A 72,089-nucleotide genomic window follows, 5' to 3' on the forward strand; every position below is an offset into this window, starting at 1 on the left:
GTTTGGCAAAAAATGGTTAGATTTTGACCTTGGGTGTCAACTGAAGCAGAAACTCCACATTCTGCCTTGATTATTATGAGAACTGATGCCATAAAGTTCAAATTTAGGCATTTAATTATGAAATATTATTGGCTTTTGGCTTTATAGTTATACTTGAACCAGAGCCATATTTATTGATTTTTTTTACCTCGGTTGTGGTTTGAACTGAGGCCATATGTCCCTTTCTACTTCAGTTGGTGTAGCAATCGAGGCCATATGTAATTTTTTTTTAAAATAAATTTTCTATTTTTGTTAATTCTCATGTTTTTTAACCTGCATATTTTTAGCAAACCAAACTAGAACATAAAATAGACAATACATTTTATGAAACCCAACATCATCCATAATCCAAATACATCTAAAAGTCTTTTATTATAATAAGTCAATATCCTAATTAATACTATTGTACATTTGAATTATAAATTTGGCATAAGCTATCCTACCACACGTTATGGACTTCGCGGGAATTGGTGCAGTACTCTTGAATGTCTGGGAAATAAGACATTTACTTCAATTAGTATATAGAAAGATAAAGTTGCAAAGTATTTGGTTCAATTCAAATATATATTACCGTTTCCCACCTAGTTGTAATATGAGCACGCACAATGGTTGTCATCCATTGCATTGCATAGTAATTACACTCATAAGAGCCAATTTATTTATTACACTACAATATATCAACACCATTATAAATAATTAAGAAAGAAAACCAAATCAAATAATTATAAATATATAGACAAAAATACCAAACCACGAGGCACAACCATGCAAGATTTTTGCCTTTGCCATTGATCTCCCTAACAACATGTTATGTCCAAAAATTGAGCTATGATAAAGGGAATGTGTTAGGATACTTTTATATAACAAAGAATGTTCATAACATTGATGTTCTTACGAATCTATTACTTGTCTAAGATGGTTGTGGGGAGGGCGATGCAAGGAGCAAAACCACACTATAAGGTTCTCCCTCAGGGAAACCACAAGTGGTTGCCAATGACACCTAAGAAGAAAATAAATTCATTATTATGCATTAAAACGACAGATTATATTCACAAGTTAACAAAGATGACTTACCCAACAATATAAGGGACAAAATAAAAATAATTTCCCCATTTATAGTATTTGGTCACACATGCTTGGTGATACGATCCTATCTAGGAAAGAGTATTATCGTTTCTGAATTTGAATCCTCAAGAGGCACGACACGAATAAATCAAAGAAGAACGCGAAATAAGACAGATATGGAGGATGCCACAATCTAGCAAATTGATAAGTCAAGTGAAGATTCGCAACAAAGATGTTAATCTTTGATAAGAACCAGAGGCCTAAGCCAAGAACAAAGAGAACCCTCTCTTTAATGAAAATCAAATTCAATATATCACTAAAAGTGTCTACATCAGTTTTTATGAAAGGTCCTCCCGGGTCAAATACGCAACTTATAATGATATATTTGATGGCCCTGCAGGTATTGCACATCGACCCCAATCTATCTTTCATAGGTACCAGAATGACTAGAATAACACAGGGACTCAAACTTTCCTGAACCGATCCTTTGTCCATAAGTTGCGCCACATGCTTCTGTATCTCTTTAGTTTCTTCTGTGTTACTCCTATAGGTTAGCCTATTAGGAAGGGATGCAGCCTGAATGTGATCTATATTATACTCAGTACCCCTTTTATGAGGTAAACCATGAGGGATGTCTTTAGGAAAGACATCATCATACTTTTTGAGAAGTTGCTTCATACCTAAAGACAAATAAGCTTGCACAGAAGAGAGACAAATATTGTTATGCATAAGCAAATATAAGGATTGTTTCTTAATCAACACTCTGTTTATTTCTTTTTCTCTCAATAAAAGGCTTTTATCACTTCTTCTTTTTTTACCTTCCTTTTTCTTGTCTTTTTTTGGAATTTTCTCTCTTCCTTCTTTCCTCTCTTGCTCTCTTCTCACTCTCATCTTAATTTGATCCTCACAAACTTCTCTAGGAGATAAAGGTGTTAGGGACACCTTCTGCCCCTTAAACAGGAAAGAATACTTATTGGTTAGACCATCATGGGTTACCTATCTATCATATTGCCAAGGCCTCCCCAACAACAAGTGACTCGCCTCCATAGGTACCACATCACATACTACCTCATCGACATATTTATCGATAGAGAAAACAATGTTCAACCGCTTATCTACCACCAATTCTCCATCCTCACTCAACCATTGCAAAGTATAAGGACTAGGGTGCATAGATGTCACCAAACCAAGCTTTTCCACTAGCCTTTTACTACCTACATTTGTACAACTTCCTTCATCAATGATGAGTGAACACACCTTTCCTTTAACCATACATCTAGAATGGAAAATATTTCTTCTTTGGGTATCATCTTCCTCCTTATTCATACTACCCAACAACAGCCTAACCATAAAGAGATCTCCCTCCACAGGGGGGACTTCACACTCCTTTTCCTCCTCATCACTACTAGATGATTCAGATGATTCACCCGCGGAATGCTCACTAATGTACTCACCATTCGCCAACAACATCATAGTTCTTCTGTTGGGACATTCAGCTACGATATATCCTCTACCCAAACATTTAAAACATTTTATTGCACTAGAACGTGAAGAATCATTATTACTAGCTTGAGAAGTTACTTTAGCATTTGAGGACTCCTTCTCCTTAGATTTAGGAATGGTAGAAGTAGCTTCCTTCTTCTTATATTTCTCTGTATCTCTCCATAAGGTGGATGACTTCCTATAGGCGCTTCGTCTCTTGAGCTGTTGTTCCACTGTGCTGGCTTGGTGAATAAGATCCTTCAAGGTCTCATAATGGTGCATTTCCACCACATCTTGAATCTCCCTATTTAATCCATTCAAGAATCTAGCCATTGTAGCCATATGTGTTTCTTCCACTTCAACTTTCATCAAGGTGACCTCCATCTCTTGAACATACTCTTCAACACTCTTATTTCCCTGTGTAAGTCTTTATAATTTGTTGAAGATCTCTTTTTTATAATAAGGAGGCACAAATCTTTCCTTCATAACTACCTTTAATTGTTTCCATGTAGAAATTGGCAACCGCCTTCTTCTAGCTATGTCCACAGTGATTTGATTCCACCAATTCATAGCATAGCCTTCAAACTCCAAAGAAGCCATAAGCACCTTATCATCATCCTCAAAATCGTAAGAGTTGAAGATTTGGTCAAGCTTCATTTCCCATGCCAGGTAAGCTTCAGGGTCATTAGCTCCATTAAATTTAGGAATTATAATCTTCTTCCACATCTTATCTCTTCGAGGTGTGTGGTTCCCGAACTCCTCTCGTCTTTAGCCTTGTCTTGGCCTAAAATCATGCTCATCCTCATCATTATCCCTCCTAAGCATGTGGTTCCCAAATGCCTCATGTCTTTGGCCTCGCCGTGGCCTAAAAACATGTGTCGCTTCATCATTATGAGAAGAATGGTCTGAATCATCATGTCTCCTTCTTCTTTTCCCCACTCCCTCTAATCTCACGCTCACATCTTCATTAAACTTTTGGAGCCTTTCGAACTGTTGTTGATTGTGTTGTTGCATTTGATTCATTTGTAATGTGAGCTTATCAAGTGCAACCATAAGTGTCGTAGTCTTAGGTGATAAAGGCTCACTATTCTGGGAAGAAGTCATGTCCTACAAGCAAATGTTAGCAACAATATTTATTTATTTATTTATTTGGACCTCACCACTCTGCTAAGTGTTTCACTCATTTTTTCACTCGTGTATCACACTTATAGGCTTTTCTGGAATGTACTTTCTTGCCTTTTACCACTCAAATTCCCTTTAGGGCTTGACAAAGAACTCTAGTAACTTAAGCAATGAGTGAACAAACAATGTGAAAAATGTTGCGAGATATAAATCTTGACTTGAGAGGACAAAGAAAATTCAAAACTCTAGACAAAACTTCAAGCAATTTTAAAGACACAAAACAAGAAAAATTAAAATTAGAAAATAATAGGACTACCAAAGAGATTTAAATGAGACAACGCGGAGACTCTAAGAGAAAGACCAAAACAAGAAAAATTAAAAGTAGAAAGTTAGAAAATAATAGGACTACCAAAAAGATTTAAATGAGACAACACGGAGACTCTAAGAGAACGACTGATTACAAGTAGATATTAATAAATCACAAATAAATTGCAATAAAAGTTGTGTTGAACTTCCCCCTTTTTTTTGGATCCTTCTTTTTCTACTTTTTTTTTCCAATATATATTTGCTTCCTTTGTACTTGATCCACCATTTTTTTTTTGTTTTTTTTTTGCAGTTCAACAAAAAAAAATAAACTTAAACAATTGATCCTTCAAAACCTCATACTCATGTAAATCAAAAGTAAGTGTACTTGCAAATCCCAAACACAAAAATAAATAATTTCCACGAATCAAATGTAGAAATACACAATTTAAATAAAGAACAGAAAAAAAAGGCCAAATAAAAAAAAATCAACCAAATTGGAAACAACCTTAGGGGTTTTACTCCTTACAAACGAAACAAACAAAATTTAAAACAAAAAAAAAAACAGAACAAGCAAACATTGAAAAATTGTAGTTTTTTTTATGTCAGAAAAATAACATAAAAGAGGAAATTCAAATCAGAACCTTGCTCTAGATACCGGATGATACCATCCTATCTAGGAAAGAGTATGATCGTTTCTGAATTTGAATCATCAAGAGGCACGACACGAATAAATCAGAGAAAAATGCGGAATAAGACAGAGATGGAGGACGCCACAATCTAGCAGATTGATAAGTCAAGTGGCAACAAAGATGTTAATCTTTGATAAGAACTAGAGGCCTAAGCCAAGAACAAAGAGAACCCTCTCTTTAATGAAAATCAAATTCTATATATGACTAAAAGTGTCTACATCAGTTTTTAGTACCTTTATTTATAGGCACATAAGTTTAAGCAAACTTACAAACCCTACAAGAAGGCCCAAGCCCAAAACATAAAAGCATAAACTAATTATAAAAGAAAGCTCAAAACCCAAAAACATAAAACATAACTAATTTCTAAAAGAAAACCCAAAAGTTCATCTTCAAGTTCTTCTTGTATGGAATCTTGGGATAGTCCTCTATCACTTGGGTGTCACCAAACTTGTTGCCTTCCTGAGTTAGTTAGGGGTCTATAAACCCATATATATCATTCAGCCTCGTATTTTCATTGACACCATATATATACTTATACACAAATTTGATTTTTTATAAGTAAATAAATAAATCAATCAAATAACTGTAATAACTGAAAGGCCTACATCATCCATAACTGAATAATCGTAATATTCAGTTCCTCTTCTCCTGATGCAAGCTCTAAGACATCTTGTCTAGGCAAGTATAATGAGATGTCAAGGTCTTTCCCAAAAATATTAGAATCCCAAGGAACCTACATCGGCTTATCAATTATGATTTAGCAAGATGGTGTAATGCACCAAGAGGATCATCCAAAGAGAGCGAAATGTTCTTAGGTTAATGACTTTCCTATCAATGCAACTAAATTTAAATGGAATACAATTTAAGGCTGAATATAATTAACATGTAAACTAAAAAAATTAGTATATGGTGGGTTTTAGAGTATGTACCAAGGGATCAGAATTAGAATCAACCAAATATCTACGTTAGGCGAGTAAACATTGGAATGCCTGTGCCTTAGTATATACGTCATCTATTGGCACATGAACTATGGCATACGACACGAGAACCTCCTCTAGTATTGGTCGAGCTGACCAACTCCCTTTTCTTCCTTCTACCTGTTAGAGTCAATGTTTTATTAATGTTATTCAATTATTTGATTAAATATCCTTTATTCGATTCATACTTATAGAAAAAATATTGTTAATTTTACTCGTGGGAGGCATAAATGGTTCCGGTGGAGGAGATAAATGTGAACGAATGCCAAAACTCTCGAATTGTTGCTAGAACTGGCACATAACGTTTTCAGTCACCTTCTTAGTCATTTCTTGCATCAGTCTTTCTTCATAATCAACACTGTATGTATGAGACTGCCAAAAGGATGCACTAAAATATTTTGTATGCAAACTCCTGATCTAGCACCACGCACACGTCTAGGGTGCTCGAGTCTTCCAATTGCAACAATAAGTATGTCATGACGACCTTCTAGAGTGAAACCTCCTTGGGAGCTCTACTCAACCAACAAGTTCTGCAATATAATATAGAAAAGTTACTGAAAATCATACATTATGAAAAACTTATACTTGATAAATGAGCTATTTCAAGAAAAGTTATATCTTACAATTTTCCTAGAGATTTCTCGTGTAGTGTTAGAAGTGTAATAGTCCGATGTGCGTAGACGAGCTAACTTCCACTTTTCATGACATGATGGTGGTGAAAGAGGCTCTGGAAATTGATGAAGGATTGACCCCAACAAAGGATGGAGGCACATGCTTAAGAAGACTAAGCATGTTTAGAAAGGAAGTTCACTAATCCTCCATCCCTTTCATTTGTGTTTGTTATTTTTGATTTCCTAAGTTGACTTAGTTGAATCTACTTTAGTTGACTTATTGACCTTTGAATAGGTTTGACTTGTTGACTATAGTTGACTTGACTTAAGCCAACATGCTAATCTATGTTTATTTTCTTTGTAGGTTAATTAAGAGTAAGAAAGCAATGCAAGGTGGCGCATGGTGATTGGGAAGCATAAATGATGTGGAGGAGAGAGTAAAGCAAAGGCATAAAGCATAAAGAAAAAAGGCATAAAGCAAATGTACCTATGTACCTTTGGTCTCCTTTGTTTTTAGCACACTTTGGCCACTTTTTGGAGACATATAAGACACATTGTCTCCTTTTGTGCTAGAACGAAATTAACCTTGCACACACCATAGTTAGCTCTTTTGTCTCTCATTTTTTGTAACCTTATTTGACCTAGTTTCTAGAAACTAGGGTTAGGTTTTTGTAGAGACATCCTTAGGTATCTTTTATTTTCTTGGAGTCCCCTAAACTCTTCTATATAAGATGTGCTCCTAGACATGTAAGAGGGTTGAACATTTTCAAGTAAAAACACTCTTGTGTCTCAACCATTTGTGAGAGTTTCCTCCCTATGGAGTGAATACTTTTAAGCCTTATGTTGCATAGCAAGTGGCGGCACACATCCACTCATCTTCAAGGTTGTCATGGCTTCTAACCTAGCCTTGTAGTGGCGTGCTTCTCACATTTTTACCATTTCTTTCCTTTCCATTTTATGTTTTCTTCTTCCTTTAATTGTTCTTGGTTTTCTATGGTTTATGTGCTTTCCATTTCCTTTTTGTTTTGAATCAATCCATTATCTTCTTCTCTTGAGCTTTGTGAAAAGAACCTTCACATCTAGATAACTTGCTATCTTAATGTCCAGTGGGGATTTCACTTAGCTTTCTTAATCAACTCACACCATATTCAATAATCTTAAAAAGGAACAAGATAATCCTTCATCAGAAATTCACCCTAAGAAAGTTGGGGCCTTGATTTCTTCTTTTCTGTGATTATCTTTTCTTCAAATTTTCTATACCCACTATCAGACAATATGTGTGGGTTTTTGTTTTGAGCACTTATCCCTTGAGCCTTTTATCTTATTTCCTGTGATATGTAAAATCCACTTTATGAATTAGTTCAACATGTACACAATTATCAATTGAGCAATTGATGATTTCAAATAAACATACATATCACTCCTCACATGTGCGAAGCTCAACAAACTGACGCCAAATCTCTTCATCAATTGCCTTGTATTTGACAAAAGGATTTTCATTCTTTTTAGCTCTAAATATATACCTAGATGTTAAATTTTTCTTAAATCCATGAAATTTCTCAACCACAGATGACAAACATTTATGTTTAAGCGTCGCCACATTTGGAATATCAAATGTTATCTGCAATATAGAAAATGACATCAATAATATTTAACAAATTATTAATAAAATCAAACTATAAATTCAATAACATTAATATTATTTACCAATAAATCCTCCCATATCATGTTCTTATCAACTTCAGTCACATCATCAAAAGATTGAGTAAAGATTAATATTTTGTCTCATGCCAATATTCTTAAATAGCTTTTGAAGACGTCCACATAAGGACCTGAAGATCTACCAATATCAATGATAGGTGTTTTCTCACCATTAGCTCTTATAAGAGTTGTCTCAACTTTATGGCTCCTCTAGTGCGTCTCTTAGTTGGTCCTTCATTCCCTGATGAAATATTATGTTCAACCATATATTTGTGAAAAGAAAACATCACAAAACATTAATAACCAACATATAAAATCTCATATAAATCATTATTTAACAAAACATGTACATTTTTACAAGAATGTTAAATTCATACATAAAGTTATGGATTGGTCATATGTATATTCCATCATCGTGATCTTCTCGAATTGCATGTGCATCATCAACTATAGGGACTTCATCAAAATTTATTGTTTTTCAATAGGTGGGTGTTAGCAATATTAAGATTACTCATATTCTCTTAATTAACATCAATTTGTTTTTATTAATGAAGAGCGAAAAAACAATGTTCAAACGTAGTATCTTTTACGTAAAAAACCTGAGATGCATATTGTGCCATGATAAATGGCTCGTGTTGATAACCCACCATTCGAAAATCAACTAGAGTCATTTCTGATTCATCCATTTTGACACCACTCCTATTGTCAACCCACTTACATTTGAATAATGGAATAGTAAACATAATATAATCAACCTCACATATCTCTTGTGTTATACCATATTATGTGATTGATCCAAATATAGGATTTTGGTCTTTAAATGTAGAAAATTATAGCGACTCTACTTCAAGACTAACTCCATTATTTTGTATTGTGCTTTTATAATCCAAAGACTTCATATAGAATGTGCAATTATTAAGTTCATAACATGTACAACATATAACATCAAATTTCAACCCATTCGTTGACCACATCAAATTCTTAAAAGATTGTGAATCTTTCAAAAAGGCATCAATGTTCTATTATGCTCCATAAATTGCCATTTCTCTAATTGCTTGGATTATTCTCTTTCACAATGACTTTGTGTGCAGATAAGGAATGACCACATATGTGTTTTTCAATAAGTATAGGTGTGCTTGCAACAACTTTTCGCAATCTTTGCTAACCACATTCACACCTCGGATTCTCTTACTTGTAGAACACCTATTCAACCATGATCTATGAGGAACTCCTATTGGTTTTACTTTTTGTCATGTAATCTGAACAAAACTTGATACTTTCTTCAACAATATACCTTTCAATCATTGAAGGTTTTGGACGATATTGATGTTTTACGTACCCTTTCAAAATCTTAATATAACGTTCAATGGGATACATCCATTTTAAGTATACTGGTCCACAAAACTTGATTTCTCTTACCAAATGAACAAGTAAATGTACCATGATGTCAAAAAATGATGGAGGGCAAAACATCTCTAACTAACACAAGATGATAAAAATATTTCCTTGAAGTTCATATAACATGCAGAGAGAAAATAAGTACACTTATCAACCTTCCTCTGTGCCAAGTCTTCTCAGATCTTCATTTCAACCAAATCCAAATGAACATTTACTCCATCTTTTGTCTTTCCCTGAATGTTAAGTAGTGTACAATTAAAGTTATCACAAACATTATTCTCTTCATGCATGACATCTATGCAATGCCTAACTTGTAACTTCGACCAATATGGAAGGTCACAGAATATTGATTTTTTCTTTCAAGTGCTCGATACAGGTAACTTATTGGATGTTTTCCCAAATACATGATGTACTTTATGAAAATTTTCATGAATTTGAAGGCTAGTCAATGAAATTGGTGCTTCGTCATTCTCTTGATGTCCATGGAATGTCTTATTTAACCTTCGATAAGGATGATTAACTTGTAAAACCCTTCAATGGCACAAATATATGGTTTTCCTTCCATTTTTCAATTGATGAGATGTAGTGTTTTCTTCACATATGGGACATGCTTTATAATCCTTGACATAGTACCTTGACAAATTATTATAAGTTGGAAAGTCATTAATGGTGCAAAATAACATTACATGTATCATTGTAGTTTTAGAAGCAACAACATCAAATATTTCAACCCCATCAAACCACAAGAACTTCAAGTCTTCAACTAGTAGACTAAGGTATACATTTATGTCATTTTCAAGATGTATTGGACCAAATATCATCACAGACAACATCATGTATTTTCTTTCTTGCACAACCCAGGAGTTTCGTTGTAAATGAATAATAGAGTGGGCCAACAACTATGGTTAGTACTTAAATTATTAAATGGATTCATTCCATCGATAGCTAAGCCAAATCAAACATTTCTACATTTTTGACTTAACTGGGAAATTACTGATAAATATTTTTCCATTGCATTGAATCAGCTGGATGACGAAGTAGTCCGTCACATCTTCTCTCAGTTGCATGTCATCTAAAGTTTTTAGCGTCTTTTGGATTTGCAAACAAACACTTAAGTAGCCTGTCATATCTAAAGTTTTTAGCGTCTTTTACCAGACTACTTTCAAAGTGGGTCCTTCCTTTTCTATTTGACCACTATCTTCACTGTTTGTTTTCATCTTGTACCGTGATAATCCACACTTTGGACATTTTTTCAAATCTTCAAATTCTTTCTTGTATAATATGCCATCATTAGACCATGCATGTATCTTTTTATACTCCATACTCATCAGACAAACAATTTTCTTAGCGGCATAATTTTGAGTGGGTAGAGTATTTCCATTGGGAAACATTTCATTCAAGAGCACCAACAATTTTTTGAAACTTTTATTTATACATCCATTGGTCATTTTCAAATTCATAAGACTTAAAACCGCTGACAATCACATGAACTTCTCTCATACAACCGACATACAATAGAGTTTTCGCTTTAGCAGACATTGTCTCACATACATGTGCTTATGCAAAAAGCTTATGTGGCAACATCTCGTATCATGTCCTTCAAATTGTCTTATTCCACACGCTCTTCCATGGTGGAATCAATAACATATTTAGTTCGGGAAACAGTTAGAAAGTCTATCAATTCGTCGTACGATATCTGTATTATATAACTTATTATGAAACCATCACAAATAAGATGTTCCCTAACTTCAGTTACATTCAACTTTCTCCCATTACATTGCGCAAATTGAATAAACTCTTCTACTACTTTCTCATACTCAACATTGATGAATAGTGATTTAATCCAATCTCGATCCATACAAATATATACTAGAATTGCATGAACAATTTCAATAATCTTTGAATGAATTCTCATGTCGTTTTTGTATTCAAGGTGTTACCTTATCCAATTCAAGAAGATTAACTTTCTTTATCTTATTAGTATATATTAATTTTAAAAAACATATCTTAAATTTTAGGAAATTTTGTCAGCATTTCGCATTAGTCTTCAGGATACACAAAGTGAAAGTGATTATCAACCACAGTCAAATATGCATTCGAAGATCAATACAAAATACAATTGACAAATATTCATGAATTTTAAGATATGTATATTGATATATATATATATATATATATATATAGATAGATAGATACATATATACATATACATATACATATGCATATGTGTGTGTATATATATATATATATATATATATATATATATATATATATATATATATATATATATATATATATATATATTATATATATATATGTATATATATATATATATATATATATATACATATATATATATATACATATATATATATATATATACATATATATATATATATATATACATATATATATATATATACATATATATATATATATATATATATATATATATATATATATATAAAGGCACTAATAAATTACTAGAAAGTGATTAATCTTCTTAAATTGTCCAACAGGACAATTCAAGATTCAATACATATATATTATTAGTATTGTCTCCCCTTATATTAATTTAAAGAGAAGAAAAACTTCTTCAAAAACATAACTCTAGGATAATACATAATTTTCGTATTGAATCTCACATGGAAAACTAAGGCTAACTCAATGTAAGAAAATGAAACAATATATTTAAGCAAATAATTAATCACATCTACCTAATATAAAATAAATTATAAAATAATAGACTTATATTAGAAATAAGAACTTGGGAGTGCGAAGAACAAATGACAATGGAGAAGATGCAACGATACCCATGTTAGAGCTACGCTGTCCCATTGCAATAATACCGAGTAAAAAACGCAACCAAAAAAATGCAAAACACCATCAACACATTAGGAAAAAAATTAAAACAATAAGAACGTGACAATAGGCGAAATCAATGGCAGCGAAAACGAAATCCATAACACGAAAATGCATTTTTTGATCTTATTGGCAGCAATAATGGGCGAAGCGATGGTGGAAGTAGGCACTATGATGGAGGATGGCACGCGAGGGAGGTGGCGACGCGACGGAGAACGACGGCGTAGAATGGCTGAATAGGATGTGCTACAAATTTTTGGAGAAGAAGAGTGTTTAGGGAGAAAGCAAGCGCCCTCTACAATTCATGATTTTGAACCCTAAATAAACCATTTGGCCTTGAATTTATAACCAGTGCCAAAAGAGATGCTAGCTCAAGTTAATTTATAACCGAGGCCAGATGTCATTCTGCTAGTGGAAAATTTGAAATATTGAGCAAAGTTTTTGGCTTCTAGTCCTAAAAAACCGAAGCAGAAATGGTTATAGGCTTTGAGTCAGTACAAATTGAGGCAGAAAATCCTTTACTCCTTCGGTTTTTAATTTGAAAAATTCATAAAAATGCCACTACATGCTTATATGCTCTGGTTCTGCAATAACGGAAGCATATAAAGCGGTTTAAAATCATAAATTTGCACTAGTGACTCCAGCTTGATTGGAACCTAGACTTAGAAAGATCAAGATTGAACTTGGTGAGTTAAAATTTTTCATGACCTTCATACATATCATAAGTGAGTTATCCATGATATTTGTTTGTAAAATGCGTGTATGAAACACTTGAGCAATTAAAATCAAATTGAAAAATGTTAGGTTTTGCTAGCCCATTGTAAATGAACCTACGTCGTTGAATTCATTGAAATTACTCTTGGTAAGTCTCACAACCGAGGTCACGCTGGGAGGACGAAAATAATTTAAAAAATAGAGAGGAACCGACACCATAGTTTATTAAGGAAAACTATAGAAAAACCTTAAAGATTTTAGTCTTCGAAACTAAGTTTGGTTTCGGTAGTCGGTTACGTGTGGGGAAGGTATTAGCACCCCCCCACAACGTCCGTCCAAAACCTATTCATTTTAATTAAGTGTGCAAAATTAATGTAAGTTTTAAAAATTATCAAGCAAGTCTGAGACTCAACATGATAACTAAGACTATGAAAAGGATTATCAAGCAAGTCTAAGAGTATACATGATAATTAAAGATGAAAACAATTATTATCAAGCAAGTTTAAGACTAGACATGATAATTAAAGTTATGAAAATAATGATTATCAAGCAAGTCCGAGACTAGACACGATAATTAAAGTTATGAAAATAATGATTATCAAGCAAGTCTGAGACTAAACATGATAATTAAAGTTATGAAAATAATGATTATTAAGCAATTTCGAGACTTGACGTGATAATTAATGTTATTAACAATAATGATTATCAAGCAAATCCGAGACTAAACATGATAATTATTAGAGTGATTTTGAAAATTTTAAATTATCAAGTGATTCTAAGACTTATAATAAAAGAAGAACTAAAATCATTATGGAATATTCTCTTAACATAAGAAAACATGCAACAAATACTACAATGCACACGCATAGAATGTTGTGGATTAGTAATATAAATGGCCATGGTGCAAATATAAATTCCAACAAATGCAACACACATGCACACGCCCCTTCTAAAGTCAAATCAAGATGCAAAATGACAACGATGCTACGTAGAAAAGAAGCTCACATGGACTTAGCTTCAAAGGTCATTATTTGAACTAATTTTATATTTGTCTTTCAAAAAGGTGCCCTCATTCAAGTAGAAAGTATTAAAACATGTTAACCCTATGTAAATGTGCAAAGAAGAAGGCAATAGTGTAGCATGAGTTCCACTAGTTTCATTGATGAAACTTTAACCAAATGTATATAACAAGGCATAACAACCATCTAGTACTAGCTTTGAACAACCCAAACCAAATTAAACACTTCTAAAAGAGGTGCAACCAAGAAAAGCATGTGATAGTAATATAACATTACAATAAAACCTGGTTAATGTCCCCACGAGAATAGCTTTTAAGAATAGGGAAAACAAACGTTTCATTAGACTCAACATGATAATTAATGTTATTCAAATTATGATTATGATGCGAGTTTGAGACTCGACATGATAAATAATGCCATTAAATTATGATTATCAAGCGAGTCCAGGACTCGACATTAATGTTATGAAAATAATGACGATCAAGCAAGTTTGGGACTCAATATGATAATTAAAGCTATGAAAATAATGATTATCACGCAAGTCCGAAACTCGATATGATAACTAAAGGTATGAAAATTATGATCATCAAGCGAGTCTGAGGCTCGACATGATAATTATAATTATCAAGCGAGTTCGAGACTCAACTTGATAATTAAAGCTATGTAAATAATGATTATCAAGCAAGTCTGAGACTCGACATGATAATTAAAGCTACGAAAATTATGATCATCAAAAGCATCCGAGACTCGACATGATAATTAAAGCTATGAAAATTATAATCATCAAGCAAGTCTGAGACTTGACATGATAATTAATGTCTTGAAAATTAAGCTTATCAAGCGAGTTCGAGACTCGATATGATAATTAATTTTATGAATATAATGATTATCAAGCGAGTCCGAGATCGGACATGATAATTAATGTTATAAAAATAATGCTTATCAAGCAAGTCTGAGACATGACGTGATAATTAAAGCTATGAAAATAATTATTATCAAACGAGTCTAAAACCCGACATGATAATTAAAGCTATCAAAATTATGATCATCAAGCAAGTTCGAGTCTCAACATAATAATTAAAGCTATGAAAATTAAGATCATAAAGCGGATCCTAGACTCGACATGATAATTAAAGCTATGAAAATTGTGATTATCAAGCGTGTCTAAGACTCGACATAATAATTAAAGCTATGAAAATTATGATCATCAAGTGGGTCTGAGACTCTACATGGTAAAGCTATGAAAATTATGATCATCAAGCGAGTTTGATACTCGACATGATAATTAGAGCTATGAAAGTAATGATTATCAAACAAGTCTTAGACTTGACATCTTCAAGCTATGAAAATGATGATCATCAAGCGAGTTTGAGACTCGATATAATAATTAATGTCATGAAAATTATGATTATCAAGCGAGTTCGAGACTCAACATGATAATTAGTGATGAAAATAATGATATGCATTTGAGACTCGACATGATAATTAATGTTATAAAAATTTTAATTATCGAGCAAGTATGGGACTCAACGTGATAGTCAAGGAGATGATTTTGAAAAATAATTTAAATGATTTTAGTTATAAAGAACGTTTAAGACTTGGAATGATTTTGAAAGATTCAAATTATTAAAACACTTTGAAAAAATTAGACAAATAGTTTATACATATACGTATTTAACTACCGATTCATACACTACCTACATTTATTACTAGGACAATTTAACTGAAGGTAAGGATACCTAATGGGCCCCACGCTCATTTATCAAAATTTATATAGCTTAAAAAAAAAGTCTCGTCATGAATTGGAAAAAAGTCTCGTCATGCATTAAAGATAGGCAATTGTATTTTTGCCATTGCAACTATTTAAATTAAAGATGTCAAAATGGGTTGTCCAGCCTGGTTTGTCCCGTTTTATTACGAGTTGGCTACTTAATGGGCCAATTCAACCCGGCTCACTTATAAGTGAGCCAAAAAATTTCGACTTCGGTTCGTGTAACGTCCCATTTAATAAATAAACTAAATTAAATGAAACATCACACAACATAATATAAAGAGCAAAGTCTCATAGTAATGACGTCACTCCTTACAAATAACCAAGGTAATAAAGTGAAGTACTGAGGCACACCACGATGCCAATTCAAAATAGAGTAAGAAGTTTGACAGTAGCAAAGCAAGTGCCCCAAGGGCAAAGAAATACATGGGCTACAACCCTAACCTTGTGTTTGGATAGAGTATTTCAACAATGCTCAGAAATTGAAATGCTTTGTATTTGAATTGCTTGCAATTAAATTCTCTTCATTTTCTAAATAACTTGTTTGGATAAAGAAATTAAAATACCTTACATTTCAATTTCTTGTTTGGAAAAAATAATTGAATTTCTTGCAAGATAAAATATAATGTTTACAACATTTATTTTAGGCCTAAATTATGTTTTGAGTTCGTCATAAATTTGGAAACGGGCTCGACGACCCAGATGGACCGAGCTGACCCGACTACCCAATCGAATTGGTCTGACCCGACGACCTAGACAGGCTGGGCCGATCAAAAAATCCATACAGGCTGGGTCTGCCTGATGATCCAGACAAGCCTAACAGCCCATACCTTCCAGTCATGCCCGTCAAGTTCGTCAACCTGGCCCGACATGACCTGGCCTAACTCGGCCCATCTGGGTCATTGGCCCGACTTGGCCCCACTAGGTCGTCAAATCCACTCAACCCATTTGGGTTGTTGGGCCCGTTTGTGTCATTGGGCCTGATCGACTAGTTTGTGTAGTTCGGTTGGCCCAAACCGACTAAGTGGTGGAAAGTATGAAGCGAAGGTTAAAACAAAAGGGTAGAGACCAAAAGGGATAATCTCAAGTTAAAGGTAAGTTGAGGTAGAGCTCGGATGATTAAATCGAAACGGGAAGACCAATCTGGTGGTGAGAATACAGTGTGTTCAAGGTTTTATACCTGGGTAACTCATAGGAGGTAGTTGAAATTTGCCAACAAGGACCGCGATTAACTGGAAATCGACTCCTTTGTGTGATTCGGACAAAAACACAAGGAAAATTGGTTATTCCCTGCTTTTCTTCCCTGATCGTGGGGATACCAACAAAGTGGCGTAGATCATACAAAGGAGATAAATCGACCATGGAGTACTATCTGTTGATCAAGAGGAAAGAGAAGTGGATGAAACAAGATCTGGAAGACCTAATGATACAGAATCAATGTAAACACCAGAAGGATTACAAGACTTAGTGGATCGTTAAGGAGAAGTCAGAAAGTTAAACTATACAAGTGAAGTATTGACTAAGGCAGGAGTGGTACCGTACAAGGCATTGGATGGTAAGAGAGGCAGAATGCAGTGGTATTGATAACAGGATTGGGAGTCAATGACTATTGGACTGAGTTGCTACAATCGACAAAAAAGAAGGTTCTCGGGGAGGAGGCGATCTAGGAGATGACATAGGTGGTGGAAGACCTCATGAAGAAGTCTTATCCTCACCTATTTCTTGGTAAGTCCAATTTTTGAGGACGAAAATCCTTTAAGGTGGGGGGAATGTAAGACCCGAGGAATTTAATTAATTATTTAATAAATGCCGGTAGTAGGAGCCTTTAAGGCATTTAATGCGGAAAGCTATGACATGGAAAAGTACTAGCTCAAGTGGTTGGGAGTACTTAAATGTGTGAGAGGACTTGGGTTCAACTCCTATATATGTTGTTTGTGTATTATTTAATTATTATTGTTTTTAATAATATGCTAGAGCATGTTGAGGGATAATATAATCATAAAATTATATTAATCATCATGAAACATGAATTGGTTAAATGGTGGAACATTGATTTGGCTTTGACATGGTGAGGGGTTCAAACCTTGGTGAAGCCAAATTAAACTTTAATTTTTTGCCAAAATGTTCTTTGGCATGAAGGTGAAAGGGCAAGGAAACCCAAGCAGCTAAGGGAAGGCTGGAAAACCATCATAAGACAACAAATTGAATGGCATTAACCTTAGTTTAATTGTAATTTCGTTTTGCATCATTAAGACACCAATTATTGGCCATTTAAAGGAAAAAAGAGAGAGATTTTGTGGCTGGTTTTGTTGGATGGGTAGAGGAATACGAAAATCAGAGTAAGGTGAGTGTATTGAGTGAGACATTGAAGCTAAATTGAGGAGAACTAAGGAAGGCTATTGGAAGTAAGGGAGAACCAAGGGCTACTCAAGTTTTAAGCAAAGGAAACCAAGTTAGGGGAGCTGAACCACATTCTATTTATGTTTTATGCGTAATTGTATGATTTATAGCATGTATATGATAGGCCATTTTCTGTTTGCATTGAAATATGCATTTCTGGAAATTTTCCAGAAACCGCCTGGCGGTCTGTTCATAGCCGCCAGGTGGCACATACACTTTTGGCTCATATTTGGGTTCCTGCAATGGAACCGCCTGGTGGCACCTCCCTGGCCGCCAGGCGACGCATGGTATTGTACCCAGATTTGTTTTTTTTCGCGTGAAGGGCCTGGCGGTATTGGTTGAACCGCCAGGCGTCGCGGGTTTGTGGCTCGATTTATGTTTTTCTATGCGTTTTTACATGAGTTTGTTGGTGGGAAAGCAAGGGTTGGGTCTTAGGAAACAATCTGGTGTTGGACTTCACTGATTTGTAGTGTAATTGACCATGAAATTGGATAAAACAGTGTAAGGAGGCTCTAGGATTGATGACTTGCAAATTGTTGCTTAGGGAATCAATTAGCGGAAATTGAATTTGGGTAATTTGCTATTATCAAATGGAAAGAGTAGTATAATTGGATTGATAAATAATGGGAAGTGTGGGCGAAATTGTATTGGAGGAATTGTTGGAGAGAAGAGCTGTGCAGGTGCTGAAAATCGGGGAAAAATTGCTCAGAACAATACACACCGCCTGGCGGCACGGGGCTGTCCGCCAGGTGCCATATCAGAGATGTGAGGGGTGCTCTAGTTCACGAAAAACGTTGTTTTTCGTACTTTTCGCGCAACAGGGACCACCCGACGGTAGTACAGTCCCGCCAGGCGCCACCTTCCACTTTTGGGCGCTAGGCGCCACCCCTTTTTTCTGGTTTGTGCAGTTTTCGTAAAACTGCATTTTCTGGTTCGTTAACCGTCCGATTTAGGTGAAATTTTGACAGGTGGTCCATAACATGTGGTTTCTCACTTTGAACGGTGGAGATTTGATTTGGAGGTCAGTAGCTAGAGATATACATTACGCAATATTGCTGATTTTGGAGTCTTTAAAATGCATGAATAACCTCTTGATAATTACTAGTAACTTCTAATAAAGCACGATTGGGTTACGTGGTAAGTCTCTATCCATTTGAATGTTCCTTTGGATTAGTCACATGTGGAGAATTGGTTTGGTGAAGACATGGGTGTCCATATTAACTTGCATTGATGCATAAGATCATGTGCTTAAAATTGTTAGAGTGTTGCTGCTTATATTTTGTTTGAGCATGCTTGGGATGGTCTATATGACTAGGGGATGAATGCATATGTGAGATGCTATAAGGCCTAGAATGTTATAGATGGCAATGCTTTTCATTAGGGGTACTCTAGAATAAGAGCAAATGAGAGCAACCTGTGTGAAGTGTGCTTGAACCTGAACTAAAACCAGTAATGTGCAAGTACTGGTGTAGCGACTGGTGGTACGTGTCCCCCGCCAGGAAATCTGGAAGCGGCAGCACCTAGCGGTACGTGTCCCTCGCCAGACGATTTTGTTGTAGCAGATTGGTGTTATGCTTGCTATGATGTGCGTGATCTACAAGGCTTCTAGGATATCTTAAAGGTCGGCTTGCTGGTGTTCCTTGAGTTGAGCTCAGAACGTATCCCTTGAGTTGAGCTCGGGATAGGGTTAAGCACGTGGCATTCCTCGAGTTGAGCTCGGAATGGCATCCCTTGAGTTGAGCTCAAGATGGCGGATGAACACGAGGAACCCTTGAGTTGAGCTCGGGTTGGCGAGTCTTGCCGGTGTTAGTGTGCTGGTTGTGGTCAGTACGGATGGGTCCAGATAGATTGCCATCCTCAGTAGTTGACTTACGAGTTTGGTAGCCTTGGGACGTTACGAATTATGTTCGTATATGGGAACTCCACCTGGCGTTACGGTGTATGATCCATAGCATGGTTTCCCGCACGTGCTCTATTGGTTGTGGCCGATAGGTATGGCAGCAAGACACCTTGAGGTACTCACTAGAAGATGTAGAACACGAATAACATGGTGGTGGCCATGTGATGTGATATCAAAGGATGGAATTCATTTGGTGTGATTGTGTGATTGGTATATTTATGCCATATATATATATATATATATATATATATATATATATATATATATATATATATATATATATATATGTGTGTGTGTGTGTGTGTGTGTGTGTGTGTGTGTGTGTGTGTGTTTATTTTGTTAGCTCACCTTATCTGCTTGTGTTTGGCGATGATCATGTACGCGGTACACGAGAGCAGATGATGTTGCAGGTGGATTTGGTGAGGCTTAGCAGCGGAGCAGGGAAAACTAATGGGAACAGTTTTATAGAGTTTTATCATTTATGGTTTTGGAATAAAGATGTAATATATTATGAAACTGTTTTGGTATTTTATTGAATTTTGAGAAGATTTGAACTTAGAGTTATCTTTATTATGAAATAAATTCTTTGAAATTTCCCGTGTTTTTGGGAAATGGATTTATAATAAATGTGATTTTATTTTCTTATTTTATATTATATTTTAAACCCGTAATATCCGGTCGGGATGTTACACCTGGCAAGGTCGTCGGGCTCATCTATGTCGTCAGGCTGGTTGGGTCTGACTAGGTCATCGAGTTTGTTAGTCTTGTCGAGTCAACAGGTCGGTCAAGTCGTTGGCCTTGCCCAACACGTCTAGGTCGTCAGGCCCACCCGACACATCTAGGTCGTATGGCCCGCCAAACTCGTGTGGGTCATCGGACTCACTAACTCGTCTTGGTTGTCAGGTCAGTTGAGCTAGTCCCATTCGGGTTATCAAACCCGCCGACAAATGTTGTCGGGCCAACTTGGTCTGTCTGGTTCGTTGGGCCAGCTCGACACATCTTAGTCGTCAGGCCCTCCCAGACGATGTGGGTTGTCAGGTTTGACCGATCTGTTTGACTTGTCAAGCCTGCTCGACTCATATGTGTCACCAGGTTACCCGGTCCGTTTGGGTCATTGGGCCGCCCGACCCGTTTGGGTTTTTGGGCCTGCTCGACCCGTTTGTGTCATCAAGTCGGTCCGATCCGTCTAGATCATATGGCTAGCCCAGCCTGTCATGGTTGTGAGGTTGAGTGAGAAGAATTTCAAATTCCACATTTTTTGAGGGTATTTGAATTTCTTCTAATTTAGCTAATTGAAATACTTCAAAAAAAATGCATGTATTGTAAATGCTTTTTAATTTCTCTATCCAAACAAAGCATTTCATTACAAAGAATTTCAAATTCTCTAAATAAATGAATCACTCTCTTGAATTGCCTCATCCAATCACACCATAAGGTAAATTCAGAAAAAGTGTGGTCTGGCCCAAGATGAGCTATGCAGCAGAATCTCCATTATCCTGTTTACCACGAGGAGTTCTCGCATCTGCTCCCATTAATAAATTGATTATCATCGCAAAGAGAGAAAACCACACACACAGAACATACAACAAGCAAAAAGGGTAAGCTAGACACTACAAAAAATCATGCAAGTTGTGGCGTTTATTTTTGTATATTACGACATTTTCAAACGTCGTTATTTACGCGAACAACGCTTTTCAAAAATGTCATAATTCCTGCCGCCACAAAATATAATATGGCATTTTCATGTCAAACGCCGCTGCAAACGTCACTTTATACGTTGTATGAAGTGGCGTTTTAAAGAGATAAATAACGACAATTAAAAATGATGTTATTTACTTCCTAGAAAACAAATCGAATGAAAATAGCGACACTTGAAAATGTCATAATTCAAATTATATTACGACATTTATAAATGTCACTATAATAAATTATTATAAAAAATTAATAAAATATTTTATTATTTATTATTATCCACTATATTTATAATTTCATAATTCAGTAATATTGTATTATTATTATTATCCATTTATATTTATGTTTTCATATTTCAATAATGTTTTATTATTATTATTATCCACCTATATTTATAATTTTATAATTCAACATATTTTTTCTTTAATAATGACAAGTTAAATTATGAAAAAAATTATAAAACTCTATAAGAAAATATGCTAAAATACAAATAAAAATGAACAAAAGAAGAAATTTCATTGATCGTGAAACAATTTCAAAGTGCTGAAGACTTAAAAGATCCAAACATAAAATAGACAATACTAAAAGTCATTTTGAAATCGTAATACAATTATACTTTTAAACCTATTCCTAATTTGTTTCGCTTCCACCACTTGATCGTACTACATCATTTGGAGATGGGGCACCACTTTGAACATCATGTGCATTCAATGAATAAGAAATATAAGTAATTGAATAATTTTAAAATAGAAATACAATAAAATTAATTAATTTTCTTAAGTAAATTATAATACCTCGTTACTAGACGGATGTACCAAAGCAATAACCATTGTAGCAAGAGGTTCATGAATATCTTCTCTAGAAGCAACGTAGGCAAGCACTTTTTCATTTTCTTCATTTGATTCTTAACAGTTGCAAGCTCACTTTCCATCTTTACAAACTTGTCATCCATATTTGATGAAGTTCCACTACAAGAAGCAAAGTTGATTCCACTTAATCTTGCAGTTGGGCATTGCTTGAAAGCAAGTGTAGGACAAGCTCCAAAAGAAAGACCTCTAACCCAACCTGGATATTCTTTTCCAAATATACACTAGTGCATTTTAGACTTTTTACATCGCAGTATATGCCTCAGTTTTCGAGCAACCGAAGCATATAAACATGCGGTGGCATTTTTGAAATTAAAGTAAACTTTTATGCCTCGGTTGTGATTTTAATCGAGGCATATAGCTTCAAAATTTTTACAATTCCCGCTGTTTTTGAATTTGAAAATTATAAGATAGCTTTATGCCTCGGGTACTCTTCAACCGCGGCATAATACGCTTTCTGCTTCAGTCACTTTCTGCGGTATTTTAATATTTTTTCATTTACCTCACTAAATATGCCTCGATTCTAATTGAATTGAGGCAGTAAAGCCTTTACGCTTCGGTCAAGCTGCCAACCGAGGCATATCAGCTTCCTAATAATAAAAAAATAAATAAAGAGGAAATATGAAGTGAGGCTTCGTAGGGTTAAAAAACCCCAAACCATTCCACTGCATAGCGTCGTCCCTTCTTCTTCGAGAATCCAACCACTGTGCGTCGTCCCATTCTGCCTACACCGTCGTTGCACTGCCATTGCACCATTATTGCATTGTCGAAGAGGCATTTCCGGTGCTAGATGTTGAAGATCTGGGTCGAAGTCGAGGTTGTTGCACGCGGGTGGTGCGAATTGTGGTTCCACTTCCACCAAGCATTGCTGATTCCAGCGAGAATGTTGGCGGAAAGGATCTGCGCAGCGCGGTTGAGGTGGCGATTGAGCATGACGTTGTAGTGGCCAGAGTTATGGCCAATCCAACAGCTCTGAATCCAGAGGAAACTGATCATGGCGTCGGAGAGCAAGTGAACGAACGTGCTGTGGAGAATGTAGGGAGGAGGGCGGCGGCGGACTAGATCCACTTCTTCTTCTTGCATCTTGCTGCTCCAACAATGGATCCACCAACCTTTACTATTTCTTATCTATTGCTGTCTGCACAAATTGAAGGGCCTTAGGTTGACGCCTCGTCATCCTTGTTGAGCTCGAGCTTTTATTGGAAGAGGGACTCGAGAGCGGCGAGAGTAGAAGGGATTAGGGTTTACACATATTTAATTTTTTTTAATTTTTGATACACAATAGGCCGGTTTGACAGAAACCGAGGCAGTAACAACTTAATATGCCTCGGGTTCATAACCGAGGCATAAAGAACTAGCTTTTTACCTCAACAATATATGCCTCGGTTATTCAGAAACCGAGGCAATAACAACTTAATATGATGATTTCTAAAAATTCTGATAAATATGCAGATCTACAAGTGTATCTCGATCTATATTATACAAGTTAACATTAAGCATTAATTGATTTGAGACATTACAACTACAACATAATTATGTTGAGAGCTCTGTTTTAAAAAAAAGAAATTGTGAGATCAACCTAGACCGTTAAGAACTAGTGGTCCATTCTACCACCAATGTAGTTGCCTAATAAATTCAAGATTCCAGTAGTGAACAATATTCCAAAAATTAATTGATTGTGGTGGAATGTAGTGATTAAGATTTCAGCAGGAAAAACAGAGTATATATAAAGTAGTGAAAAAATTCCAGCAGCACAACAGACCCTATATAGTGCAGTTAACAAGATTCCAATAGTGAACAAAGCATATATAATGCATTGAACAAAATTCAGCAACAGAACAAACCATATATAGTGCAATGAACAGAAGTACAACAAGCATAACAAACCAATAATCAAACGACCAGAAAAACCATATATATGTAGTGAACCAATTTTCAAAACAAACCAAACAACACCTTTTCTATATAAGACACAATAAACTTATACACAAAAATTGCATAACTCAATTCACTGAATAAAGTAACCCAATCTCCATAACCTCGTCATTCACGTATGTGCCATTTTTTCTCTTATGAGTTATCTTCCACATTTCAGCTCTACCAATACTTCTACCGGTCTCTATTTTCTATGTATTCCAAGAAAAAAATTATAAGCTAAAGAAATCATTGCATAACAAATATGAATATCATTATTAAGAATTGAATAAGTAAAAAATTACCAAATGATCCCTTCTTCTTGACAAAGACATAACATCACCAGTATGAGGAATAATTTGTTTTTTCCTAATATATTTATTTCTATTACACAATTCCTATAAATAAAAAATGAGATTAGATTTTTTTAAAGTTCAAATTAAGCTTATTTAAATATACTAAATATACCACTGTCGAAGGCTTAAGACGATAATCAACAAAAACAGCCCATTGATCCATACTAACATTCTCTGGACAATTCTTAATGAGCTCATTTCTACTCATATGTGGGTCATAAAATTCATTCCAAAGTTTGGATTTGTACTCCCTCCATAGTTTCCCAATTTTAAACATAACATCTCTTTTTGCCAAGTCTTTGTTTATCTTGAAACAAAATCGAGTCTTAAAATATAAAATATAAAACACAAATATGTTGGTCCAGATTTGTATTGAATAAAAGAAAAAACATAATAGATGTCTAATAAATGTTCAATTACCTTTAGTGCACTTTCCCACACATTATCCTTATATTTATCTGGCATTGCAGACCATCTCTCAAAACTTATAGGGAACAATATATGATTTGTTGCTAGCAGCCCACACACTTCGGAAAGTAAACCAGATGCTTCACCAATCGGTTGATATTTATCATCATAATTTACCACCACATGTAGTCCATTAGCAAAATTATGAGCATCTTTAACCTTCATCTTCAGATTTTGACTAACTCCATGCTCATCTGTAAAATTTAAATACATTAATTAGAACTTAATATATGAAAATTAAAAAAAAGTATTAAATTTACCTATAGCTTCTACAAACCAATAGTGGTTTGACTGCCTTGGTTTTTTTGGATCTACTCTTTGTGTTTGAGATTTAGAAGTGGCATGAACATAATCTAAATTTGGGGAAGATTGAGAACTTGGTTGTTCAGATTCAGAAGTGGCATGAACAGAATCTGAATTTGGGGCAGATTGAGGACTTGGTTGTTCAGATTTAGATGTGCATATTCAAAATTTGTATGTACAGGTTCAAAAGATGGTTGTACAGTTTCAGATCTTTGTTGTGTAGGTTGAGTGATTTGCTGTCTAGGCTGTCCAAATTGTGTATTGGGTTGTCTAGATTGAACTTCCACATGGTTTCCCACATAATGTTTTGAACTATGTGAAATGTGTTGAATTTCAGGGGTTGTAGGAACTGACTTAAGCAAGTTTCTAATCCTTTTAGGTCTAGGCATACCTGCATATAAAAATGCAACAACAAAAAAGTAAATAGGTTATAAGTTAAGCATGTACTATCAATTGTATAATTTAGAATCATACCCAATAATTAATATTACTCTGACATTGAATCATTTTCATTAAGTTGATCATTATGATTGTCCTCACTTAATAATTCATCATCTGCATCGTCCCTAAACAATACAAATTGTTCAGAGTCGTTGAAAAATTGATTGAAGTCTTGTTGTGGACATGATTAAACTTCACAAACATCATTAAGTCCTTCTCCCATGTCATAAAAGTCTCTTGGTTTCAAATGGACAACAATTGTCCAATCCTTATTAATCTCATCATTGACATAATATACCATTTTGGCTTGTGAAGCTTCAATGTATGGATCATGCTCCTCACGATCTCCAATATGAATTAATCGTGAAAAATTAATACAAGTGAAACCCCATGGATCCTTTTTAAACCCCCTGACTTTTGTGGCGTCAGCCCATTTACATTTGAACAAGGTAACTTGAAAATGACCATAGTAATTGAGCTCAATTATATCTTCTAATTTTCTATATTGTTGTTTGTACTACTTGCAACACATGATGTTGAAGAAGTTTAGAAAACTCCACAATTTTGGGTTTTCATTCCATGCTCTCGACTTTCGGTCCTAAATTTGAATCCATTCAGATTGAAGGCAGTAAATCTTCTAGCATGTGGTGTTGGACCTTGAGTTGGATACTTTAGATCAAAAGACAGTGAACTCGAAATATCTGGGTTTTGAAGCTAAAAAAATAATGAATTTATGTCAATATATTTTGAAAACTTTAACTTAGCATGTTGACAATACATATTCTACATACCCTTAGAAGAAACCAATTTATAAAGTCCTTATTAACAATCTTTTCTATCTCTGTATTGGAAATTCTTCTCCCTCTAGACCGTCTTCGCAAATGATTTTTAAATTGCCTAACATAATATGACAACATATTACTATAATACCATAAAACACATTTTAAATATTATTACAAACAATGTTTGTGGAAAACTCACTCAATATACAGATTAACTTCAGGGAAATTAAATAACACATATCGATGTGCTTGAGTTTTCTCCATGGTTGATAGTTGAAAAGTTGAAGAAGCACTTACTAATCTACCAATTGGTGGAAACAAGGTACTCAATTGAGACAATTCTTCATTAGAATAATCATCCACACATGAAGGTCTATTAATTCTTGTTTCCATCCTTTCTATATAATAAGAGCAAAAGGTTAGCACCTCTTCAGTTATATATCCTTCGACAATTGAACCTTTAGGTTGTGCTTTGTTACGAACATAAGATTTTAAATGCCCCAAATACCTCTAAAATATTATCCCAATTAGGACAAAAAAAAAACTGCACACTAAGCAAAAACAGAAAGGTGTGTCATAGACATTTACCTTTCAACGGGATACATCCAACGATAGTGTATAGGACCTCCAAGTTTTGTCTCACCAGCTAGGTGACAAGTTAAATGGACCATGATTGTAAAGAATGTAGGAGGGAATAACATTTCCAAGTGACAAAGAGTTTGAATCATGCGATCTAGAAGTTTATCGAGATCTGTTTGACTTAACTTTTGCCACATAATTGTCGAAAAAAGGAACATAACTCTATTATCACTATAATCACATTGTTTGGTAAAATATTGCATATGGCAATAGGTTGTAATTGTTCCATAAGAATATGACAATCATGGCTTTTGAGGCAAAAAATCTTTCCATTTTTCAAATCAATACAACGTGAAATGTTACTTGAGTATCCATATGGCATTTTAACACTTTTCAATGTTTGGAGAAATGTTTTTTTCTTTGCTTTTGACAATGAAAACAAAGTTGGCAGAAATCTCCCTTTATCATTTGGCCAAAGTACCTTCCTTATACCCATTTCTTTTAGAACCTTTCAGGATTTAAGATTATCTTTTGATTTTGTTGGATCATTAAGGAAAGTATACAAAACATTGTCACAAACATTTTTTTCAATGTGCATGACATCTAGACAATGGCGCAACAAGTTGGTCTCCCAATAAGTCAAGGTCAAACAATATACTTTTTTTCTCCATTGTTTTGTTCCAACAACTTCATTGTTTCCTCGACCTCTCTTACTTGTATTTGAAATTTCTAATGGCTTTCCAAATGTAACATTCAAACTCTCAACTTGTTTAAATATGTCTGACCCTGTCAAAGTTGTTGGTGCATCTCTTAGTTCTGTTCTTCCATTAAATAGAGACCGATTGAATCTGAATCTATGATCTTTTTCTAAAAATCGACGATGTCCCATAAAACAAAATTTGCCCCTGTACAGCAGTAAGAGTCTGTTTAAAAGTTACAAGTAGGGCAACCATTTCCAGTGTGCGTGTTCCATCCAGATAAATTTCCAAGCCTAGGGAAGTCACTAATTGTCCACATTAAACTCGCTCTTAGAGTAAACATTTCTCTTTTTGAATAGTCAAATGTTTGCACTCCATCAAACCATAACTCCTTCAATTCTTTGATCAATGGTTGTAAGTAGATATCATTGTCATTCCCTGCCGTTTGTTTACCCGAAATTATCATAGAGAGGATAAATGAGGTTTGCTTCATACACTCCCAAGGAGGACGATTGTATGGAATGAGGACCACTGGGCATATATTATGATTAGTACTCATGTTTCCGAAAGGATTGAAACCATCACTAGCTAAGCATACTCGTACATTTCGTGAATCACTTACAAATTCTGGATGCAATAGATCAAATGTTTTCCAAGCCTCGGAATCTCTAGGGTGCCTCATCAATCCATCTTGGGTTTTTTCTGATGCATGCCATGTCATAGAATCAACTGTCTTAGAACACATAAATAATCTTTGCAATCTCGACTTTAAAGGAAAGTAACACAATATCTTTGCATATTGCTTCTTATTTTTATCTTTCTATTTAGAAGTCTTGCACCGTTTACATTCTTCTAAGCCTGCATTCTCTTCACCCTAATATAGCATACAGTCTTTTGGGCAAGCGGGTATTTTGACATAATTAAGACCAAGTTTGCTAATAACATTTTTGGCCTCATAGAATGTGTTAGGAAACTTAGCATGTTCAAATGCGTCCTTTAGCAACTCTAGAATCAATGTCATTTCTTTTTCACTCATCCTACACATGCACTTTATATGATACAACTTCAACATGAATGACAACTTTGAATACTTTGTACAACCATCATATAATGGTTGATTATTGTCCTTCAACAACGCATGAAAATCTGAATTTCCTTCATCATGCATCGTATTAGTTTGCACACCATCATCTTCGATAGTCTCATCAAAATCATTAACATCATTACTAACAAACCTGAAGGCATCATTCAACATGTCTTCCATTGAATTTTGAGATTCTAAACAATCTTCAACCACAACTGCACTTCTAGTCGTCATAGTCCCACTTACACTTGGTCCTTCATTATGCAAATACCATGTTTTGTAGTTTTCAGGGAAAGCTCTACATGTTAAGTGATCCAGAACTACATTCCTAGTTTGCCATTTTTTGAAGCCACACCTTAAACAGGGACACGTACTGACACGACCATTAGAATGTTCAAATGCAAAATCCAAAAAGATATTTAACCCATTGCAATATTCAATGGTGTTTCGTGGTTCATAAATCCACATTTTATCTATTGCCATGACTACAAAACAAAAAACAAACAAAAAAAATCATGATTTAGGAAGGGGTCATACAAACACTTGTAAAGGCCTACTACCCTAAAAAGCATTAAATGAACCATACTTAACTTAAAAAATGAACCATACTTAAGAACATACATTCAAAAAAATTATCAAATAAAGAATAAATAAATCAGTTAATTACGTGTTTCTCACATCTCTTATTTTGTAGCACCTCTATGTATCTTTCTATTGCAAATGAGATGTAAATACTATGACTACAGCCCAACTAACCCAAACAAAAATAATACAATAAACTATAAATAATACAAGGTATTTAAGAAATAATATGAAAAAAATAACAATATATTTAGCCCAAAGTCAGAATTCTATCAATTTCATACTTGTGTTATTAGACTTCTAACTTTATTCTGAATATTATTTAAAATATATAGTAAACTATTAAAAATACCATATTATGATATACTTATGTTTATCATAACAGGTTTTTAATACAAGAAAAATCTGAAATTTGCGTCGACCAAGAATCAGTGAATTATCCTAACCACACAGATTAGAGGCAGAATTGTTTCAAGTGAGAACACTAACGCGATGGCCAACAGACAAGGGAAAGAACCAAACTAGACCAAGCTTATTAGTATGAAGAAAACTTTACTTAATAACTCCATTATTCTTGCTTAATCTACGCATGAGTATGACTCTACAATATTATATTATATTATAATATATATATATATATATATATATATATATATATATATATATATAATATTATATTTATTTAATTAAAAATATGTTTTAAATGCTTCTAATTCCACTATAGATATTTGCCTTATTTAAATTTTTAATAAACTAATATTTATGTTTCTTGATGTTGATAGATACGAATCATTTCTTCCTAACAAAGTTAATAAATACACTTTTACTATACCTATATCATACATATATAATAGGTCAGTCAATACCAATCATGAGCAGGATATTTTATTAATATTTGTTACTTCATATCATAAAATGTGTAAATCTAATTTTGGAATAACTTTAACCCTCTAGTTTACTAGTTTAACAAGCATCAATTTACTTGCAGGGAATAAGTTGAATATAGCGTAGTCATGTGTTTGAGATTTTTAGGGCTTTTATAATATGAGAGATATAAGAGATATATGTGATATGTTATACAGAGGAACATGTTTTTGTATTTTATTGATATACTCTATATATAGAGCAAAATATAACAAATATCAAGTATAAAATATTTAGAATATCTCACTCCTAATCTAAAATAATAACAAATCTCTAAAACTGAAACATATCTCTAAAACTGAAATATTTTCTAAAAACTAATTTAAATAAAAAAAGATATTAAGCAATATTCTCAACATCATGTGAAAATAAAAAATGGATTCATTCTCATTACTAATCCATCTTTATTCATCTTCACCTATCACCACTAATCCCAATCTATTTTTAGTTCTCGCCACCTCTTGTCACCATATTTAAATTACAATTACAACAATAAAAAACTCCAACCTTAAGATGCACCTATAAATGCACACAACATTATGTGAGTCAATGCAGAGTTCACGTCTGAAACATATATCTTCCAATTCTACTTCCGGGACATACCAAACGCTTTCAGATTTAGTTTCGAAAGACAGTCCAATTAACATAACATTCAATTTCATCAATGCAGAACTATAATTATCATATGATTAATTAAATAATATTAAAAAATACGATCACTTAACAATCAAGCAATTATTATAATTTGAAATGGATAGTTTAGGGTAGCTTGACATAATGAGGCCATAAATGATTTGAAAACAGAGGAAGATTCATCTAAAGTAAAAACCATAAAACCCTAAACTTTGTCCACAATGGAGAACTAAAAAACAGAGTATAATGGTTTTTGACCTTCAAAACCCTAAAACCCTAACACAATACATTACTTTGAATGAACCAATGAAGTTGAAGAATTGAAGAATAGCGAACAAGAATGGAAGTATTGGGTCGACTGCGAACAACAACTGACGCTTGCGGAAGAGGTTTCAAACAACTGTGAATAGTTGGGAGGGAGTGTTTGTGAACGGTGATGACTAGCAAATGCGAACGACTTTTAAAATGAAAATATTGCTTTTGGGAAGGGAGGGAATTCATTTAAGAAAAAAAAGGAGGGTTAACATATTAAAAACCGAGAAAACATTTTAGAGTAAAAAAAATATTTATTGAAAAGTGACATTTTTAAATGACATATTTTTCAGTAGTAGTATGAAATTTGATAATACGATAGTTAAAAACGCCATATTTTACATGTAAAATATGACAGTTTTAAAAATGTTGTATTATACTGCAAAAAGCGACATTTTCAAAGAAACACCATATTAAAAACGTCGTTATATACAAGATTTTTTTGTAGTGAGAGTAGAACATGATTTATCATACAATTGCATACATTTTCACAGTCCAAGATACATACATCAACCAATCATGTGATGACTCGCAACCAATACACTAAGACTCAAGACACAACTTATCTAGATACATATAATTCGTCGGATTCATCGGATGCTTGCACTTGTGGTGGCCGCTACTGCTCTACCGAGCAAATTGTCAAAGGGGCTCATCTTACCACAAACAAGGTTAGCCTTAAAGTGTCCCAGGCCTCCTGCTACTCTCACCACTTAAGTCAACACGCTCTATGTGAGACTAACTGACTCTTTAGAGTGTCAGAATGCAATCCTTACCTTGAATCCCTACTAAATTATATAATGAGGCACCACCACGAAACTCCCACTAATAAGGGTCATGGAATTGCGTCTTGACCATGAGGCACCACCACGCAACCAACATGGAATTACGTCCTGACCAATGAGGCACCACCACGAAACTATCATGGAATTACGTCCTAACCACACCAACATCATGTTCCATCAATCAGTATAACATCATTGCTCATACCAATTCCATGTCAACATATATAACCAACCATTCATTCATATTCCATACAAGGATCGCACCAAACTCATTATTTCCAGTCCATAACCACTTATCTCATGCATACTTGACCAATTCATGCCTTACTAAAGAAATACAATCATACAAGTGATTACCAACCAACAAGAGAGGGGAGAATAGGCACAAAGCGAATCCCTGCACCAGTCTCGCTCAAGCCATGGACCCTCGCTCAGGTGAAATAGGTCTTTCGCTTAACTTACGAGCCCTCGCTTGGGCGAGACTGCCAACAAAGAGTTTTGTTGATATCACGAGTTCTCACGTAGGCGAGCTCTCCTTGCCTGAGCGAGACCACCCCTCGCCCAAAGGTGAGGTTCCTCGCTTGGGCTACGACTGTAGCAACAAGCCTCTAGCTCCCATGAGTTCTCGCTTAAGCGAGCCCCTCTCGTCTAAGCAAGATAGTACCTCGCTCAAAACGAGAGCTCTCCACCTAAGTGAGAGCTCGAGTATGAACCTGGGTGTGTTTCTGCTAGTCTTTCCTAAGCGAGATAAGCTCGGTTGGGTGAAAACATCAGATCTCGCCATTGTTCTCCCTGCAACAACCATACATTCATACCCAAACAACAATACAAGGCATTCCATACATCAACAGTAGCACATAAGCCATAAAATCGTGAAACAATGGCAAGGCAAGCAAAAATCAAAGTAAACAAGCAAGCCCTAGCTTCCCTTACTTGAAAAGAGCTACGGTGACGGGGTTTAAGCTAACAGAATGGTACAACAGCTCCAAGGATAGCTTCGCAAGTTGAAAACACTAACATGAAAACAAGGATGGGTTACTACGACGAACCCTGAATGGAACCACAAGAAGAATCCAGCTGAGGAAAAAGATTAAGAGCTAAAAATAACTTACATAAGCGGAAAGTGGGTTTGAGCTGACTTGAAGACAAATGGAATCCAAAACCCTAGCAAAGCTCAGTTGAGAGAAAGGAGAGTTTGAGAAACTGATTTTTTTCTAAAAGTGAGATGGAAGTAAGAGTGTTAGGCTGCTTTAGGGGCTTTGGACTCCCGAATGGGCCAGCCTTAGGCCCAATGGATTGGGGCAGCCCTTAAACATTAGGACAGAATACAAAAAAAATGGGCCTTATAGTTCGGCCCATTACGGGTTAGTAGATTAAACGGGTTGGTTCACTAGCCCACTTAATTAAAATAAAATATATTTTTTTTCTTAAGTCATAAATTATAATTCAAATTAAAATTTAAATAAACTTCAATACAATCTAAATACAATCCAAATGACGTTAAACTCCAATACAAACCAAAAAAAAAATTACTATCTAAGATCAAAGCATTCTTGTCACTTATCCAACCATGATATTATAGTCTTATTTATGCCCTCTATTTGGAGTTGAAGCTAGATTTCCATTTCCCAACCCACTAATGTGTTTGGTTAAAAAAACAACCCAACATTGCAAAGCCCAACATAATGTGTGTGACCATACGGGTTGGTAGACCAACTCGGCTCACCACAGCTTCAACCCGAATGAGCCGGGTTCTTTGTGAGTCGGGTCAAAAATTGATCCGTACTGACATTTCTCCAAAAATTTCAACCCAATCCGACCAAAACCTATGGTGACCGGGTTGGCCCATGGATTCAGACCCACTTTGACGGTTCTAATCTAAATGAAACCATTCAATTATATTGTAAAATTAAAAATATCAGGAGTGCATGTCATGTTCCCAAATGCATTAATTGTACATTATCACATTATAAAAGACCATGACCCCTAACGTTTTAAAAGAGCACATTATAATTTAAAATCTTGCTTTAATATCCAATGTTGTGCCACACCTAGCCGGTCCAACCAAATAATAATAATAAATGATCACCATATGTATACGCGAAACAAATAAAATAGTCGACCTAAGCCTAACCGGCCAAAGCCGTTAAAAGAATAACCAGCCTAAGCCGACAGAAGAATAATAGCGGCCTAAGCCGCTAAAAGAGCAACCGGACTAGACTGGCCACTATAAGAAACTTAACGAAATCAAATTGAAGAACTGGTTCGTGCTGGCCATTTCTGCCACTTTGTCCAAAAAGATGACCACTCCTCCTGATCCCACCACCCTCCTCGTTCTGACCACCGACGCCCTCCCCGTGACCCTCGGCACGATAAAGGCCTAAACCCACCCGCAAACCCTGACCCCCAACCAGCTCGCACCGATGTCACCCCCGCCCCCTCCGCGGAACTATCAACACCATATATGGTGGTTTTGGTAGTGGAGAATCCACCTCCTCTGCCATGAAGAGACATCTTCGCCATATCCAATCCATCAACCACATAACCCATCCTCATCATAGACGTTGCATGCCCCCCATAACCTTCACGGACAACGATTTTCAAGGCCTCGATCACCAGCAAGATGACCCTATGGTCATCACCATTGAAATAGAAAACTACGCAGTCAAGAAAGTCCTCGTCAACCAAGGCAGCTCTGTTGACAACCTCTATTGGGCTACGTGCAAGAAACTTCAACTCCCAGACACTGCCATGGTCCCATATGATGAACTGATTTATGGCTTTTCTGGGGAAAAAGTTTCCACCTGTGGCTACATTGACCTCCATACCATCTTCCGCGATGGCGCCCAAACAAAGAAAATTCCTATCCGCTTCCTCATCGTCAACGCACCTACATCTTATAATGTCCTCCTCGACCGCCGTTCACTCAACACCCTGGGCGCTGTTGTTTCCACACCTCATCTGGCCATGAAATTGCCCTCCCCATCTGGTGACATCCTCACGATTCATGGAGACTAATGCCTTGCACGCGAATGCTACATGGCTAACCTACGCCCACAACTTCCCATCCTGCAAACCAATCATATTGAACGACCACTCGGCTCTGAGATCGCTTTGTCTGGTGACGATCTAGACCCCAAAGTGGGCCGGGATGTCCGCCTTGAACCTGTTGAAGAAACCACCCCCTAGAGCTCCCTAATGGTCGCACCATCAAACTCGGTACTAGGCTAGAATCTGAACAACGTGACATCATAACACCGACCCTTGTCGGCAACACGAACCTCTTTGCTTTGTCAGCTACTGACTTACCTGGAGTTGACCCTTAAGTGGCATCCCATAAGTTATCCATTTACAAGGAGGCTCGGTTTGTCTCCCAGAAAAAAACGCAAACTTGGCGAGGAACGACGCCTAGCAGCCAAGGCCACTTGGCTCTCTAATGTGGTCTTGGTCAAGAAAGCCAATGGCAAGTGGCGAATATGTGTTGATTACACGGATCTTAACAAAGCCTGTCCTAGAGATGTCTACCCCTTACCCAATATTGACCGACTTGTCGACGCACAACCGGTAACAAGGTCCTCAGTTTTCTTGATGCATACTCTCATTATAACCAAATCCCCATAGCCGCATCTAACATGAACAAAACCGCCTTCATCACAGACGACGCCAATTACTTCTACAAGGTCATGCCATTTGGTCTTAAAAATGTAGGAGCAACCTACCAACGACTGATGGACAAAGTCTTCAGTCATTTAATGGGCAAATGTGTCGAAGTATATGTTGACGACATGGTTGTCAAATCCCCAAGTCATCACCAGCACGCTCAGGACCTATCAGCAGTCTTTTCCACATTACGATCATGGAAATGCGTAGCCCCACTAGTGTCAAAGAAGTACAACGCCTCATAGGTCGCTTGACTGCCATCTCTCGCTTCCTTGCCAAACTAGCCGAACAAACCCAACCCATCATTCAGCTGCTCAAAAAATCTGCCAAGTTCATGTGGAATGATGATTGTGAACAAGTATTTCAAAAGCTAAAAACCACACTCACCTCACCGCCCATCCTCCATAAACCGGATACTCATCAACCCTTACTAGTCTACATCACCGCCACAAATCACACTATAAGCGCCGCGTTGGTTCAAGATGTCAGCGGCACCCAACATCCTATTTACTTCGTCAACAGAACCCTACAAGACCCTGAAACCAGGTACCAAATGGTAGAAAAGTTAGCCCTGTCCCTGGTACACGCAGCCCGACGCCTACGCCCGTATTTCCAAAACCATAACATTATCGTCAAAACTGACTACCCGATCCAGAAGATATTGCAGAAACCAGACCTTGCGGGGTGGATGTCGTCCTGGGCCGTCGAGTTATTCGAGTTCAACATCCGCTACGAACCCCACGGCCCCATCAAAGCTCAATGCCTTCTAGACTTTGTCAACGATCTCCAACGAAAAATACCTCCATCAAGTGTGGCCATTGTACTAGAGGGCCCCAGTGATATCCTCATCAAAAAATCCCTCCATTTTGCCTTTAAGACGTCTAACAACTAAGCCGAGTACGAAGCCATCCTCGCCGGCTTATCCATGGCCCGCGAGGTTGGTGTCAAGTCACTAACATGCAAAACCGATTCCAAGCTTACCGTCGACCATTTAAATGTCGAGTTCCAGATCAAAGACCCTACCCTCCTACAATACTACCATCTGGTCTGGAAAGTCGTCCAGTCCGCCTTCGACCAAGTTCGCATCCAACACATTCCCAGATCCGAAAACGTCAGAGCCGACATATCATCCAAACTAGCCAGCACCAAATTAAAAGGCCACCACCGATCACTATTGCAGCAAACACTGTCCGCCCCTTCCATCACAAATACTTGCCATACCCTAACCCAACACCAAGTCAACAATTGGACAACTCCTTACATCCAGTACCTCCAAACTGGTAACCCTCAACCTAACGCTAACAGAACTTGGATAACTAAAGCCGCCAGGTACACGATGATAGGCGATGACCTGTACAAATGCGGATACGGCCAACCACTTCTCAAATGCGTCACTACAGAACAAGCTCAGTACATAATTAAAGAATTACATGAAGGCATATGCGACTATCATTCTGGCGCACACACCATGACTACCAGAATCCTTCTCGCTGGTTACTTCTGGTCGATCATGGATCAGACTACCAAGACTTCATCAAAAATGCATACCATGCCAGAAACATGGCAACCTTATCCACCAGAAACAAGAGCAGCTTCACTCTATACTATTCTTGTGGCCTTTCGCAAAATTGGGAATAGACATCCTTGGCCCTTTCTCCCCAGCAAAGGCCAAGTAAAGTTCTTAATAGTAGTTGTCGACTACTTTACCAAGTGGATAGAGGCCAAACCCTTAGCCACCATTACAGCCCAGCAAGTCCAACAATTCGTTTGGAAGGATATTATATGCCGATATGGCATCCCACATACAGTCATCACCGACAATGGCTGACAGTTTATAGACAAAGAACTCGCTAAGTTCTATACCAGTCTAGGCATCAAACATGTAACCAGCTCTGTTGAACACCCACAGACCAATGGACAGGCCAAGGCAACAAACAAGGTTATACTAGTGGAACTACGTAAGCGATTGGACAATGCCAAGAGCCGATGGCCAGAAGAACTAGTGGATGTCCTATAGGCCCACAGGTGTACCCCCCAATCAGCAATAAACGATCTCCATTCAGCCTAGTATACGGCACAGACGCCATGATACCCGTTGAAATTGGTGAACCATCTCTGCGCCGAGAACTATACGACCCAGTCCAAAATCATCAAAACATGACCACCCACCTCGACCTCCTGCCCGAGTTAAGAGAACGCGAGTGGCCAGAAAGTATAACGCGAGTGGACAGAAGAATAATAGCGGCTTAAGCGGCTAAAAGAGCAGCCGGTCTAGACCAACCACTCTAAGAAACTTAACGAAATCAAAGCACTTATAAGATTCATCAAGCCTACAATAATCAAACTAAGGGCTTGGGCTAAGGCCTAGGCCCACCTACGGCCCAAACAAGGGCCCAACCCATGACGTGGCAAAGACATAATTAATAATCTATAAATATGCATAGACCACACAAATTAAAGGTACGCATTCATTACTTCCCTAATTACTAGATTTGACTTTCTAAGAGATTTTGTTGACTTGAGCTTCGGAGTCCCTTCTGTAGGTAACCCCTCCCAAGTCCAAACCGATCACACCGAGATACCCATAAGCGATATATATCTACCGGGAAGAAGCCTACTGAGGAGATGGCGGACCAAAGTAAGGTAATACTTGTGTCTAACATATCTGGTTTGTTCTCTGTAGGAAGAAATGTCTATTTTGAAACCAATGTATTATTTCTCACGGTAAGCAAAGTCTAAGGCATAAAAGTACATCACACATTTGCAAATAAAGAAAATATGGGTAAGTAGAAAACCCTTTTGCATAAAAACTAACCTATTCCAAAACATTTTTTCGAAGACGTCGTAGTTCTAGGACAGAAAAAGGCAATAGAGTCGTTGTGGTTGGATTTAAATGATCAAGCTATAATCAACATCGGTTCTTCAAAAAAACTCTCCAACATAACCGCTAAACCAAAGACGATGACCGAGTTAGAGTTCAATCAAAAATTGAAGATGGAGACAAGTGAGGATGGTGGTGTGATCCCTTAGTGTGAGTTGTTCTGGAATGATCGTTAATGGACGATGGTGAGAGTGAGATCTAAAAGGGATATTTTTTATCCAGGGAAGAAGATGATAGTGGATAAAGGAGAAATGTTTGGGTATGTGTTATGTTAAACTCTATTTTTAATGAAACGAAGAAAGAAAAAAGGAACTTGAGGAACGAGTGTGAAAGACTCCGAGAATTACAGTTACTCCGGGATCAAAAGACCTTTTTTTTGCATTGTCTAAGATATGAAGTGGGTGTGGAAGTTGAGAGAAACGAGGAGAGAATATGGATAATGGGAATACAAATAGGATATAGTTGAATAACGATAATATATAATAAATTATTTACAAAAAACAACTTTTGATTTGTTTTATATTTTATATTTTATAGGATACAGTAAAAAATCTATTTTTATTTTATATTTTTTGATTTGTTTGATTTTTTTTATAAATTCAAATTTATTTTATAAAACTATTTTTATTATTTAAAAGTTCTTTATTATTATTATTATTATTATTATTATTATAAAACTCATTTTCTTATTCTTATTCTTAATTATAAAATTATTTTTGTTTTTTTGTTATCTTTTAAAAACTTATTCTCATTATAAAAGTTATTTTTCTTACTTTTTCTATTTATTTTATTTTTCTACTTTAAAAACTTTTAGTTATTTTATAATATATTTAAATTGGTTGCATAGGAAAGAACAAAACTAAGATTATATTATTAAAAATTCATTTTATTTAATATTTAGTCATCAGACGAAATTGGATGTTGATCGTAAGCATTGTAAGACCCACTTTTTTGGTCTTATGTTAAAGGGCAGGGCCTTAACTTTTGGGCCTAAGGGCTGGCCCATAGGGTACCAAAAACCCCTAAACCAGCCTTATTCCTCTCATTCTCTGCACCTATCAGGAAAACAACAGTCTCACTCTCTCTTCTCCCTCCAACAGAGCTCTGCTAGGGTTTGGCTCCCATTCTTCGTTGAGCTAGGAGAACTCCATTTATTACACGTAAGTCAATCCCCAACTAATACTCCCTGATGACAGTCTCGCCTAAGTGAGACCCTGTGGCTTTGGGCGAGACTGGCACGGGACTTCACTATAGAACTGTTCCTTTCATGTTTGTTTGGCTTATTATGCTTTACCTTGAGTTCGAACTGTATGAATTGAATGACCTTGTATGAATGAGATGGAAATTATGATTCATGAGTTTTGGCATGATGTGAGCATGATGTTTGTATGGGATTGGTTCACAAAATTTAACATGATGAGTTGGTTATGGAGTGGATATGAAATATGGAGGGATTCATGGAAAATGAATGATGTCCTTTGGCATGGTATTGGCATGATGTACGATTCCATTTTCATGGCTGTGGGAAGGATGAGTTGTGGTTGACCAAATTTGAGATACGAATGAGGGATGATTACAAAGATTAATATGACATTGACATGTGTGGTGAATATTGTAAGACCCGTAGAATTTAATTAATTAAATAATTAATTAATTAATAAATGCGGGAGGAAAGATAATTTATAACATTAAATTATGATGAGTATGATGTGGAAAAGTATTAGCTCAAGTGGTTAAGAGTACTTTAATTGTGTGAAAGGACTTGGGTTCGAGTCTTATATGATAATCATGCTGTAAAATAATATGTTAATTGGATGATGATTGTTAGCACAAAATATGAATTGGCATGATGGTTTGATGTTGATTTGGAAATTGCATGGTTATGGGTTCAAGTCTTGGGAAACCCACAGTAAACCAAGGGTGGCTTTAGCGAAGGTTTTGCAAGGCTGAAAATATACCTAGAAAACAGAGACAAAAAGTGAGAGTGAAGGTTAGGGGAGCTGGACTCCGTAATTTTATGCTTATTATTAATAATGTGTGATGTATGGTATATTGGATGTTTGTACACTGTTATTTCTTTGAAATTTTGCATTTCTGGAATTTTTCCAGAAACCGCCTGGCGGGTGACGAACCACCGCCAGGCGACTCATGCATTTTTATGTGTTCTGGGGTTCCTGGAAGAGGAACTGCCTAGCGGCACACTCCCAGTCGCCATGCGACGCAAGAAGTCTTAACCAATTTATGGGTTTACTGATGAAGCGCCTGGCGGGACTGGTTGAACCGTCAGGTGGCTCAGGGCAATCTGACTCGTTTTGGGTTTTCTGGAATTCTGGGTTAAATCTGATCGGGGCAAAAGTCAGTGGTGATTCTTATGGATTATTAATGATGGCCAACGGTGGGTATAACCACGTAATCAAGGGCTTAAATGAATGGAACAATGTATATGATTTAGGGTTGAATGTGTGATATTTGTATTTACGATTTGAAATGAGTTACCGTGAATTGGACATAGGAATAGTTTATCAATGTAATTAAATATTGAATTGTTATGATTGTGCTTGGGCTGGAATTGCATGTAATGGGAATTCACAAAGATGGAAAAATGGTTGGGTTTTGGATACAGGGAAATTCTGGAAAAATGTCCAGATGGTACGCACCGCCTAGCGGCACGGGCGCTGGCCGCCAGGCGCCAACGCAGTGGCAGTGCTGCTGAATGTTGTAATGCTATGCTCTGAGGTCGGATTCTGTTTCTGTTTGAGTTGGGATCAGTAGAGAGGATGTTTGTGATTTTGGTGGAAGTCTGACGATGGAGTTTTGTGTATGAGCTAGAGTGGTGGGAGCTACCTTAGGAGATAGCGCTATTAGATATTAGAGGTTTTTCTTCTGTATTATGGTGTAATAGGGATTTTGGGTTCTGGATAAGTTGGGTGCAAGGGAGTATAGGGAGTTGACCAACTATTGTAAATAAGAGTAACACTAAGCGAATGCTAGTAACAAGCTAGGGGGTGAGGACTGAACCACACTATGGTTAGTAAGTAGCTAAGTTGGATGATACAGGGGAATTAATTAGATAGAATTGAGGTAAGAAATTATGATGGACTTGAACAGAAAACCATAATGCGGGTACTATCACGGCGCCTAGCGATGGTACGCGGACCGCCAAGCGGTAGCAGGGTTACAATGGGCTCTCGAGGGTTGGTGTGCCTGGCGGCGAGGGTTAAGCACGTGGTATTCCTTGAGTTGTGGCTTGGAATAGCATCTCTTGAGTTGTGGCTCAGGATGGCGGATGAACACGAGGAACCCTTGAGTTGGGGCTCGGGTTGGCGAGTGTTGCCGGTGTGAGTGTGCTGGTTGTGGCCAGTACGGATGGGTCCAGATAGATTGCCCTCCTCAGTTGTTGGCTAACGAGTTTGGTAGTCTTGGGACGGTACGGACTATGTTTGTACATGGGAACTCTACCTGGCGTTACGGTGTATGATTCGTAGCATTGTTTCGCGCACGTGCTCTATCGGTTGTGGCCGATAGATATGACAGCAAGTCACCTTGAAGTAATCTTTAGACGATGTAGAACACGAATAATCTGATTTGGGATCAGGTGGTAAGAATTAAAAGATGTAACAATGTGGGATGTTTAAGTTAGGTATAGTGACTTGTGTATATAAATATATATATATATATATATATATATATATAGATATATATATATATACATATATATATATATACATATATGTATATATATACATATATATATATACATATATATATATATATATGCAATCTTATATATGTTTTATCTGTTAAGCTCATCCTATTTGCGTGTGTTTGGCGATGATCGGGTACGCGATACACGGGAGCAGATGTTGTTGATGCAGGTGGCTCAAGTGAAGCTTAGTCGCGGAGAGGGGATAGACTCGGGGAAATCTTATGTTTTATTTTCTCTGGTTTTGGGATCAGTTGTAAACCCTGATGGGTGATATTATAACATTTGATTTTTGGTTTTTATGACTGATGGTTATGAACATTATTGACTTATTTAATAAATTTTAAATTTTCCCGCATTTTGGGAAAATAAGGTATTATTAAATGCTCTGTTATTTATTTACTTCTTTATTTTTATTTATAAATCCGTAATATCCTGACGGAATGTTACAAATATTTCAGGATTGATTGAATATGTATAGTATGTGGTAAGTACGTAAATCCTTGGGATCTTTAGGTGAGATTCCAGGGTAGTGCTTCAGTGGTCAGGATGTAATTCCATGGCCCCTGTTAGTGGGTGTCCATGGTGGTGCCCCATCTATATAATTTGGTAAGGATTCAAGGAAAGGATTGCATCCTGACACTCTAAGGAGTCAATTAGTCTCACTTAGAGCGGACTGACTCTTGTGGTGAGAGTAGCAGGAGGCCTGAAATTCATTAAGGGCTAACCTTGTGTGTGAGGGAATTGATTCATTGCAACACTTGTAACACTTGTAACACATAGCTCGGGGGTGAGCAGAGGTATCCACCACAAGTGCGAGCATCCGCTGAATCCAACCAAATTATACGTATCCGGGTGAGTCGAGTGGAGTCTTGGTGTATTGATTTGAGGAGTTGTAACATGATTGGATGACGTGTGTATAATTCCTTGTGGAAGTATATATGTTTGCATGATAAAACCACTTTTGGCTCTAGCTTACCCTTCTGTTATTGTGTGTGTTCTGCTGTGTGGTACTCTCTTTTGCGATGATCATCAACTTGTTGATGTGAGCAGATGCGAGGAACACTCGTGGTCAATAGGGAGGTGATGGTTCCGCTGCTTGGCTTTTGGATTGACTTCTGCCTTTAGGCTTTTCAATTAGGGCTAAGGCCCATGTATTGCTTTCTCTGGGATTTTGCTTACGTCATTATCACTCTCTTACTCTACTTTGTACCTGGGATCGTGGTGTGCCTCTTTTATTCGTCCTTTAAGTAATTGAGATATTTGTGGGAGCGACATTATACTCTATTTTTCTCGCTTCTTATGTTATACTGTGTGACATATCCTTTATTTAGCTTTATTAAATAAATGGGATGTTACAAGCATTGAATCCAAATCCTCTAGAACACATAGGGTTAGTTTTGAGAAAATAAATGGCAATGAGTGAATGAAATTAAAGAGTGAAAATTTAAAGATGTCTCAAAATACACAAAGTACAATGACATCCACCAAAAATGGGTTTGTGGTCCCTCTCTTTACTACTATTGGTGAAACAAGGGTCAAATTGTTGGGGTTCCTAGTAGTCAAATGCTTGGTGAGACCTTAGGTAACCTCGTAACAACATATGTTAGACCAATTCTAAAGTGCATGTAGAACCTTTACATGGGGTAAGTAATTTCATTGTAGGCTCATCTAAAATTTTGAATGAATGATATCAGTGGGTGCCCTCTTCACCAAATGCCCTTCGAGATAGTTTAAGAAGGAATGGTGCATAACTTGAAACCATAGGAATAACACCACATAATGCCTCTTTAGATATTAGAATACAATAAGTGACGACTATGTTGAATCCTTTGGTTCAGATCATAGTGAAAATTTTTCTAACTTGATGGTTAAATTTGTTATTTTTGTCTTTACACTCATGTTTTGTTCACACATCATTGTTCCTATGTTTTTATGTATGTTCACTACAATTTTGCGTTGTTTTTTTAGCTTTACACATAACTTTAGAACTCAATCTCAAATAAGTTTGGGTTAGAATTAGATAAAATTCATTGTGGTAGTTATTTTCATTATCTAGGGTTCATAATTAGGGATTTTCAATTTATGTTATTGTAGAGTAAATTGATAGTCTTAGCTTGCACATGCATCGATATGTGATTGATTCACATCATATCCTACAACTAATTAGCCATTCACACATGGAATTTTATATTTTCGAATCATGCATATTTTTCATGTCTTCATAGCTTAGTGTTTTTTAGTTCATCTCACACATACACACCATAACTATTGAATTGCTTATTGTATCATGGGATTGACATGTGATTGACCTTATACAGCATTGTGGGGAAATCATTATTTGCATAAACTTGAGGTGACTTAGAGTTTTTCAGTGGTGGTGTGTTGTGCTCGGCTACGTAGCTATGCTTTTCAGTCGAGGCCCTCTCTCCTATTCATAGCTATCTCTACATATGTGCTTTCTGGTGGTGCTTTTACTTCTGTTGTAGTTGAGATCATTCTACGCCTCCATGACGGGGCTCAAAGTTGGCATTGAATTCGAAATTACGGTGGGCAAAGGGAGCGTGTTCGTATGTATCTACCTAATTTTTTCTCTTTCTTAATCTCCTCTAATGTCAAACCCACTCCAGATTTGAGTCACTTACACATAAAGGATGAGCTAAGAGTAGCCGAATTAATGGATTCAAAAGTAGGAAGACGATCAAGTTGGACTTAAAACTAGAAAGCAAGGATATAACTACTTACTTCTTTTCTCACTTCCCAAACAAATACAGTGAGCGCGATATGTGAAAAATCTTTCAATGGTGGGGAAGGGTTTCAAAAGCTTTCGTATCTAGGAGATTGGATAAGTAGGGTCACATGTAAAGATTTGTGTGTTTCTATGAAGTGAATGATGCTCAAAGACTACAATGAGAATTAGATTCTCGATGAGCCATTATTTTCCTTTGCTTTCTTACATTTTTGTACCTGTCTTAGTTGTTAAATTGTGCTTAATTGTCTATTAATAATGCATTTTTATCATTTGGGCTTCATTTAGTTAAGATTTTAATTAATATGAACTCACTTGGTATATTTTTTGTTTTTAATTCTTTTAAGGATTAACTGTGAATCATTTTTAGAATTGGACATTATTTCTTGGGCTAAAGACAGAAATGTCATGTCATTTGTGCCATGTCAATCATTTTTCCACATCAGCATCTGATTGGGCTAGATTTTAGTCATTTGTTGTATTTGTGGGAAAGGTTGGGCCTATACGTTGAGGCAACTTAGGGTTTTATAAGGGTCTAATGTGACTAATTTTTGGACAACAGATCTCTGCAGTAATTCATTTAAGTTTTAATTTCTATGGCTTGCTAAAGTCTGTAATTGATTTCTTTAGGAGAATGCAATAAGTCTTTGAGGTTTTATTGATTTACCATAATTTGTTCTTGTTTGGTCTTCATCATTTAATCTCTATGCTTAAGGAACACAAATTTGTGCACGCTTAATACTCTATTTGGTGTATCTGCATCTAACTAAGCCTTTGTTCACGGTTAATGAATCTTAATTGTTTTTATTAACGTTTTCACTGTTTCTTAAACTGTGGGTGAGCTTGATGATGTGTGTGTTGCTTAATTTTCATACTACATTGGGAGATGACCAAGGATCACTTCCTAGTATTATAACATAGCAAACGAATATTACTATTAATAGAAAATTATAAGTGAAATTAAAATCCTCATCGAATACTATTCCCAAACCACTATAAAATTTAAAATCTATTAAACGCTTAACTCCAAAATAATTCAATATTATTACAAGTTCCAAAATCCATAGCCAACTTAAAAGGAAATTACAAATTAACTAAAAAATCGGTTTCTTAATTTAAATTCCCATTGCTAGACCTCACTCTGTCTCGATGCATCACCAACCTCACCTAAACCGTCATATGCGCTCGTGTGACAAGTCACACGATAATTGCTAAACACAAACAAAAAGGATGATCTTATAAAGAAGCAAACCTGTATAATAATTGATAAATACCGTTGCCCAACTCATCTTAGCCAATTTCCCATTATTAAATACCTCAGCACCAAACAACCCTAGTCTCACAACCAAAATGAGATTGGCACAAACTCAACCATGGTCTTAGGGATTTCATATGCTTTCACGAACATGTCCGCTCGTGGTCCAACTCTATGAACCTCCCTGCTCGTAGTCTAACTCTACAAACCTCCCCACTCATAGTCCAACACATGTGAGCACCTATTATGAACCTCCCCACTCATAGTCCAACACATGTGAGCACCTATTATGAACCTCCTCGCTCATAACAACAACAAAGTGTGAGCATGAAACATACAAACCTCCCCACTCATGTCTCCACACTAGAGAACATGCAGTATGAACCTACTCGTCCGTTACGAACCTCCCCGCTTATAATACAATCAAGTGTTACCAGCCAATACAAATTTCCCCGCTTGTATTCTCACACAAGATTCCAACCTTAGGAACCTCCCTGCCCACAAGAATCAATGCAAGCATATTATAGACCAAAGAACATCACCATCAGCCATGCAAAACACACCACACAACAAACTACCACCGCACTAAATGCCGCCAAGCGACGTTGCAGCACATACCTCCTGGCGGTACCCACACACTGCTAGGCGCCATAAGCATTAGACCACTCCTGTTAGTATCTATCACTTGGCGGCCCCATTTACACTGTTGGGCGCTACACCAGTAACAAGATTTTACTGGTTTTCTAGGCACAGCAGGACAAATTCCAACACACTAATCATCACAAGCATACATTAAAATGTCAATTTCATAATCTCATAGTTCAATGTACTACAACTGCATCACCCCATTTCACATACCTCAATCAATTATCTTCAAATATACTCAAACATCAAACTATACCAATCTTCAATTTCAAATAAGGATCACACTCATAAGAGTTGTAAAACAGAACACTCAACTACTGCAGAATACATTCTTATAGTTTCATACGACACAATTTGCTAAATCATCCTTCAAATACTCTAGTAACTCATACATATAGATACACATGACTTCTTCAAGCAATTAGCACTTGAATCTAGAAAAAAAACATAATCCTACTTTTGGAATTGCCAAAAACCAGCCAATAAAATGTGCCACAACTCATGCCAACCAAACCATATATTATTTCCAAAACAACCTTACATTAAATTCTGCATCAAATGTTTCATCTCACATCAAGTAGCACCAAATTTTCCAATCATGTTTAGTGCATGAACATGCCACCACACAATTGTCCAAACTATCCCTCATTATCACATAGATAATACCCAGTGAACCCTAATAGACTTCCCCAACTCGCGTTCAACTCAACCAACCATGGAAATTGCTAGATTCTGGCTATCGCCTGGCGGCAAGAACTTACCGCCAAGCGGTGCATCAAATTTTGGGCAGAACCCAGAATTTATTACACCAATGAAAACCCCTAAAGCCCACTAGTTTGACCCAATCCTGCAATGCACCCACACATACAACCAATCATGCGAACCAGCATTCATATAACCAATTTAACATGCAATTGAGCAAAATATCACAACAATTCTGAATCTAAAATCATGCTTCAACTAATCCCAACCCCACATATTAAAGCATTCATCAATTCAACAAGATTCATCAACTCATAGCATTTCCAACATGCAATCAAGCATCTAGCAAACCACGAAAGACCTAGCTTAAATTAAAACATAAGGTACAACTCCCCTTACTGGAATTCCTTGCTCCAATTGCAATCCTAGTCCTTTCTTGATCCTAATAGTGATCAAATTCCTTGCCTCCACCACTAAGAACCCTCACTAGCTCTCTTTCGTCTCTTTAGGTCACAATTCCAATGATCTTACAGTGCCCTCTCTACTACCACACGACCCTCCTCCTTTCCCTTTTTGTGATTAACTCTTCTCTTTCAAATTCCTAGCCCAAAATTGTAATTGCAATAATTAAAGCGAAATTAAATTGTTAATGGCCATTCAAGTGCCTTTTACTTGTGTTTTTGTACCCTAACTTCCCAGCCTCTAGTTTCTAGTATGAATGCATTCAATCAGTTGAATTCTTTTTCAAATGGCTAATTTGACTTAAGTTCAATAAAATCAACTGATTGTATGGAAAAACTATATAAGTGTTTTCGAGAACAGAGAAACGATTATGAGTTTTTTAGCACGAAAACATGTTATTATCACTAGAAAACTCTATCTCTCTCTCTCTGAATTACAAAGCTACAAGGTGAAGATTGAAGATCTTGGTTGATCTTAGAGGCATTTTGGCTTGGTAGAAGGTTGAAGAACTCGTGTACGGTTGGCTAGGGAGAGGCACCATCAGGTTTTGTAGTGCTTATGTCTTTGGTCGTTTACCTAGTGTGCTTCCAGGTTTGTGAGTATGATTCTTGTAGTGTTGTAGTCAAGATTTTTGTTTGAGTAAAAAATTTATTTCTCTTTGTTCAAAAGTGTAATTGTGGTGTGTGATTTCTAAAACTTTTGAATATAGTGGAAACTAGGTTATCTTGGTAAACTGGATGTGGCACTGTGATTGAGTGAAACAATATAAAAAATTTGTGCCACTCTCTTCCCTTCATCTCACTCACTTTAAAATCATAAGAAAACCAAGTAAATCATTCTTTGTTGTGTTTTTATATGCGTTTCTGTGTAATCTGATATAGCATACTTGTTAGAAATACTGTTTGGGCAAGTCTGGTGTGTAAAAGTTTGTTGTTTGAGTAAAATTTGCTAATTCTACATAATTCTCTAGAATTTTAGCCGATTGTTCTAAAATTTTAATCAACTTTTTCATAGGATTATGAACAAATTAGTCTAATATTTTTATTTTTGACCGGTTGAAAGTGTACTATCCTACAACTTTTCCATTCGAATTTGGTGGTCTATTTGATTAAACGGGGTTTTTATCTTTAGAAAAAGATTTAAACAGCCAATTCATCCCGCCTTCTTGGTTTAAATCACCATTTCGTATGTAACACTAACTAACAAAACTAACCTAACTACATTAGCTAACTTATTCTTAACTAGTAACCTAGGTAAAAAGTCTTCCACTTGCTGTCACAAGTTGGAGCAAGTTAATTTTCTTGTCCATTGTGCCTTTTTAAGCTCGTTAACATGTTATAGAAGGTATAAATCTATTTGGCTCATGACAACTCCAATTTAGCCTTCGTCGTTAGGTAATAAGTGCAAATCCCCTTGACCAAATTTTGGAACCTCTTCATCATGTTAAATTCATCTCGACATCTTGTTCACTGACAAAAGAAGCTCCAATATCTCAACATACATGTTATCATGCATTATGAATTACAAAAACAGAATTAGAACAATAAGACTAAGACTTGACTATTAAAACTTAACTACAGTAGCTAACTAGGTAAGTGCAAATGAAAACTAGAGTTTGGATGCAACTTTTGGTCTTTTTTCAAGCACTTTCAAGTTTAGCACAAGTGTATTTGAATGCTCTCTATGTTCCCCTACAACTACCATAGCATTTGAAGCTCAATTGCAAAAATTCATCCATTCGTCAACTGTCTAGTCAACTTTGATTGAAAAAGTATACTTTGCATAATTGATGAGGCTTTTATTGGGTTGCATATGTTTACTACATATTCTCATTGTTTCATTGTTGACTTTGCATCTTTTAATGCATTAAAATCATAAAACCAAAGTTAAAACTACTTATGCTAATTAAACTGCCTATTTTACTATACTAAGCAAATCACTAAGTTATGCTTCACTTAAGAAGTAAAAGAACAAAGACTTATTCTAACATATGAACTAGTACTAAGTCAATCGATTTAGGCTAGAATATTGGTTGATAAAATGTGACACTAATATCTAAACTAAAACTCACTAATATTCCAAAACTAATTCTAAGACTTGCACTAAATATGCACTAAATAGCCCAATTAAGCTAAGATTATAAAACTAACCTAAAATGCTTCTTAAACTAAATATAAGCTAAAAACTCACAATGAACATATTAAAATCACCTAAAAGAATTCAATTATTGAACAAAATTTTCAAAGATAAAGGACTTATCACCTTCATTGAGCACTTGGCAGGTAAATCTCATTACTATTTTCTAGATGGTTTTTCTAGATACTTTTAAATTCACATTGTTCATGAGGATCAAGAAAAAACCACATTTACTTGTCCCTTTGGCACTTTTTACTATAAGAGGATGCTTTTCGGCTTATTCAACACCCCTAGCACATTCCAACAATGCATGCTTAGTATTTTCAGTGATTTTATTGAGATTTGCATAAAGGTTTATGGATCCACATTTGATGCATGTTTGGATAGTCTGGATAGAGTACTTCTTAGATACATTCAAATTATCCTTGTGCTTAATTTTGAGAAATGTCATTTCATGGTATAGTAGGGTATAGTTTTTAGGCATATCATTTCCAGTAAGGGCATAAAGGTAGACCCGACTAACATAGCTATTATTTCACAATTCCCTTACTCCTTTTGCGTGCAAAATATTTACTCTTTTCTTGGCCATCAAGGTTTCTACAAGCGCTTTATACATGATTTTAGCAAGATGGGCCTCCCACTGTGTAGTTTGCTCTCGAAGGATTCACTTTGTTTTTTTCTTATAGATGCAAGGAGGTGTTTGACTACCTCAAGAAAGCCCTAACCACCACTCCTATCATTTAGGCACCTGACTGGAAAACTCTATTTGAGTTTATGTGATGGATCTAATTATGCATTGGAGGTTGTTCTAGCTTAGAGAATTGACAAGCTGCCTAGAGTGATATATTAAGCTTCTAGGACTTTGGATGTTACCTAAGCTAACTACACCACCATAAAGAAAGAGCTTCTGGCTATTATTTATCTCTCTAGATATTTTAGGTCATATTTCCTTGGTTCTCGTGTTGTTGTCTTTACTGACCATGTAGTTCTAAAGTACATGTTAAAGAAGACGGAACCAACGCCTTGGAGATCAGATGGATACCTTGGCTTAAGGTGTTGTACTTAGAGATCCATGACATGAGCGAAGCGCAAAATTTTGTGGCAAACCACCTTAGCAAGATTGTGAAGGCTAATGATGTTTCCATTTAACATGACTTTCCCGATGAAAATTTATTTGCTATTTCTAATTCTTCCCCACCTTGGTTTGCAAATATTGTGAATTATTTTATTGCTAATGTTTTCCTTCCTTTAACATTCAAATCTCGAACTGATAAAATGAAAAGCGATGCTAAATATTATGTAAGGGATGACCTCTACTTGTGGAATTTGTGCAATAACCAAGTTATAAGGAGATGCACCCCAAATCATGGGATTAACTTGGTGATGGAGAACAACTCCATGAACTTTAAGCTTCTCCATAATGAACTGTAAAATTGATGAAGAACAAGATTGATGGAAGCGGAAGCAACTTGGATGAAGGATTAGAAGTGTTTGGAAAGTAAATTAGAGTGTGTTCTTGAGAGAGGATCAACCAACTCTGAACGAAAAGGTCTAGGAAGGGAGTCTAGAAGACAAAATATCTTAGTAGACTTAGAAATAAGAGAGCATCAAATTTGGTAGAGCTTCTCCATACTAATTCCAAGTTCATTTTTACAAGGCTGAACACTCCTATTTATAGGATTAGAAGCTGACCAAAGGCTCAGCAAAAAGAGAGGGACATTTCAAAAATTCAAGTTAAGAATTGGCTCCTGAACATGTGTGACAAAAGTGTGACTTTCTAGCTTGGAAAAAACATGCTTTCCACATTGCCACATATGCAGAATGCAAGCTACAACTCTCCAAGCAAGTGTTCTAGGGTTCCTTGGGCCCAACTTAGCCCAAATAAGATCATATTTCACTTGCCAAGGCCTAGTCACACAAGAACTTCAGCTAGAAAGACAAACTACGCACTGTAGGGATGCAACTTAATTTAATCGATTATGATATTTATATAATTGAATAAGTTAAGGATCTTACACTAAATTGGCCAAAATACAAAGCCCAAAGAAATGTAAGCTTGGCCAAAATATAAGCTCTAAAGAAATGACTTATTTTACATTTTTATAAAGCATAGAAAATAACATTAGCCATTGCCATTAGCACCATGTTGCAGCTCCTTCGGTGGGTTTACATCATTCCCTCCCTCTTGAAGATGATCTGCCCTTAGATTGAAAAGGTTTATTAAAGACCACAACTTTGTCCTTTTATCTCCTCTTGGATCAATGATGTACCTTCTACAAAACAATAAATAGAAGTTGATTAATTTTTGTATTAGCATAAAAATATATCTAAAGAAAAGAACAAAGAAATAATGCCTTTTATTTTTGCAAAAGGTTTTATAAGAAAAACTATTGGCCTTTATTCCAAAATCATCTTTTCCTTCACCTTGTTTTGGCCATTACTCTACGTTGTACAAGAATAAAACATAATCATGTCTTTTTTGTGAAGAAAAATAAAAGTGATTACCTTTTGGTGATGAAGAGTTCAAAAACATGCATACCCTCTAATGATTTTATTTTCCAACATCTTCTCTAGAGAGTGGTTGTTTAAATCTTCTTCTTTTCTAATTTTCTCTGTTTTAATTTTTATCTTCATTTTTATTTCATCCACTCTCACTTTTTGAGGTGTGAAAGGAACTAAAATTATTTCGCCTCTTTATAAAAGAAAATTATTTTATTTGTGTCGCCATCATGGATGGATCTATGATCATATGGCGATGGCCTACCAAGTATAATATGTCTAACGTCACAAAAAAAAACATCTTCATCATAATTGCTTATAGAAATTTGTATATTGACTTGCTCTATGAGTATTATACCTCCATAATCTTTAATCTACTCAAGTTTTTGTAAGGTTTTGTATGGGGTTTAGTAGTCACAGTTAACTTTTCGACCAACCTCGAAATACAGCAATTACAACTAGGACCACTGATTGAGGTCGTACCAACCAAATTAAAAAATTTAAATGTAGTACTTGGTAAAGGACCTAAAGTCGTCTCCCAAACAATATTATCGTTCAAAGGTTCCAAATTCAAATACAACAAAAGGAGGGGGTTTGGCAGATTCACAACAAAATTCAAATCGTAATTGCATATAAATAAAACAGTGTTAGAAAACAATATTTATTCCTTGAATCAATTCAGATTCCACCAATCACAGATACAAAATTAATTGTTCTATCCAATTTTCTCTCATGAAACCTGAAATTAATCAACTAATCAAAAATTAACATGAGTTCAATAAGCCATTAAGGAAAGCATACTTTACGCAATTAACACCCACAAATTAAGCAAGGTGTGAACAACCCACACCTATTAAGCTTGAATACAAGCCGATTTAGGTGCATAAACACAAATATAAATTAAGCATACATCAATTTCGTGTTTTACCATGAAAATGTAGCCTAAAGAAGGGCAAACTAGAATAGAATGTGAAAACAAAAAAGAACCTCATGCTTTCATTTCAATTTCTTAAAGGAATTAATACAAAGGGTTTAGCTAGACAAGAAATTCGAAATACGACTCAAACATAAATGAAATTTCATTATAAGAGTAAGGAAAGAGGGAACAAACACAATTTAGATTGAATGGGACGAAAACCTTAAGTTGGGTGGTGCTCCAACGATAACAAAATTACAAAAATGAAAAATCCCAAAGTGGGTGCTCTCCTAAAACATGAAATCAGAAGCGGGGAGAAGAAGAGCTATCAAACCCTCTTAAAACCCTAATAAAATGTTGTCCTCTCAAATCTGCCACTCATTTACAAAAATGCCATTAAAGACTTCAGAATTACAAAAATGTCACTCTGAGCCCAAAATGCTAGCCCAATGACATGGACAGGCTAATTGACATAGCACAGACATGGCAATGATGTGAGAATGACGTGGCAACTCTCTCGTTACCTTATGATTAGCATCCAAGCTCCAAAATTTCTTCACAAAATACCTAAAAAAATAAATCAAAATTATACCAATTAATGCTAAATTATTCAAAATTCAGAATAATGGCCCAATAAAGCCCGATGGATGAAAATGCACTAAAAATAGACAATTAAGCATCAAATATCCATCAAGATGAACACAAAAAGGCAATGGAATAAAGGGAAAATAATGACTTATCATTTAGTTACACTAAACTCTTTCTTAAGGCTTCTAAAATTAGACTACTATTAGACCAACTCGACTTCTAAGTCTTTGTACCTAACTGACTAACTAATAACCTATTTATGAAACTACCAAATCTACTAAAGTAGACCATATTGATAATACTTGTAAGGATTTCACTAAAAATGCATTAAAAACACCTAATTAAGCTACTTTTATAAAATTAGCCTAAAAACCTAAATAAACTAATTCTAAGCTAATAACTTTTAATTAGCATCTTCAACCTACCCAACACAATGCAATTAGCTAAGAAAAAATCTAGATATTTGATAGAGCTCCAATATGTGGTGGCTGGTAGGAACTTCATAGGTAGCCAAAATTAGCATGGAGATGGAATTTGTAGTGGTGAAAGGAGAACTAGACTAGAAACTAGACTAGTGGAAGGTGGCTAGAGGAAATGTTGTAAACCTTTAGCTTAGGTGCTCTCAAAATAATGGAAGAGTGAAGTGATCTCAACAAAAACATTCTATTAGAAATTTCAAGAGTGATTACAATAGCCTAAAATTTAGGCTTTTATATGAAAGCAAATACACATAAGCACTTTTACCCCTTGGATGAGAAAGGCATTCAATCTTGGTCGTGGAAGATGGCTTGGAGAAGGAGCAAGGCTCATGACCATTGGATGATGCCTTGGAAAATGAGGAAGCATTCCTAGCCCTCAGATGCATTGGATCCATGAGGTGTAGGAAGGAATGTTGACTTCCACTTAGTCCACCTTGGACCTTTGATAGCTCATAGCCAAATCTCCTATTGGTCTTAGTCAAGCCCAATTTTATCAATTCAACTACACATTGTTTGACTTATTATTCTATAAAGCAAGGCCTAAAAAATGGGTCAATCTTATTGCTATTCTATTGCTCTTTGATACACCTCTTCAAATCTTCACATCTTCTTTGGCCCATGTGAAGAATGTGAGAAGTCCATGTGGGTTTGGGCCATCTTGAATGAATCCCAATTGGATCTTTTTTAGCATGCCCCTTGTTATTGGGCTTGAAGGTGCATGTGGGCCATGGATTAGGCCTTGAGCATGATTTGGGCCTAGGCATTGGCACAAGCTATAAGCCTTGTTGGGATCACATCAATATAAGGGACTTATCAAGGATGTTCTTTTTAAAATTTTATGGAGCACTAAGGTAATCCTCAAATCAATTTTATTACATTAGAGGATTCATTTAAAAAAATTATTCAACTTGTGCTCAACCTATGCGGAGAGTATAGAACACCTATTCTTTTCTTGTAGTGTAACTCAAAAGGTGTAGACCATGTGTTATAGACAATTGGGAGTGAGTTCTATGCATAAAAAATCAAGCTAGTGTTGACTTTCAACATCTTCACCTCTTTAATCATAATAGTAAGCAAAATATTATTTGGAAAGGTGTGTGGTTAGCAATTGTTGGGGAAGTTTGAAAACATCAGAATGGGGTAATCTTTAACAAAAGGAAGGTAGACCTGGAATAAGTTTTTTGTTCAGCTTAAATGACTGCATGGGTTTGAATGAAACACCAAAATCATTATGCTAAATTCTCTTATAATGATTATTACTTGTTTCCTTCTTTGTGCTTAAAAACATTGTGAACTAGTAACTTTTGTGTCTTAAGTGTCGCACGTGTTCAGGTTTTGTTGTGGCTCAATAAGGAAGGGAGCACGGTTACATCTCTGAAGACCATAAAAAGACTATTTATCTCTTGTTTCAAAGGTATCAAGGGCATGGTGAAGGATCTAAATTCATTTGTCACCTCTGTAGTTTGAGCATCAATTAGCTATATTTTAATGTTTACATTGTTTTGTTTTTGTATATTGGGTAAGCAATGAACTATGAGCAGGTCTATATGTTCTTGATAAGAAAGGTAGTGTCTCATGCGTTTCAAGATATTTGTCTGCTTAAGTTCCATACATGTTTATTCCTTCCATGACAACTAACCATTAATCATTATGCATATTAGATGGATAAAATCTTTCTTAATGGCTTAAAAGCTCCTAACAACATTAGAAGAAAAATATTAACAAATTATGAGAAAAATAAAATTAGTGTCAATGATAAAAATTTTTGTTGGCAACTTCAACTAGAAAAAAATAGCAACGACAAATGTGAATAAAATATAAATTTTACATCAACAAGAAAATACCCCAAACATTGATTAAGAAAACATTTGGCCAATATTAAGTAATGAAATCTAACATACTTTTGCAACATCAATAATCAAAATAATTCTAACAATTTAAATAAAAGAATTAACTTTTACAAACATCAACAAACAACACATTAAAAAATTACTCATCCCAAATATTTTTCAATCGTAATGAAGACAACAACCCAACCAAAACGAAATTAAAAAAAAAAATAGGAAAATAAATACACATGTAATGAAAATTTTAAAATTTACAAAATCTTACCTTTTTATATGAAATTTGGAAATTTCCAATTTTAAATAATGAAATTACTCTCATAAAATTATTAAATTTCAAATGCTTTTAAAATTATTTATCCAGAAAAATCTTTTTTATTCATAAAGCACTTCAAAAATCTTTGCTCTTCCATTCCCAACTTCACCTTTACCATTCCATCCACAATTTTCACTTACCCATATATTTCAACCTTGACTTTGTTCTCCAATTAGAGGAATGGAGATGGAGCAAACCAGTACAGATGGAGCAAACAACAGAACAATTCTTTGGAACTTCAAGACAATCTACATATGTTGTCAGGTATGCTGTAAATTTAACCACAAAAATACATGTTTGGAAAGCATTGATATTTGTTGTTGTATGTGTTTTCTGCTGTCAACTGTATCATCCTGATTCGTACTATATCAGTCACATTAAGATGTTCAGATTTTTCCCACATATATATGTTTGTGTTTATGTTTTCATTGAGATAAATGTTTTTCTGTTTTAACTGTGTTTATTAATTTGTAGCCATTTGGATTTGTCGATCGAAATTTTGTTGTTGGTTATGAACACAAATTAGGTCCACAATGGCACTTGGTAGATGTAAATGGTAAGAGCACGACAGTTACCTATAACATGGATTCAAATAACCCAAAAATCATAGAAAGTTGGAGTAATATGAGAGATTTGTATGACATCAAAAGTGACTTTCACATGCGGTTTCAGTATTTGGGAAATTCTTTATTTCACGTAATCGTGTTTAAAGGTGGTTGTACACCAAGGAGTTTGTCAACATTTATGTATCGTATCAGTCATCAAGAAACAAGATCTATATTTTCAGTCAAATTGACAAAGTATCAAAGCAAAGCAAGTCACTTGGTATATGCGTTATGAATTCTTTTTATCATTTCAAGTATTATTTAATATCAATTTACATATAATTAAATGAAAATAATTATTGCACTAACAATAACATTTGAATCATACAGGACTTGCCATCAAAGTTTGCCAACTTCATTCGGGACGAGAATGTACAATATGTGTTTCTTATAGGGCCTAAAACTATAGTCAATTGCAAAATCCTAATATCGAATAAGAATATAAGTTCAACAAAGATAGGTCAAGGTTGGAGGTTATTTTAGTCTGAAAATGAGTTAAAAGAAAGTGATATAGTTATCTTTCAAGCAGACAATGATTTTATCGAACCAAATATTGAAGTGTTTGTTAATGGTTGTTGTCAATAATATCATTATCTAAGTTTAACATTTTATATATTTATATTTCATTCAATTCTTAAAACATTTTATTACACATTTATAATTTATAATCAATAATTAAAAAAATCCCGTGCATTGCACGGGTAAAAAAATTAGTTATATTCAAAAATAAGTTCTCCTCTGTATCCACACATTACAATCCATTTTTATCTTATGAACAAGGTTTTATTTATTAGACAGTCGGCATGATTTTATGGGTTATGATTTTTTTTATTAGAAGCGTTCTCTCCAATTTTCTTTTTGTATAATTTGTTTTCATGAGTTGACCCTTTTTTATTATTAAAATCTTATATTTTTTTCTTTTAATAATCTTTTGGCGTGATTTTCTACATGGCAATAACATAAAAATTATATTTGTCCCAAACGTGTGGACAAGAATAGGAACTGAGTGAAAAGGTCGCCTACTATAATTAAATAAGCACGTTGTGGAATTGAATTAAGCATCAAAATGTTATGCAACACTCGTTAATTAGGTGGACGAGACGTGAGGAAAGAGAGCGAAAAAGAAGAATAGACCCCGTACCGAACGGTGGTAAGAGAGAAGTCGTTATCATTTTGCAAAGTAGAGTTGAGCATGGTAGGGTTGGGCTAGATTTGGGTCTAACAAGTCCACCACAATTCGACTTTAATATCTGAAACTCATATTCGATTGTTTATGTTTTTGGGTACGGCAGGTTCGGATCATTTCGGATCCGGTTAAAAGTGAATGCATAGCGGGTTATCCATAATGAAAAAAAACAAGGAAGATGATAACTTTATCAAGTTATATGCTTAGCCTCCAGCTTTCTTACAGTTCCCGTTTCTCTTCACGACATCACCGCGCAAATCGCGATCCCGCCAAATACAAATACTACACTATTTTTTGCTTTAGACAATACTGAACTTATCAACACATAAAAAAAGTATTGGCTAAACACATAAAGGAGAACAATTTTATACCTATGATTTAAAAAATATCAGTGACTACATTTTTTTACAAATGTGGCTTAAAAATTAGAAAAGACCACATTTTTTACAAATATGGTTTAAAAATTATAAAAAAACACATTTTATAAAATGTTGTCTATTTATACCATACTTTTTAAAATATCTCATTCAGGATGTGTAACCAAAAAAATAAAAATGTGATCTTATATTTATTCATAACATTCCATGTAAAACAACTACTAAGTTTGTTTAACATTTTTTTTGTTAAACAGTCCAATACTATATATATTAACAATTATAAGATATACTTTATTATTATTGTTTCTGTGGAGAACAAATAAGAGATGTCAGACACAAATGTCACCTTACCTCAATCCGTAATCTCCTTAGTAGGCTTCCTTCCGGCTGGCATATGCTATCTGCTGGTGTCTCGGCTTGGACCGGTTTGGACCCAAGAGGGGTTACCTATGGAGAAGACTCTGACGCTCAAGTCAGCAAAGAATTTTCAAGAAAGTCAAATCTCGTGATTAGGGGATTAATGAATGCGTACCTTTAATTGTTGAGGTCCATGCGTATTTATAACTTATTAATTATGTCTAGTCACATCATGGGCTGGACCTTTGTTTGGGTCGCAGGTGGGCTTGGGTCAAGCTCAGGAACCCTAGCTCGATCATTATGGGCTTTAGAAGCCTTGCTAGTAATGTTTAACTCTATAAGGGCCGTCAAGTTCTCGTTTCCTCTTCTACAATAGACGGCTAAGGCCACCTACTCTCGTCCGTTTGATTTATCTGGTAACTATGCGTATCCTTGGGGGTTATGTAGGCGAATTTTGCTGTTATAGTTATGTTAGGCCCCCTAGGTGCGGTACACCAATCCCCCAACATGTGGTACACCAGTCCCCCAGCCTTTAGGTGTGATGAACAATGTTAAGGCTTAGAATCTTAATAGGTTGTGGGAGGTGAAGGGGTGGCAAATGTCAGAAGTCTAATCAGAAGGGTTTTGCGCCGTCATTTTGAGGTTCGTGACCTTTCGTATGCGTTGTGACATTTCATTTAATCGTTGTTTTTGGCAGGAAAAGTTGAAACGTTTGAGATGATCATTATAAATACAAGTGCAGGAGAAAAGAAGAACTTCACTTTTGTTCATTTGCAAGAATTTGGGGGGAGCTATTTTTTTGCGTGAGATTGTTTCCGATATCTTCCTTATTTCCACCGTCTTACTAAAAAAGAATAGGTATGTCTAATAGTAGTGATAGCATTTCCTTGTCGAGTCTGAGTAGTGAACGATCAGGGGGGAGGGGAAGTAGTCAGTCAAATAGTAGTGATATGGAGCAACTGGAAGATGTAGGGAGGATCCCAATGGAGACAACAGTTGAAGTTAGGGAAGATCCGCCAGAAGAGTTGGCAGAGAGCAATTGGTCGGCGAAGGCGTGATACAAATGGGTTGCGATGGATGTGCGAACACAATACTCTATATTCTGGTGGTCACGGTTGCTAAATTTGTGGTTGAATTGTACTCCCATTTTTTAGAAGAGCGCTCGAAGGGACATTGTGGCACCGGAGAGGGTTAGTGTTGTCGAATGTGACTGGCACGACCGAGAGGGAGCTGTTGAGGAGTTCTTTTATATGTATATGTGTCATTTTTCGCAATTGCATATGAGGTTGTCGTTTGATGAGTCTACCATGGGGGCATTGCGGTTGCTGAACGTCGCTCCTACTCAACTGCATCCGAACAACTGGGCGTATTTGCAGGCATTCCGGGTGTTGTGTATGGCGTTGTACCTGTAACCTTCTCCGCGGGCGTTTCTTTATTTCTTTGATACGAGGCCGAGAAGTCCAAATACCTGGTTGTCGCTTGTAATTCGACCAGGAATAAATAGATAGGATGTGTTTACCCAATCTTTCAAACACTTTAAAGATTGGTTCTTTAAAGTAGTGGTGAAGCGTGTTGGACGTTCACACTTTTACACCAATGATGGAAGCACTAAGTTCCCCTTTTTCTGGACTGGCAACCCTTGGAGGTATAAAGGAATGGCGAGGGAGGAGTTGTTGGTGGCCGACATGGAGGTGGTGGATGCTATGATGCTATTTAGCGATAACATGCCCACTAAGGGCTTAATGACAAAGTTGTGTCTGACTTGAGCTATTTTCTTGGGACCATAGCTAGGAATTCAAACTTTGGTCCATTGATTTATACAAACATCAAAGCCTTGGTCAAAGATCACAAAGATCGCATATGGAAATATGTCATGGTATTTAAATAAACTCATGTCTATTGATTTAATACATATGACATACTAATCCCTTCATGTTTTTCTTTTGTCTAATAATGCCTCAGGAAAAATTCAATATTTCTCACTATGGAGAGAAAGTAATATTTGGTCGCATAAATGATGCTTGGAGGCAGTACAAATGTTATATCAAGAGACACCATTTTGTAAGATATTCCACTATGAAAGAGTGACTGAAAAACCGTCCAGTGCACATTCCCGAAGACCATTTAAGCAATTGATTGTTTATTGGAAAAATACTACGATCCAGGTATAAAACTATTGACTGATTTGGTTTATTGAATTTATTGACTAATACGGATAATGAATGGATAATGCCAACCAAGATATTTGATCTAGGTTGTAACGTGGAAGGCCACTTTTGTAAGCATAGTATTAATGATTTTAGTATATTGTTGCCACTAATTTTAATATATTGATGCCACTGCAACTGCCACTAATTTTAATATATTCAAGATACTATAATTGTCACTAATTTTAATATATTCATGCTACTACAACTGCCACTGATTTTAATATATTGATGCTACTACAATTGTCATTGATTTTAATACAATGATGTCACTCCAACTACAAGTGATTTTAATATATTAATGTCACTACAACTACCACTGATTTTGATATCAAAATACATTAGTGAAAAAAATACAATTAGTAGGAGAAAGCAAAAGTATATGCACCGAATGTGACCAATAAACTTTGCAAGAGTTTGAGCTGAATTGTTATAATATTTCTTATTTCTCTCTCATCTTCTCTATATAATGTAAGATATATTGTCACCAATATTGATATTTGAGAAAATATTTAAATGATTGCTTTTTGTATGATGGATGCATTGTCATTTATAATGAGACTTTAAGAATTTTGTTATATTACTTGCTAGAATTAGATTCTCATTAGTTGAAGGCTTTAATTTTCAATTCATATAAAGTGTTGGGAAAAAGGATGGAGAAGAAGTCAGTAGAGTTGAAATGTTTATAAAAACTCGCCAAGGTCATCCTTGTAGGAAAGGAAAAGTAGGAGACAAAGAAACATTGGATACTATTGTAAGTTTATTTTAATTTATGATATATGTTTGAGTGGTTCATTTTTTTAATCATGAAATTTGATGTATATACATATACATATGTTTCAGTCTAAGCTCGAAGGATCTATGCAAAACTCATCAATTGAAAATGTGGAAAAAACTTTTGAATCATTGTTTGGAAAAGAAAAGCCCGGTCGGGTACATTGTTATGGAAGGACTATGAGCCCATCATTATTTAAAAGAAATCAAGAAATTGTTGCAATTAAAAAAGGATATGATATGAAAATATATGGGATGGCAAAAAGGATTGAAGGTTTGGAAACAATGATGACACTCAAACTTAAGCAACAAAACCCTGATTTGAATGAGGACGATATAGAACATATGATGTCATTAGCTTTTAGGAAAGAAAATAGTGCCATTGCTCCACATTCATCTGCTTCAACTCATGTTCCTTGTTTTGACCAGGTATAACAGCATGCTAACAATTTTCATTCAATGTTATAATTTGGATACTTTGTATTTATCTTATTTCATTTACATATTAGATCATATTTTGAAAAGCTTGATCAATTTTTGTTTCTTTTTTTAGGTTGATCAAGAACCTCAAGAAAATATTGTAGAGCAAATGGAAGAATGATTGATTGAAGAACCTCTAGATTTTACATAGCAAATGTTATAATTCTTTTGTTATCTTTTAACTCTCTTAGTTTTAATACTTACAACACTTTTAGTTTTAGCATACATTGGACTACACATATGTTAATTTTAACTCTTAGTTTTAATGCTTATGAACTCTTATCAGTTATTACATATATTACATATTTTATAAAATTATTATTATGTTACATAAATCATTAACACAAAATAATATAAGAATTGCTTGAATGAATAATTATAATTTTAAAACTACCGATCTAAATGTACATTTATATTTTAAATCAATTTAAAAATATGTTGTCTAAACATGAAACAACATTTCAAGTTTGTTGTCTAAAAACAATAAGCAACATTTAAAATGTATTGTCTATACACAATAAGCCACATTAGAAAAGTGTTCTCTGAAGGATAGATAAGAGGTATAACCTTTACATATGACAACATTTAAAAACATGTTGTCTAAATATGAAGCAACATTTTAAGTGTGTTGTCTAAAAACAATAAGCAACATTTAAAATGTGTTGCCTATAAACAAAAAAACAACATTCAAAATGTGTTGACTATAAAGAATAGGCAACATTTAAAATGTGTGGCCTATTCTAACACTATAAGGCAATAGTTTTGTAAATTGTGTGGTCTTTAGTACAAAAACTATTGCCTTTAACCTAACCCACAGCCATATCCTCCACACTTACAAAATTGTTGCCAAAGTGTTGCCTAAAGTTTAGGCCACACTTTTTTAACTTCAGCCAACACATTTTACCTGTTGCTTAAAGTGAAAAATGGTGCAGTGGAAACAGATATGCCACTTACAAGGTAGATAAGAGCAGATCTGTCACCTACAACACAAATCAGAACAAATCCATCACTTATAACACAGATCAGAGTAGATCCGTCACCTACGACTCATATCAGAGCCTATATGTCACCTATGATGCAAATTCATCACTTACAACGCAGATTGAAGAAGATCGTCACCTATTGACATAGATCGGAGCAGATTCATCACCTACAACACAAATTGGATAACTAAGAAGCACGTTGAAAGCTCCAATCATGACCAAGGATGATGAATCCACTCTAGGCCGAATCCATGACCCACATGCACCTCAAGGCCCAAGCTCAATCAAAGGCCCAATAACAAGAAGCATGTTAAGAAAGATTCAAATGGGTTTCTTTCAAGATAGCCAAAATTCTCATGGGCTTCAAATGTTCTTCTCATGGGCCAATGAGGATGTTAAAATATGAGAGGTTGAATGTCAAAGAATTAGTATAGACTTTAATTTTGACCACTTGTTAGGTCATGCTTTATAAAATAATTTGGTCAAAAACGTTGATGAGTAGCTTCCAAATTAGGCTACACCAAGCTCATTTAGAAGCTTTGGCCGAGAATGTTTGGAGAGCACGCTTATCACATGGTGCAAAGGCATGGAGGACATGACTTGCCACTTGGCGCATGATCCTTGCTTCCATTACATCACATGGATCTAAAAGGCTTATTGTAGCCTAAGCCAAGTTTGAATTTCATTTTAATATGCATTTGCATTACATTTTGGGCCAGTCTCTCTACTATAAATGAAGGTCTCCACCACTTGTATTTGGTTACTCTTTGGATGGTAATTGATAGATGTTGAGAGCACTCCACACAATTGCCTTGAGAGTCATGCTAGACTAAGCTTCTACCTTAGCTCCTTTAGCCTCCTTCCCTAGGATAGTCTCCTTTCCTAGAGCTTCACTTCCACAAATCACACCATTTCTCAAGGGCCTTCAACCTTGTTCCACTCATTTCTGCTGCCTCATGGAGCTTCTCCTCTCCAAAACCGTGCTTAGAGCTCCATCAAAGAAGCTCAAAATAGATTCAACAACTTCGACATCAAGTCTTGGTGTCAGCGTCAGAGACAACTCTTAAGTGGTGGCGACAACAAAGAAAAATGTTGTGACGTGAGCCACAAGGAAGGCTTTCAAGAAGAAGCTTGAGACTTCATGAATCGAGAACGCAAAGAGAGAAAGGAGAATGAAAAATGGGTTGAGCGAAGGAGAAAGAAAATTGGATTCTGAATTAGGGTTTAGAAAAAATTTTAGTTTTAATGTAGTGGTTTCGGGTCCGGTTAGATATCTAAAAAAAATTAAACTAGTATTCGTATCCGACCATTTATACTCGCATTTATCCATATATGATGATCCATTTAACTCGAACCAAAAAAGAACTATCTGAATCCGTTTTTTTCCTTTTCAAGTCTTATGGTTTAGACAAATTGAATAATTGTACTCAGCCTATTGCACGATTAATAGACAAAAGTATAAGTGAAAATGTTTAATTTAGCATTTTGAAGAGGTTAGCCTTTATCAAAAGTGTAGAAAGGAAAATCTTTCATTATTTAAGTCAATTATTTGATATCAAATATGTATTGTTCTACTTTAAGTAAACTTACCCTTGAATGATGGTTTTTTACTATTATTTTAGACAAATTATTTCAATGTTATATAATTTAAAAGTTATTTAAAAATTAATAATTTCATTTACAATATTATCATCTCTCAATTGAAAAATTAAAAATATTAACTTCTTAAGGGCACGTGATAAATATTTATTTTAAAATATAGAATATATATGTAACGTTCCATTTAATTAATAATCCAAATTAAAAGAAACGTCACATAAAATAATATAGTAGCGCGGTCCTAGAATATAAATACAACTTCGTACAATAAGTAGGAAATGCCAGGAGAACCAAGGCACACCACGATGCCAGATACAAACGAAAACTAAGGACTTAACAAAAGTTAATAGAGTACTAAAGAGCAAAGCACTACATGGGCCCTTGCCCTAAGGAAAAGCCCAAATAAAACATAAAGTCCAGCCTAGGTAGACTATGCAGCAGAATCATCCTTTCTCTATTGACCTTGAGTACCTCTCGCATCTGCTCACATCAATAAATTGATGATCATCGCAAAAGTAGAAGAACCACATACAAAGCAATCAAACAAGCAAAGGGTAAGCTCGAGCCGAAAAAAAAATAGTGTTATCATTCAATCATACACTCTTTCATAGTCAATTATACATACATCACCCCAACATGTTATGACCTTCCAAACAATACACTAAGACTCGATACGACTTATCCTGATACGTATAATTTAGTCGGATTCAGCGGATGCTTGCACTTGTGGTGGATTTCTCTGCTCACCCTTGAGCTGCTCACCCCGAGCTAAGGGTTACAATGTCTCGATCCCCCACACACAAGGTTAGCCCTTAATGAGTTTCAGGCGTCCTACTACTCTCACCACAAGAGTCAGTCCGCTCTATGTGAGACTAACTAACTCCTTAGAGTGTCAGGATGCAACCTTACCTTGAGTCCTTACTAAATTATATAGATGGGACACCACCATGAACTCCCACCAACATCTCATGGAATTACGTCCCGACCACTAAAGCACCACCATGAGGTGTCACCTAGAGGCCCATGGAATTACGTACTAACCATAGACCAATCATATTTAAATAGGCAGTAATATATATCATGCATAGAAACCTCATGCCAACCTTTATAACCATTCCTCATTCAGATCACATATGGAATCCATACCAACTCATTCTTCCCAATCCATGAATATATAATTTCCGCTCATACCAATACCATGCCACCTTAATAACAACCATTTCATTTAAATCACACACCAAGATCATACCCAAAATTCATCATTTCCTCATCCATGAACCATTCCATATCTCATATCAAATGCATACCAAACTCATCATATTCAATCCACGAACCAATCCCATACATGCACATCATATATTTCATGCCTTAAACAGATAAAATCACCCAAACATATAACGACCATACAGAGACAATAGAGAAAATAGAACCTGGTGCATTCTCGCCCAGCTTCTTGCTCAGGTAGAAGAGTCTCGCTCAGGCGAGAGCGTTCTCTCGCTAAGGCGAGTTCCCTTCGCCTAGGCAAGAGCTCGAAGAGAGAACAATAGTGATGTTGCATTCTCTCGCTTGGGCGAGACCTCCTCGCCTGAGCGAGATGTCCCCTCGCTCAAGATTGGAGCTCGTCGTGTGAGCGACAGTTCGCACAACACCAGAGAGAGTTTTCTGATACTCTCGCTTAAGCGAGTACCACTCGCTTAGGCGAGATTATCAGGTTCACTCCACTGTTCGCACAGACCAACATACAAATTCATCCATAACAGTCCCACAATACATATTCATTCATTCTAATCATCATTCAATCATCAGAAACACGAAATAAAGTTGTAAGACCAACAATATACAATGAAACACGAAAAACAGTAAGGGTCCTAACTTCTCTTTCCTGGATTGAGCTAGCATAGGACCTCGACACCAACTACGGAGCATAGTAGCTCTAGGAACGAACTAAAGAGTTAAAAGAAATAGTGGAACAGAACTAAGAAATGGGGTTACCATGAAACCCTAACTGGAAATATGAAGAGTGATTAACGGGGACCAGTATGAGCTAGTAAAATACTTACATGGAGTAGAAAAATGGATCTGAGCTAGATTGAAGAGGACTAGGAACCAAACCCTAGTAGAGCTTCTGAAAGGAAAAATGGGAGCGTATAAGGGACTGTTTGCAAAAGTGAGGGCTGAATGGGAGACCCTAGTAACTTTAGGGACCTTAGCACCCTATGGGCCAGCCCTTAGGCCCAACAGATTTAAGGCCAGCCCTTAAAATATTAGGGAAAAAATAACTGAGCTTACAATATATACTAAAGTTTTGAATGTATTAATTATAGTGAAAACTAATTTGCATATAGTGATGAAAAATTATTTTAATCATTGATAATATTAAAAATAATTTTAGAAATTAATAAAATATGTTAATAAAATTATTTATAAACATTTCACGAAAAATAACTCAAAACAATATTTTAATTAAGAATATTTCGATTGAATCATCATTACAAGAAAGTCCTTCAATTATGATTAATTTTAGTGACAAAAAATAATTGATTATTAGTAATTAAAATAATTTAAAAAAATTATAATTAATCTCTAAATATCAATTTTATATCATATAAATAAGTACACACAAAAATTAAATATATATATATATATATATATATATATATATATATATATATAATATTCTCTTAAATATCTCTTGGACTGCTTGTTTACATGCCAATAGCTTATAAAATTGATATTTCGCCCTCTATAAATAAATTAAGCACGTTGTGAAATAGAATTAAGTATGTCAAATGTTATACAACAATAGTTACATGGGACGAGAGGAGGGAGAAACAAAACACAGAATAGACCTTGTACCTAAAGGTGATAAGACAGAAATCAATATTTTCTGCAAACTTGATAAGAAAATAGTTGTGAAAACGTTTAACTTGAGCACTTTGATGAGGTAGCCTTGTACCTAAAGTGTGAAAAAGTCAATTCTTAAATCATTCAAATCAATTATTCGGTATCAGATATTTATTCTTGGACTTAATGTAAATTATCATTGAGTAATAGATGGCAAAACGGGCGGCCCGTATATTGGCCATCCAATTAAATAATTATTAAAGGCATATGTAATCAAATTGAATATTTTTACAATTTTTAATTGATTAGTTAATATTTTTAATTAAATAAATTAAAATAATTATTAAATTTACATATTCAATATTTCAATTATAATTAATAATTGAAATTTAATTTATAGGTGTTAATGATTTAAATTACAACATTATTATATATTTACACATTTAAAAAATATAATATAAAAAACTAATCTCTTTAATTAGTTTTATTTTATTTTATTTTTTAAAATGGGCTAATGGGTAAAGATGGGCTGGCCCAACCTAACCCAACCCGTCCTTTGGCTGAGACCGGCCTGTTTTGCCACCCCTATTGAGTAATGATATTTTACTATTATTTAAGACTCAATTTATTTTAAAGTTTCTTAATTTGAAGGTTACTTAAAATTAATAATTGAACTTATAAACTTATCCCCTTTCAATTGAAAAAGTAAAACTTTAATTTCTTAAGGCCACATGATTAATATTTTAAAAAAATAGATAATACACTATTGAATGTATTAATTATACTTGTTTGATTAAATAATTTACATAATGTTATAATATTATTTTAATGATTGATAGTATTAAAACGAATTTGATATAATTAAGATATACCAATAAAGATGTATTGTCCGTGATAACACTCCATTTTTTTATATTTTTCCTTTCTAAAACCTTATTTTTAGTTTAAATCAATATTAGTTTGTCTTTAATTAATTAGTTTTTATTGATAATTTAGAAAAATAGGGTTTTTTATAAAAATGTGTTTAAAAAGGTTAATTTTAAAAGTGTTTTAGTGCATTTAGTTTGTCCTTTTTGGATCTCCCTTTTAAACAAAACTTTGTTTGTTAGGAAGTCCTTAATTTTTGCTAAATTGCATGTGAACCCCTTAGTCCAAATTTCTCGTATTTGCAGACTGGCCCCTTGTGAGTCATTTGCTACTTGGACCAATTTTGCTTTAATATCACCTATTAGCCTTTGATTCGTTTATCACCATGCTAGGTTAGTAGAGGTCATCTTTGTATCTACAACCAATTGCTATAAATTCTTAGATGAATCATGATTTTTGGGGTGGCGTGAATTTTGTCATTAGCATAAGTGTTGCAGCCTGACTTAAAACATGAATCAACTATGTTTGGTGCATTCGTGGTGAAATTCAAATGTGTAAATGTGACTGAAAGTAGTTCATATTCATATTGAAGAAAGTGATTTAATCCAGCATCCGGATGGTGATAACAATTGTACATCACATCCTTGATCTAGACATTCATCTCCATTTTAGATATAATTCACCATCCATCATTCCATTTTAGATTCATTTCAATTCCTCGTTCTAGTAGGTTCCATGCACCATTAGATCATGCGTTGCATTCATGCATTCATGGCATATTTCCATTCATGAATTTAATTTAGTTTTTAAATTTGCGTTTCTTTTACTTTCTTTTAATTGATTTCATTTTCCCCTTATGTTTAGTTTTATTTTCTATTTAGCAAGATTAAATAACACAAGTTATACTTAACATGCACCATTTCCTTGGATTCGATCCATTTCCTTGGATTCGATTCTGAGTCAATTTCCCTAAGATTATTTGGATTTTTTTTTCATTCTAAACGTGACTAAAAAATGGAGTTAACCGTCCGTACCTAGCCCTACCTCACTAAAGCCATGTATTATCTGTACTCGACCCTACCTCACCAAGGCCATGTATTACTCATACTCAGCCCTACCTCACCAAGGCCATTTACTACTCGTACCCGATCCAACCTCACCAAGGTCGTGTCCATCTGTACCCAACCATACCCCACCAAGGCCATGTACTGTCTGTACCCAATCATACCTCACCAAGGCCATGTATTATTTGTACTCAGCCATAGCCCTCCATATGGCCGCTTACCAAGTTCTGATGTACCTAGTCGTAAGTTATCTGCCCCATACATGTCGACCCTTGAATTGACACCTTAGCTAGAAAATTGACAACTAAGAATCAAACACCAACTAGGGCTTTTGGATAAATTTACTTACTTTGAATGGACTTACGAGTGACCAAAAAGGTATTTTGGGCAAAAAAGCCCATCCTAGTGGGACCCAAGAGTGAAACAGTATAAATAGCACATTATTCTATGCTTTCTTTATGCATTAATTATACTCTAAAATTCCCTTACATCACTAATGCTAACTTAAGCATCGAAGTGCCTTTTGCAGGTACCTTCCCCCCATATTTTGGATGAGATCTATTGAAGTCGAATGTCGATTTTCTTGAAGACTAGGTACTATAAGAGTTTTGAGGACTTCACAGAGTACACATTAGTCTTATAAGAACAATTGACGCTTATTGTGGGGTCGACAAGTATTCTATGAAGTCGAGTGTTGCACTCATAGAGGAAGAAGGTGAAGACGGTGCTAACACCTTGTTAGCCTTCACATCTTGGCCTCAACAACTTGGCCTGAACTTGTCAACCTCGATATCTTGACCTTAGCTTCTTGACTTCAACATCTCATCTTCAACATCTTTACCTTAACATCTTGGCCACCACATCTTATCCTCAACTTGTCAGCCTTGACATCTCGGCCTCAACTTCTTGGCCTCAACATCTCAGCCTTAGCTTGTCAACCTCATCATTTCGCCTTAGATTCTTGGCCTCGACATTTGGACCTCAGCTTGTCAATGTCAACATCTTAGCCTCAGCTTCGTAACCTCAACATCTTGGCCTCAATATCTCGGCCACAACTTGTCAATCAAGATATCACATCCTCAGCTATTCAGCCTTGATATATTGCCCTCAACATCTTGGCATCAGCTTTTTAGCCTCGACATCTCAGCCTTAGGTTGTCCGCCTCGATCGGCCTCAACTTCTCGGCCTTGACATGTTGGTGTCAAAATCTCATCCTCAAGTTGTCAACCTCAACATCTTGGTATCAACTTGTTAGCCTCCACATCTCACCCTTAACTTGTCAACCTCAACATCTTGGCCTTACCTTGTCAACCTTTACGTCTTGGCCTCAACATATCGACCTCAGCTTGTCAGCCTCTACATCTCTGCCTCAGCTTCTTTGCCTCAACATCTTCTCCTCAGCTTGCCAACCTTGACATCTCAACCTCAACTTTTTT

This window comes from Vigna unguiculata, chromosome 11, assembly GCF_004118075.2.
Source record: "Vigna unguiculata cultivar IT97K-499-35 chromosome 11, ASM411807v1, whole genome shotgun sequence".
Lineage (NCBI taxonomy): Eukaryota > Viridiplantae > Streptophyta > Magnoliopsida > Fabales > Fabaceae > Vigna > Vigna unguiculata.